The 72,089-nt window shown below is 34.9% G+C and overlaps 1 protein-coding gene across 1 annotated transcript; it reads left to right on the top strand.

The window, feature by feature from the left end:
- The first annotated feature begins 30,873 nt into the window (after positions 1-30,873).
- LOC107850841 lies at positions 30,874-38,578 on the top strand. The gene is made up of 3 exons (XM_016695626.2): positions 30,874-31,235; positions 35,763-36,109; positions 36,417-38,578. Exons 1-3 carry the CDS (start codon positions 30,995-30,997, stop codon positions 38,412-38,414), a joined length of 2,586 nt encoding a protein of 861 aa, XP_016551112.1. The 5' UTR covers positions 30,874-30,994; the 3' UTR covers positions 38,415-38,578.
- The last annotated feature ends 33,511 nt before the right edge of the window (positions 38,579-72,089 follow it).

The following is a 72,089-nucleotide window of genomic DNA, read 5'->3' as shown; positions in this document are numbered from 1 at the left end:
AGTGTCATGTGAAAGCTAACACAAAAATTTTGAGCGACGATAACAAAGAAAAACTTGTATGAGGACTACATTGTGAATTTGATTGTATAATGAATTTGGTTAGAGCTACACAATGGTCTCTTGTTCTGAATTTCAAAAAGAACAACGCCATCCAATAAGTCCAACCTCTTGATGCACCCTTAGAATACGATTGAACTCAAATTGTAAGCACATTGATGAACCTATACAACATGAAATCGTGCGAAAGCTAACAAAAAGACCTTGAGTGATAATAACAAAGAAAAAATTTATTTGAGGACTATATTGTGAATGTTATGTTGTATTAAGAAAGAATTCTCAATTTATAAAAATTTAAAACATTTTCGTACAACAAAAGGGTAATCTAAATATGGTAAATTTTTATTTTTCTTCTATAAATTAGTTATTAATATTAAAATAATATGATTGGTGTCCTTTTTAACTTCAAATTTGTATACGTTTTTTGATGCCCCTTTTCACTTTTTGATTTCCTTTTCTAATTCAACTTTATATGCTTAAATTATTTAAATAAAAAAATTTATATAATTGAGAATTATGATTTTGTTTATTGCGGAGTATTTTAATGAAGGATAATTTCCTACAAGAAAAGAATAATCTAAATGTGATAAATTTTTATTTTTTATTATTTATTAATATTAAAATAATATAATTGGTGTCCTTTTGAACTTCGGATTTGTATACGATTTTTTGGTGTCCTTTCTTACTTTAACTTTGTATTCTTTCTTTTGTTTATTTAATTCAATAAATAGCATGACCTTCCTTTTTATGGTTTAATTTTATTTTTTCCTTTTTAAGACGTTTTTGATTTCCTTTTTAATTCTAGCTTTGTATGCTTATATTATTTAAAGAGAAAAATTTATATAATTGAGTAAATGACGATTTTATCTATTGCAAAGTACTTTAGTGAAGGGTAAAAAGTTCAAATCACTTTTCTAAAGGGCTTCAGACTTTTAATATATTATAGAATAGATATAGATTATAGATATAGATACTTATTTAATTTTTAGTAAGATTTAATTTCCCCCCCTCCCCCCCCCTTTTTAAAGAAAATTTTAATTTCCTTTTCTAATTCAACTTTATATGCTTAAATTATTTAAATAAAAAAATGTATATAATTGAGAAATTATGATTTTGTTTATTGCAGAGTATTTTAATGAAGGATAATTTCCTACAAGAAAAGAATAATCTAAATATGATAAATTTTTATTTTTTATTATTTATTAATATTAAAATAATATAATTGGTGTCCTTTTGAACTTCGAATTTGTATAAGATTTTTTGGTGTCCTTTTTTACTTTAACTTTGTATTCTTTCCTTTGTTTATTTAATTCAATAAATAGCATGACCTTCCTTTTTATGGTTTAATTTTATTTTTTCCTTTTTAAGACGTTTTTTATTTCTTTTTTAATTCTAACTTTGTATGCTTATATTATTTAAAGAGAAAAATTTATATAATTGAGTAAATGACGATTTTATCTATTGCAAAGTACATTAATGAAGGGTAAAAAGTTCAAATCACTTTTCTAAGGGGCTTCACACTTTTAATATATTATAGATATAGATATAGATATAGATATAGATATAGATTATAGATATAGATTATAGATATAGATTATTTTTTGGTGTGTGAATTCTTCATCGACCATCATTCTACCCCTATATAACATACTTGATCTAACAACTATCTCATTAAACTCAACATAAGTCTTGAGGTAAAATTTTATCAAACAAGACACCAGATGTGAATCTTTATTTCATCATTCACTCACCCTACAATATGATGTGTAACATCATTTGTCAATCTCCCTAATTTCTTTGATTATTTATTTAAGATACTTGAAACTTTCTCTTTTGGAGATAACTTGTGTATCAATCTTTGCTTCCACACCCGTCACATGAGTGATGTCACTAAACTTACACTCAAAATACTTTGTCTTAATCTTACTCAACCTGAACCCTTAAGACTCTATGATATGTCCGTAAACCTCAAGTCTATCACTGACTTTGCTACGAGTCTCGTCAATCAATACTATATCATATACAAATAGCATATACTATGACTTCCTCTTTAGATATACCACATCACTTCATATCATCAAGACAAATAAAAATGAGCTAAGAATTGATTATTGGTGCAACATCATTATGATTGAGAAGTGCTCCGAATCTCCTTTCACTATCCTTACTTGGTTCTTGAATCTATTGTATATGTCCTTAGTCGCTCTAGTGTAAGCTTCAGGTATACCTCTAACCTTCATAAATCTTTTCATCAAACCCCCTACAGACTTAGTCGTGCGCGTTCTGTAAGTCAATGAACACAATATATAAGTCTCTCCCCTTTCTCTATACTGCTCCATCAATCTCCTTACAAGATAAATAACTTATGTAGTTGAATGCCCCAACATGAATCCGAATAAATTGTCGATAATAACACACGCCTTCTCACCTTAATCTCCACTATCCATTCCTAAACTTTCAAATAGTGGATCACCAACTTGATACCCATATAATTATTACAATTCAGAATATCACATTTATTCTTGTATAACATGCTCATCATACTCCATTTCCATTCTTCAGAATTTTTTGACATTATAAAGAATGATGTTAAACAACCCCAATTAACTATTTTATACTAATTTTACGTGCTCTTTTTTGAAACTCCATTGAAATTTAAGCGTACCGATCACCCTTCCACTTTTTATCTTACTAGTTTAATTGCACGTGCCTCACACGTATAATGTTTGATTATTTAAAATTAAATGATATTATCTATTGCGGAGATTGTTAATGGAATGAAAAAAGTTCAAATCACTTTTCAAAGATCATTAACTTTTTAATATAATAATGTAAACATAAACATATATTTTAGTGTAAGCACATATGTATTTTATCATCAAAGTTCTAAGTGGTTGATGGATCATCACTTTTGTTTTTATCATGCAGTACCTCTTTCCCTTGCTGCTAGAGGCTAAGAAGAGACACATCAATTTGAACCATATTTGTATTATAATTATTTTTCTCATTTTTTTTCTATATTTAAAATCTTTACTTAATCAAATATTGTACTTAAAACTTTTAAAAATTTGACACTTCTTAAATTTTTTTTATTCTAACATTTTTATATTTATTTCTAGATTTTTTAAATCTTCTTAAAATCAAATTTAGTTGATTTAGATTCTTAAACCAATGAAAAATGTATTTAGTTGTCATTAATTCAGATGACTTATAATAAGGAAAGATTTCACCATAAATATATTTAATTAATTTTCAACTCTTAAATATTAGAAAAATAGAGAAAAGATGATTTTGTCTAAAGCGAAGACTTTAAATGAAGGACAAAAAGTTCAAACAACATTTCTAAGGTCCTTAACACTTTTAATATAGTATAGATATAGATATCGATATAGATAGATATGCGTGCGTTGAACGTGTGTCATGTTAGTATATAATATTACAGTTAGTGTTATATTATGTGCAATATTATATTCACAGAAAAGAATTATATTGATCCTATACTCTTGGAAAAAAGATTATATTTGCAACTATCATACCTTTTCAATAAAATTATCCTTGTCATACAACTTATGGTTCGACCCTCTAGAAGAAATATGACTTTTTTTAATATCTTCATAGGAACTCTGATGACTTTTTTACTTCCTTGATGACATCCATACGTGATTTATGAAACTTTCCATATCGCAGACTTATTTAGAAGAAAATTTAAGGCAAACGATAGAGAGAATGTTTTTGGGGGGTTTGGACCACGGATGACAAAAGAGTTTTAGAATGAGGTATAGGTGACATAAGTCTTAATTATTAGGTGGAGGTGACAATTACTTTATTATGGATTAAGAAAGTTGAAAAAGTTTAAAAATAACCCATAAGTTTTTAAATTTACACTTTGATCCAAATGTTAGCATATATAACGGAAAATGGAGGGGAAAAAGGCACCTTTCTCTCTCTTCTCACCCATTACTGTTTTCTCTCTCTTAGCGATTTTTGTTGTTCATTGTTGCTGCTGCTTCATTTATTATCTTCTGCTTCATTATCATCTTCTTCTACTTCATTATCATCTTCATCTTGTTCTTGTTGACCATTTGTTGTTGTTGTTGTTGTTACCGCTACTGTTGCTATTTGACTAATTTTTTAGGTCAAATTTTATTTCTAACATCACTTTCTACTTTGGCATTATTTCATAGGAGACGTTGGTAAGTCAAATTATGATTTTTAGTTGAATTTTTCATCTGGGTAACTACTATTGTGTTGTTGTTTTCCAACAATGGATAGAACCCAATCATGAATCCAATATAAAATCCATCTATTTAAACAGATAAATCATCTGTTGCGACAGATGAGACATCTGTTTCAATGAAAGACTGATATGTTGGATTCATGTTTAAATAGATAGGTCATCTGTTGCAACATTTGACACATATGTTGCAACAGATTAGTTACCTGTTGCAACAGAATCTGAACACGATTCCAACATAGGTTACAACAGATTAATAACCTGTTGCAACAGGTAAGTCATCTATCGCAACAAGTTAATTATCTGTTGCAACTGTTACTCATCTGTTAGAATCAGCTTCAAAGGTGATTTAGTTATAATATCAATTCCAACAGGCGATTCATCTGTTGCAATAGATATTCAGACCCGTAACATGAATCTCAACAGGTAAGAATCTGTTGTGACTCATCACTTACCTATTGCAATAGATAACACATCTGATGGAATTCATTCACGATACTACAAAATTACTATCAACTTTTTTTAACAAATGACTTTATTTAGGTACCACTAATGGAGGGATTAATAATAATAGGGATGGATTGTCATGGTCAATGGGTCGAGAAGAGCAATCAATATGTATGGTATTGGAAAGAGGGTGAAATGCTGGAGACGATAGCTATGACAGTCCAAGGTGATGTTTTCTATGATGATTTTGTAAACTTAATCATCAGTTTTTGTGGACTGAATAGTCAATTGGAAGAATTCACCATCAGCTACATGCACAGCTCCTTTGAAAATCAGAGGGTACTGCCTTTCAAGATAACCGATCAGGTTCGGTTGCGTTCTTATCTAAGTGATTCAACCAGGTCGGTGTTAAGGGTGTACATGGTTGAAAAGACGAGAGAGAATATGAACTAGAACGTAGAAGAAGAAGAAAAAGAAGACTTCTTTGATGATAGGTTGGATGATCTAGACATGAATAGATAATCAAACACCTACGCCCGTTGATGCGACCAATAAGATGTGCAGTTCTTCTTAATCGACACAATATGGAAATCTTCAAGATGATGGGACCAGCTTTTTTATTAGAATGTCATTCAAGGACAAGAATGAACTATCTAACACTTTGTTTATTTCTTGCTTGAAAAAAAGATTTCAGAATAAAGAAGGTGATTAATTCGAGCAGTGTCTTTTGCTCCAAATGTGCTAATTCGAACTGCAAGTGGTGGTTGAGAGCAGTGAAGTACACAAGTTCTGACAGATTCATCATTCATAAACATAAAAAGCATCACATATGTGGTTCGGAGCACATCTCGGGCCAAAATCCTCACGCCACGGCAAATGTCCTCGGTGAATATTTCTGGAGTAGTTTCCCCGATGGCAAAGGCCCTTCAACAAGGCTTATGGCCAATCAACTCCTTATAGATTTGGGGGTATCCTGGTCAGTTATTGGAAGGCTTTGGGGATTGCCAAAGACCTGGTTCGGGGGACACTCGAGCATGGGTATGAAGTCTTGGATGTTTTTTTTGGTTTAATTTGTATTTTATTAATAATCAAAAGTTAAAAAACAAGAATGGGCTAACCCATTCAAAAAATAACCTAAGTAGCAAAGAAAATAAACAGGGACCGGATTTTAGAAACCCGGCCCAAAAAATACATATATATAAGTAAGTAAGGTTTCCTAACTAAGCTAAAAAGCTCATTAGTACCCTCTGCCTCTTCTGCTCTTAGTGTAGAGTTTCCATGGATTTATTTTTCAATCTTCAGCTCCAACTTCTGCTTCTTTGGGTGGTGAATACCGTTCCCTTGTATAGCTATGATGTATGCATCTTTTGCTTCAAAAGTAAGTTTCCTTTTTCGTTTAATCATCTGAGGTTGATCTTTGTTGCTTAACTCCCTTTTTTCTTTCAATAACCAGCCGATATCTCTAGTACTAAGGTGTATGACAAGCTTTTTTCGTGCACGAAAAGAGGGTCTAGTCTGCTTAGGCCTAGTAATCCTTGCAGGTAAGCTTACCAGATTGTCATTACTAACTTTAGTGTCCCTTCTGAAAACTAACCTTTCTGCTGAATTAGTTCTTGAAGGGAGGGAGTTTAACGGATGCTCGGACCCAATGGATCTTTGATGATGCCAAAAACCTAAGCTGCATGAATTGAAGAGCTGACCAATGACCCCTGATTTACTGAGTCTTTTTTGATGGCTGATGACCTAGGCTAAGTAGTTTCCTTTTTTTGTTGCTCATCTTGTACAGAAATAAATGTATTATCCTGTTCAGTCTGTTGTCTGATGCTTAGCTGCTAGCTTGAGATAAAATGACTGATACTTATCACTATTCAAAATCTTTCTAGCTGTGTTAGGCAATTGCTGAAATGTTGTATATTTAAACTGATTGCACTCCACTGCTATGTTGGCTAGATAATCTTCTAGCTGGTTCCCCTCTATGAATGTATGAAGTATTTTTACTTTCTTTCTTTCAATCAGTTTCCATGTGTTCATTATTATATCCTCGATCTTCCATGGTATTTTCCACTCTTTGCATAGAATCTGCTTTAGTATAAGTGAATCAGTCTGTATTATAACTTTGTTGTGTCCTGAATTACTGCAATGTTTTGACGCATTCCAAAGAGCAATTTCTTCTGATTCTAAACTAGTGACCTCTTCAATAACCTCTCCTGCTGCATACACTAAATCACCTTTTTCATCTCTTAAGCAAAATGCCCATGAACTTCTCCCTAGATTTCCTCTTGACACTTCATCTGTATTGTATTTAACCCAGCCTGACTTTGGAAATTCCCACATGACACCTATAACCTTGATTGTAGGTTTTAGTTGTTTGAATTGGTGCATAATAGCAGGCCAATCCTCTCTAAAATTCAAAGCTGGCTTTCTCACTTTAAGTAGCATCTTAAGATGTCTTGTATCATTGACGATCATCTTGTGAACTGAAACTCCTTTTCCTTATACTTCAGTGAATTCCTTCTTTTCCATAATTCCCAAATTATCATGACTGGAATTGCTCTGAAATAAGTTTTCTCTCTTGGGTTTACATCAATATTCCACCATGAATATATAACATTTCTCAGACTCAGTCCCTGAATGCTAATACCTGTAAAAGAAGAGAAGTAGGTCCAAGTCCTGTTAGCACAATCTGATCCCAATAGTACATGAGTCACACTCTTTTGTGTTGGATTTTGACAACACCAACACATAGAAGGACCTTCCACTCCCCATCTTTGAAAAGTAGCATCAACAGAAATCTTCCCCTTCCACATTCTCCACATGAAAAAGCTAAACTTGAAAGGTAAACCTTTTATCCACACTTTCTTGTATAACTCATTAGAGTTCTCCCTCTGTCGAATATAGTGCCATGTAGATTTTACACTAAAATTTTCTTTTGTATCTAAGGTTCAAACTGCCTTAACCTGCATTAAATCATTCTGTGGACTATTTACATTGTGAAATATATAGTCCACTATGTCCTCTGATAGAATCTCCTGAAGCTTGATGTCATCCCATTGACTTCCCTTAATCAAATCACTAACTTTCTGAATGCTATTATCCCATTCTCTGCTATCCTCTACAATGGAGTATAAATCTCCTAACCCTGTCTACTTGTCAAATCACACATGGGAACTCCCTCCCTTTATTTCCCACAAAATCAAGTGATCAACCAAGTCCCTTGCAATCAACATCTTTTTCCAAACTTGTGAACCACATCCTGATTTCCTCATAGCTTGTTTAGGATGTACTTTACTACAATATTTATTCATCATATAATCTCTCCATATAGATCTCTTTGTTCTAAAGTTCCACCAAAGTTTAAAGAATAATGCTGTTGATATATCATGAAGACTCCTAAAGCCAAAGCCTCCTTCCAGTTCTGGTAAACACATTTTGGACCATGCAACCCAATTTCTGCCTTTTTCTTTTGCACTACTACTCCAATAAAATTTAGCAAAACACTTCTGAATAGCATTAATCATATTCTTTGGAGGGTTTGTAACTGACAAGCAATGAATTGGAACACTTTGTAGCACATGTTTGATTATTACAGCCCTTCTACCAAAAGATAATAATTTTCCTTTCTATGTCTGTAGCTTAGTACTAATTCTATTCATAATCTGCTAATAATAAATCTTTTTCTTTCTCTTGTAAAAAACTGGATAACCAAGATAATTAAAAGGAAACTCCTTCCTTAGTATGCCTGTAATCACTTCTGCCAAGACAATTGCTCCATTGGATGCTTTTTTCATACAAATACAAAGCACTCTTATCCTTGTTAATTCTTTGACCTGATACCTTCTCATATTCCTCCAAATTATTTATCAATAGCTTCAATGTCCCTAATTCTGATTTGCACATAATGATCATATCATCTGCAAAAGCAAGGTGATTTAACTTAGGGCTTCCTCTAGGCATTCCAAACAACTTGAAATTCTTCTGTTTTAATAATTCCTTCAGGCTTCTTGACAATACCTCTGCTGCTATAATAAACAAAGTAGGAGATAAGGGATCCCCTTGCTTCAATCCCCTAGAAGATTTAAAGAAACCTTTGGGCTGTCCATTAATTAACAGTGAATACCAATTATTTGCCAATAGTCTGAACACCATATCAATCAACTGTTCACAAAAACCTATCCTCCTGAGTACTTTTGTCAAAAAAGCCATTTCACTCTATCATAAGCTTTCATCATGTCCAGTTTCATAATCATATTTGGTGGTGTCCCTCTTTTCCTGATCTCAGCAACTATTTCTTGCACAACCAAAATATTTTCAGCTATGCTTCTTTCATGAACAAATCCAGCTTGCTCATTTGATATTATTTCAGGAAAAATACACTTAAGTCTTTCATGAATAATTCTTGAAAAGATATTATTCACAAAATTACTAAGTGATATAGGTCTTAAATCAGAAAAGGTGGTAACCTTCAATTTCTTTTGCAGCAGCACTATATTAGTATGTGTAATGAACCTTGGAAATTCATACCCACTAAAAAAGGCTATCACCATTCTATGAAGATCATCTGCTATTATTTCCCATGCATCCTGATAAAAAACACCAGTCATACCATCAGGACCTTTAGCACTATCTCTATTTAACCCCATCACAACAAATTTAACTTCCTCTTTTGTTGGAACCTTTATAATATCATTATTCAGATCTTTTGTAACAACAGTAGGTAAAGAATCCAATATGTCAAAATTATGACAATCTTTCTATTTATGAAACTGATTCTGGTAAAACATTACTGCAGCTTTAGCAATTTCTTCCTCGTTATGTAGCCATTCCCCTTCCTCATTCTGTATTCTGCTGATGTGTAATCTTGATCTTTTACCCTTCACAATGGTATGAAAGAATTTAGTATTCTTCTTACCCTCTTTGAACCACTGAAAACCAGCTTTTGCTTCCAGTATTCTTCTTCTCTATTCAATTGGATTGTTAATTCTGCCTGAATCTTGAATAAAGAAGCTCTATTATCTCCAGATGGATTATCTTCAAACTGTTTCTCCTTAATCTTGATAACTTCCTCCAGAGTAGCTATCTCTTAGAAAATATTCCCAAAAGATTGCTTACTCCATATAGTCAATGCAACTTTGGTTCTCTTGAGTTTCTGATGAAAGACTATGAATGGATTGTCATAAGCTACCTCTTTCTAATTCTACTGAATAACTTTCTTGCAAGATTTCTCCTTAAGCCAGAAATTTAGAAACTTAAATGGTTTGATTATCTGCTCCTGAACAGTATTGCAGTAAGGTAGCATGGGAGCATGATCAGACCCACTTCTAGGTAAGTTTTCTACATTCAATATTGGAAAGAGATCTTGAATTTTATAATTCACCAATACTCTATCCAATCTTTTAAAAATGCATTCATCTTCAACTCTTCCATTCCACCATGTGAACTTACTTCCCTTAAATTGAACTTCTTGTAAATTACAGTTACTTATGTAGTGGTTAAAGTCATCTGTTTCCTCAAAAATAACTGGTAAGCCACCAAGTTTCTCATCAGCATGCCTAATCACATTAAAATCAACTCCTATAATCCATGGCTCATTGATATTATCACTCATATTTTCCAGAGAATTCCACAATATAGTTCTTTCCAATTGATTACATTTTGCATAGACTAAAGTGACAAATATTACCACTCCTGCCTGCTGATTTTGTAACCTTAGTGTAAGTTGCTGCTCCTCATCACTAATTATGTTCACCTCCATATTTGACTCAAAGAAAGCCCATATCTTTCTTGACACGTTCACTGCTGCATGTTCCATTCCTGGTCTTCTTTTAAACTCCTCAATACTCTTCCCCTTCTGAAAAGGTTCCTTTAGACCAATGAAATCAAAGTGAAACCTTTTATGAATTGTTATTAATCTAGTAAATGCATTTTGAGTGTTTACAGCCCTTATGTTCCAGATTAAGGCATTCATTTAGAAACTGAATTTGTTATTTGACTCCTTGTCTGCATTGTACTGATACTAGATTCCCTATTTTTCTTATTCTTTCTACTATTCTTCTTTCTCAGTGACAGCCTGATTTGGAGATAGGTCCCCTACCTGTATTACATCTTCCACATTATCAACTAAATCATCCTTATCCAAATTATCTCTGTTGGTATTGACTGATTTTATTATATTGCTGATTTCCATGGAGATAGGCATAATATTCTCTAGAATAAGCTCTTGAGAGTTATGTTACTTCATAATCACCATTTCTCTTGATTCAACTGGCCCCCCTCATTCATATTCCTTAGATGCAGACTCATCACCTGGTGTTTGCATCTCGATCTGATCCATCCTTTTGTTGTCTATTTGTTGTTACTGCTGATCCTGATCATCTGCTACTTTCTTATTTATTGCTGCATCATCCGCTTTCCCAAAAGTTTTATTAACCCAATCTTTGGTGCTTTCCTTCCCCTTTGCAGAACCCATTTCCTTTACATTGGTATCCTCTGCTAGTTCCTGCACTTTGTCTTGCTGCTTCAATGCATCAAAAGTATTTGATATTTGTATTGCCTCTTCTGACTCTTTCGGTTCTCCTAAAATGTGACCAAATTTATCCTTTTTGTATCTGTTCTTCCTTAGTTTCCATGGATTGGTTTCCCTCTCAGGATCTACACTCATTCCATCATTCTGCTTTTGTTGTACACCCTCTCCATTGCTCTGTTGATTACCATTTTCTGCTTCCTTCTTATCGAATAGTTTCGGATGAATATCCCAACAAGTTTCTTCATCATATCCTTGTAAACTATATTCTTTACAGTACTTTGGTTTATGATCATACTGTATTTTAATCCACTTTGACTTGGTGCTCCCTGTAATATCATCTTCTTCATTAATCTTGATTATGTAGTAGTTTAGCAACTAAGTCAACCTCAATCTTGACCCTTGCACAACTTGGCCTTGTATGATTCCTTGTAGCCATATCCACCACACGAGGTTTGCCCACAGCATAAATAATGGAAAATATAGCTTTCATGGCAAAGAAGTTTGGGGGTAGATCCGAAAAAGATATCTATGCTACATCAATGGTTATTTCTACATCCGGTTCAAACCATGGATCCCATTTAAGGGTTCTCATTTGCCAATATCGATCTTTTGCTTTGATATAATAGGCTGAAGTAGATAGTAATTGGACATAAACTTCTAATTGATTCAAACAAATCAATATATACCTTGTATCTAAAACACCAACTATACACTCACCCTTGATTGCAGATTATTTAGGTATCAATTTTCTAAGATCATTAATATTAGGTCTTCCATAAGAGAACTTACCAATGATTGCATGTTGTAAGTTTTCCTGAATTATTAAACTTTTCACTTCAGAAGCCTTCCATGTTATGGATGGCTCTCCATGCTGCATTATAATTGGCTTTGGTAACACTTTTGCATATTCTTGACCTGAAGACTTTGGTTTAAGAACTTCTGCATATTTCAAAGGTTGTGTTTTATCTACTACTAGTTAACGAAAGGCGTGTGCAGTTTAAGTACCCAGAAAAAAGAACTCGATTTGTTCTCGAAATCAAAAATAAAATATCAACGAACATCAGTTTGGGGAATAGGTTATTGTATCATAAAATAGCAGATTACAAATTCTGTATCACCAGTCATGGTGATTCTTCCACGGTCGATATTAAACAAGATCTTGTACGTGTAGAGTTTTTGACTTGGACAAAATACCTTGTCCATATGCTATGGCAGCCCTTCGAGCTCAATATGGCAAAAAATATGGACCTGAAGATTACGAGCACTCCTCTCAATATTATTCGGTGGAAAAATATGAAATGACATATAGTGGGCATACTGCTCCGGTGCCTCCCGAAGAATCTTGGGTTGTTCCAGTAGAGCTTATGGGGAGATTAATACCTCCTTCATATATTGACCTGAGCACTATCAAATCGGGAAGAAAGCAATATAAAAGGAGGCGTGGAGTTGGAGAATCATTTTCATTAAGAAGAAACAAGTGCTCCATATGTAAGTGCACTGGCCACAAAAGAACTACATGCTCAAATCATAATCCACCATGATCGTTGTAATTGCAGAAACTTGTGTTGTTGTTTGTTTGTTTGTTGTGGACTTTTATATATTTAACTCATTGTTGTGAACCTAATGTTATCATTTATTATATATAAAATGTCTTTTTTTAAATAACTTGTGCATCAATAAAATGAGGCAAAACATAAACTAAATAATACAACAGACCACAATTATTCTCAATAGTTGCACAAACAACTGGAATGCTTTCCTCCAACAGATGAAAATCTGTCAAAACATATGGATAATCTGTTGAAACCCAATAGATGACCAATCGGTTCCAACACATGGCCCATCTGTTGAAAGAACTCAAAAGCCAAAATTGCTAGTGCTACTGGATTCAACATTGCCTCCAACCGTCGACATGTTAACATGTATTAGATTAGAAGAAATAGACAGAATGAAAATTGAATAAGAATTAAATTGCCAAAGTCTGACTAAAAGTAAATTTTTCGTTAAATGAAAAATAAAATACATTAGGTATAGATCCGATATAGAAAAATTAAAATACATACGCTAAAAGAAAAGACACATTCTAATTATTATTATTATCATCATCATCATTAATGACAGCCCGCCAATCAACTCGCAGCAGCAGGGCTCTTATCAGCCTCTGCATCTCTCTGAACATTGTCGCTCTCACAGCGACCAACTCGCTCTGCAGGTCATTAATCTGTCTTTGAAGTTCCCGCACTGTGTCGCATAGAATAACAATGTTTAGAAAAGGATCAGTCATATTTAGAACACACATGAATTGACAAATGTAAAGAAAAATATTCACAATGTAATACAACGTATATGACTAACTGGTAAATTTACGCCAAAAAAAATTACCTCAACGACAAAGGAATTTGATCTTTGAAGAGAAGTGGTTGAAGATATCACACAAAAGAAAAAAAATGCAAGAAATAAATAGAGTTGAATGAAGATTAAGGAGGGACCTATAATATAATCTAGACGTGTCAGGCCAAAAGGCAGGACCGTTCAGCTCCATTGTATTAATTACATTCAAACTGGTGGCATTTTATTTTCTGTGAAAAGTCATGACTTTTTCTTTTACACTAATTACTTCTCATCTTTTCATAGCAGTTTGAGACTCGATAAAAGTCGTTATTATTGAGTTGTTGCAATAGATCGTCAAACATTTTTAACAGATTTAGCATCTGTTGCAACAAATGGATGGATTGACTGTGCAATAGATGGCTGTCAAAATAGATTTACCATTTGTTACAATAGATGGTTTGTATATGTAACAAATAAGACATCTGATGCAACTTATGTATTATCTGTTGCTACAGATGGACAGTATGTATAAGTTGGAGGAAATGTTTTGATATCTTCTGACAGCTGATTCATCAGTTTCAATTTTAACAGATAGAGTATTTGGTTCATTAGCTATTTTGACGGCAATGTAAATATTCAATAGTGATTGGACCAGTTTTAATGGCACAATGGACATCTTGAAAGGCCTCCGAAGCCTTGCAATGCAGCAAACAACGATAGAACCAATAGAAATTCTCCTGGTCCAAATTTATGTGGATGGATTAGTGGAGGAGACTTTTTTACAGCAGAAGGTGCTTAGGAGAATACCTATGCAAGAAAGAGGAGGTGAAGAAGGCCATATATCATTTTAGACCTTGTTTAAGAGGAAACACAGGGTAGAAAGGAAAGAGTAGGGAAATTGGCCAGTGAAATTCACATTAGAAACGAAAAACTAGATGGGTTTCAAATGTGGAAGTGTATCAAAATATAAAAATCCATCAGTCGATGAAAAAAAGAAGAATGGTCAACAGGACTGGAGCTGGACAAAGCACTTTGCTCGAGAATACAACTAGCAAGAGTGGCCTCAATGAATACTTTCACAAAGTGCAGGACAAAAACTCCAAGGAAAAAGCTTCGCGAGCACGGAAGGTGGTAAGATTGTCGATCAAAATTGAAACCTTCATGTCAATTCAGACCGACAATCTTACCACCTTCCATGCTCGCGAAGCTGCTTCCTTAGAGTTCTAGTCCTGCATTTTGTGGGTCTTCGTTGAGGCCATGCTCGCTAGTTGCTATCTCTAGCAAAGTTAGAGTTCAATTCCTCTTGACCATTCTTCTTTTTCTTCAACGACTGATGGATTTTTATTTTTTGATACACTTTCACATTCACATCTCATCTAGTTTTATCATTTTTCATGTCAATTTCATAAGCTAATTTCACTACACTTTTCTTCTGATCCTGTGTATCCTCTTAAACAAGTACTAGGATGATATATGGCCTTCTCAACCTCCCTCTTCCCACATAGGTTTTCTCCCAAACACCTTCTAATGTATAATAGTCTCTTTCAACAACCCATCCATATAAATTTGGACCAGGAAAATTTCTATTAGATCCATCTTTATTTGTTGCAGTGCGAAGCTTTGAAGGCATTTCAATAAGTCCATTATGCCATTAAAACCGGTCCAATCACTATTAGATATTTACACTGCCGCTGAAAACGTGAACCCTTCCCCAAACTTGACACAAAAACATGAGCATAAACCATCATTAAATTATGACGGGGTATCGACACCACTGTCTTGGTCCCTCAGCCTTACCAGTTCAAACCTAACAATCTTAACTGTAAAATGCCATATCTTGTTTGAAGAATCAATACCTAATAGGTAAAGAACAAATATTCACAAAATTATTATACTGGATGTGTGTTTTCATGATAGGTTGATCAGTAATACATACCTCCCACATATGAAGTGGTTCCATCTGGAAGCAGGTTATTCCTCCGAACCCATCTTTACTCTAGAATTTAATGCTGGCCGGGCAAAAGTGGATCCAATTTCACTTCCTTTTATCTATAAACAAGAGAAATACATTTGATGTCAAACAAGAGAAGAACAATAAGAACATTATAAAAGGGTAACATAAAATTGAGTGAATCAACAGATGACCAATATGATGCAACAGATTACCCATCTGTTCAACTGATGAGGCATCGTTTGCAAATGATGGATGACATATTGCAACAGATGGGCCATCTGTTGGGATAAATCAAACCAGCCTTGCTACTAGTTTGATTTCTTTAAAAAGTTACTCCGTCTGTTCCAACAGCTGATTCATCAATTACAATAGTTGAGAAAACCGTTGCAACACCACTATCAACAACATCAACAATAAAGAAACAAACAAAACAACACCATATGTTCCAACACCATCCACAATACAAACATCACATGTTCCAACACAACCACCACCCCTAACAACAGCACCACCAAAGTACCAAACAAAAGACATACAAAAAAAACTATACTGATAACAAGGTTTTTGAAGTTCTCCCAACAGATGACTTTTTTTGCATATTTTAATAAAAACAACGATTTGTTCATTCAAGACTTTTACCTTTTCTTTATTTTTTCAATAAATAGCAAACTAGTAATGGGTAAATAATTAATAACAACAGATGTAAATATCTAATTTAAATGACATACAAAGAAGAAGATGAGATGAAAAGAGCAACTTTGAACTATACCTGCAATGTCAAAAAAACAAACGGATCAGAATATCCAGTTCAGTTGAGAAAAAATATTAATTGGTTGAGATCCCAAATGATCCTCATCCGAAAGAAGAGAGAAAAAAGAGAAAAAAGGGAAACAACAAAGATAATTTAGAATAAAGAATAAAGAAGAGTTATGAGTTGAGTCTAGAATACTTTATGGCTGAAGGAGAGAGAGTTCTAGCTATGGGAGATTTTAAATATTCATTAATAACTTTTGAGGGGCACGAGGAGAAGGTGACATTGAAAAGACCAGATAAGACTACTCACTCAGGAGATTTTTGAGTTATCCAAGTAGTACCGAGTAATATTTTTTACCGCCTTAGTCTTTTAACTATTTTATCTCGGACAGGAAATACCTAATTACTTTACAAAAAAAGGATCTAAAAATATTTAAGTGCAACGGATGCGTAATATGTTGCAACATATTACCTAATCTATTTGATTTGATCCAATAAAAAGACATTTGTTGCAACAGGTTGAACATTTGTTTATATATAATTTCAATTGAGTTCATATGTTAGACTAAAACTTTAATTGAATGTGAGTTATCATAGGGTCAAATTCAACTTTAATTTAGTCTTTTGGCAATTTCATGATGAGACGGTACTGCGTTCCTCAGACCAGATTCGTTGATCGATCACTCTGAGCCGAGCCGATTCTTACTACCTTATATGTTAGACTAATACCTTAATTGATTAATCTAGGACTAGGGTACTAATACCTTGATTGAATAATGTGGGACTAGGGGTGAGTTCTCATAGGGTCAACTACAACTTTAATTGAGTCTTTTGGCAATTGCATGATGAGACGGCACTGCGTTCCTCCCGACTAAAGTCGTCAATCGATAACTCTGAGTCGAACTGATTCTTACTACCTCATATGTTAGACTAATACCTTAATTGATTAATCTAGGACTAGGGTACTGATACCCTAATTAAATATAGGGTCAACTACAACTTCAATTGAGTCTTTTGTCAATTGCAAGATGAGACGGTACTGCATTCCTCCCGACAAGAGTCGTCGATTGATCACTCTAAGCCAAACCAATTCTTACTACCTCATATGTTCAACTAATACCTTAATTTATTGATCTAGGACTAGGGGTAAGTTCTCATAATATCAACTACAATAGATAACAACGCTTATTTGATAATTTACAATAGATGGGTAATCTATTGCAACATTTGACTTAATCCATTTGATAATTTACAACAGATGGGTAATATGTTACAACAGATTACTTAATCTGTTTGATAGTTTACAATATATTCATGATCTATCGCAACAAATGGCTTAATCTGTTTGATAGTCTTTTAACTATTTTATCTCAGACAGGAAATACCAAATTACTTTACAAAAAAAGGATCTAAAAATATTTAAGTGCAACAAATGAATTAATATGTTTGATAGTTTACAATAGATTCGTGATTTGTCGCAACAAATGACGTAATCTGTTTGATAGTTTACAACAGATGCGTAATATGTTGCAACAGATTACATAATCTGTTTGAGTTGATCCAACAGAAAAGATATCTGTTGCAACAGGTTAAACATTTGTTTATATATAATTCAATTGAGTTCATATGTTAGACTAATACCTTAATCGAATGTGAGTTCTCATAGGGTCAACTACAACTTCAATTGAGTCTTTTGTCAATTGCATGATGAAACGGTACTGTATTCCTCCTGACCAGAGTCAGTGATCGATCACTTTGAGCCGAACCGATTCTTACTACCTCATATGTTAGACTAATACCTTAATTGATTAATCTAGGACTAGGTTACTAATACCTTAATTGAATAATCTAGGACTGCGGGTGAGTTATCATAAGGCAAACTATCGATTAATCTAGGACTAGGGGTGAGTTCTTATAAGGTCAGCCACAACAGATGGCAGCGCCTATTTGATAATTTATAATATATGGGTAATCTGTCGTAATAGATGACTTAATCTGTTTGATAATTTACATGAGATTCATAATCTGTTGTTTCCTAATTTGATTGATAATTTACAACAGATGAGAAATCTGACGCAATATGTTGAACATCTGTTTTTTGCAATTTCAATTGAGTTCATATGTTAGACTAATAGTACCTAAATTGATTAATCTAGGACCAGGGGTGAGGTTTCACAGGGTCACCTCCTAGAGTACTCGGTCAACTACAACTTCAATTGTTTTTATACAATTTCAATTGAATTACCCTTTCGACAATTGCATGATGAGAGGGTTAAAAATTACGCATATATTTTATGATTTTAAAAATAATTAAGATCATTTCGGACCACATTAATATTTTCAAAACTACTTGTCATTCTTTTCCAAAATACAAATCAACCCATACAAAACATTTCATCATTTCAAATCTACTCAACAAATTTTGTCAACCCTCTACAACAGATCATTTTTCTTCTCATTTCTGACCACATAGATGTTATTTTTGAATTTATTCTTGCTTATATTAATCATTTTATTTGTCTTAGTAGGCAACAGAGTTCAAGAAGAGCTCAATATTTGTTTTTTTTTTTTTAAAAATAAGGGCTTTTAAGTCAATGATGAAAAATAAAACTTTTAGTTGTATTATCTTCGAGAATGGGTTTATAATTTTGAGTTTTGATGGTAAAATCATAGGAAAAATTTGAGAAATCCCTAGTTTCCGTCTCAGTGTTCCATTGACTGTCGTGGTATAGTTGGATAGTGTTTGTGGTGTTGGTGGTGGTGTTTGTGGTCGTCGTGGTGGCACCGGTGGTGGCATTGTTGGTGGTGTTTGTGGTGGTGTCGGTATTCGTGGTGTTTGTTTGTTTGTTGGCATTGGTTGGTGGTGTTTGTGGTGGTGGCTGTTGGTGTGTCGGTATTCGTGGTGTTTGTAATGTTTTTTTTTAAATCTATGCATACATCAACTGTAATGTAATTTTTTTTCTTTGTCTGTAGGTAAAATATGTCTCCCGAAAAAATAAAGTGAAAGTGGATCAACGTCTGACCGCTAAAAAAAGGCTATAGTACAGAGGGAGGTGGACGAGGGTCCGTAGATGGTGATGAAGAAAATGAAAGTGAGAAAGAAGAGGAATTGGAGACTCAGAAAGAGAAAGAGGATGGTCATCAACATGATGATAATGGATCACCGATGGGGCGTGAGTTAGTATCAACATCCCAGTATGATCCTATCAGAACTTTAGTATTGACAGGTTTCAAGTTGCGATGCCGATAAATGACCTAGAAGGAAAACAACTAACTGATCAAATTGTACTTAAATGTCAGATGGGGAAATTTTTTTAACATTTTATGAAAATTATGAAGAACGAAAACATAGGCAAACTTTTTAAGAAAAGCTACTTTAGATGCTTTCTTGAGCTGCCTGAGGACCTCTCTGCCCGTATCTGTTTCCCTATGACAATTGTATATGGTCTTCTCAAGTGCAGGATCAAGTACGTGGGGGATGATAAATATCCGGAGGAGGGGGCAAAAAGAAGATGGATGAAATCTGGATCAACTACTGTGGCATGCCTGTTTGTTTTGGCTTGCAAGAGTTTGCCATAGTGACGGGCTTGAGATACCATCATCCCGAAGGACCACCACCCCGCAAAAGATCCAAGGCAAGAAAATATAAGGGAAAATAGATGGGTTGTTTGACATTGCTCGATGTGGCTACAAAGCATCGGATTTGTTGACAGATCTCGAGGATAAAACCATACCAGAGCAGTACAGGGTGCAATTGTGCTTAGTTTGGTTGCCCATTCAGTTATATTGGCAAGAGACGTCAACAAGGTCATAGAAGATGATTTGTTGGCACGTGTTAACGGTTTTGATAAATTCAACAATTATCCCTGGGGATATGACAACTTCTACTTGACTGTCCAATATTTACTGACAAAGTTATCCTCAGGGACGACCATATTATACGGCTTTCCTTGGGCTTTCATGGTAAAATTAATCCCTAATTTTACTCCTCCATTAATTTATATTGAATATAATTATTATGATTTTTTTTGCTTGCTTCCTGTTTATATTTTTTAGGCTTGGGCATTTGAAGTCATTCCTCCCCTCCGAAAGTAGTTAATGGATTACCCGGATGAGGTTTCTCATCCAAGGATGTTTAGGCGGTTGGCTGCAAAGAGCAACACCAATATTAAGAAGGCTGATCTCTTTAACCCTCCGGATGATGCAATACGTCTTCTTCAAATAAAATAATTCTACTTAAAGATAAGAAAGATATTGAACAGATGTTATATCTGGTGCAACAGATGTTATATCTGATACACCAGATGGGACATCTGTTGCGAAGGGGTATATCTTACATCAGATTACCCATCTGTTGCTTTGGTTCTCTGAACCCGACTCCTAAAAGATTAACCATTTGCTCAAATTATGCAACAAATTTTTAATCTGATAATATATCGTTCATCTTTTGCGACGTAAAGATCATTTGTTGCATAACATATTACCCGTCTTGTGCAGCTGTTGCAATAGATGATTGATATTTTGCATCAGATTAACCAAATGTTGCTCTGTTTCTCTTAACTAGACTCAAATGTATCTTAACTATATACTATAAACTATGCAACAGATGGGTCTTTTTTTTAAAAAAAAATGTAGCCCAACTGTGAAAATTATTATATTATATGATTTAAATGCATCTGTCTTTTTTGTATAGGTTGTGCATCCATGGATCATGCCTACTGAGGTGGAGTCGGTGATGACTTTTTATATTACTCTAGGTTATGTTGATACTATAGCAGACCCAACGGTGGAGTTAATAAAAAAGGAATTGGCTGGAGCAACAGCTATAAAAAGAGCAGTTAGGCAAGGTCCACCTAATGTTGAGGCTCTTCATGACCAACCTTTTACTGAGGCAGATCCGGGTGCTTTTTCTGGTGGAGTTGTTAGTATTGGTGGAAGGAATTCTGACGCTGCTACCACTCATTATGATAAGAATGTTAATTCTCAAGAAAGAATAAATATGTTTGTAAACACCCTTTTTCGCCCTTACACAGGCCCCTCTCACCCCTCTTCACCCTCGTGTTCTCATTGCGAATGCGATGAGTGCAAGGACAGACAGGATAAACTCTTTGAAAAAGTATAGCCTATCTCTAAATCTATCAAGGAATTCAAATCCAAGAGGTATGTCATACCATCCAATAAGGTGAGGGAGCCACACACTCCTACAACGTTGGTTAGAAGAAAGAAAAGAGAAATTAGAGACGTACTTTCCGCTCGAAAATAAAAAAAATTACAATTCCTCCTCCAAAAGCTGTTGAAGTTCAGGGGCCAGTCAAGAAGGTGGACATATACATGGAACTTGGCACCGAAGAGAAAAGAGATCTGCGACAGGCCAGAATGTCAAGTCAGGCGCACCAGATTACCCCAGGCCTCCCTTCCCCCCCCAAGACTTCCAGACTATGACTGATATGCGTATGTCGTATGAGGATAAGACAAATTTACTTTTCCGAACCTAGCCCTCTAATCTACCCCATGAAGAAAAAACTACGCAACAGATTTCACATCTGTTGCAACAGCTGGTTATACTGGTGCAACTGGTTGTGGTTCTGTTGCAACTTATTATCTATTTGTTGCATAAGTTGCATAGGATTATTGATTCAGAGAACCCTATGCAACAGATGGACCATCCGTTGCATTTTTACAATTACTAACCTATTTAAAAATTGACTTCTTATCTAACAACATGTTGACATAATTCTCTACATCATGAGAAAAAGGCAATTAACGTATCGGGAAGCTTATGACGCTACTGATAGGATAATAAACCTCGACTTTTGCAAGAAGCTCAAGGATAGGTACAATCAACTCAATGGAGAGGCGTCAACCCTTGGCGTGGGACTTGATTTCCTAGTTCCTACGTTGGTTTTGGATAAAGAAGAAACGTTAAGATATGTTAGAGCGGACAGGCCAAATCTACACGGCAAGAGCTGGACCGAGGCAAAAAGGATTCTTGCAGTCATTACATGAATGACATGCATTATTGAGCTATTGAGATACTACTCGAGGAGGGAAAGATCAATGTTTATGACTCCAACGTACTTCTCATCGACGACTTTGATCTTTTTATCCTTATGGAGCCACTGATGGTACTGTTGCCTATCTTGTTGATGGAGAGTAAACTGATGAATCATTTGCCAAAGGAAGTGTTGATGAAGAAATCATGGGATTTTGAAGGTCGAAACAGGGGAATGATCCTTCCAAAAGATGATGCCGCTAAAGCGAGCGGCTCGCACGCTCTTGCACACATCGAATGTTTGCTGACCGGCACAGAAATAGCTGAGCCAATGAATTTTCTGTGCGACAACACTGTGGCGAACCTGTAAAAGGTCTGGGCTTATGGGATACTAACTGGACGCTTGAAGCCTATGTATATAGAAGAGCATGTGAAATAGAAATTTTAAATTTCAAGTCACTCTTCACTTTATTACATGTACATGTAGTGGCATTAATTTTTTTCTGATGAAATTTGAGTTTTTTATAATGCAATAGATTAGATTGTCAATCTGTTGTAAAATATCTTTAATCTGTTCTGGCAGATAGTTTATCTGTTGCAATAGATTGGTTATCTGTTGCATTACGCCGATGTTATTTCTATGAATAATCTAATAATCTAAGTATAATCTGTTGCAACAGTGGGAAGACCTGTTTGATAATTTCCAACAGATGACCTAAATTTTTCAACATATGCCTAAATCTTTTTGATATTTTTCAACAGTTACGCTTGAATATCTATGTGCTCGTTGATAACAAACCAGTAGCAAATACACACAACGCCATGAAAATTTCAGCAATTAGGGTTCAATATCCATGTGCCCAACAACACCAAACCATTAGCAATAACGACAATAATGTAGTATCTTCTTGCTCGATTTTATTTCTTTTCAGAAGCCTTGACTTTGTTCAACAAACCTCAGATTACACGATTTGCTTGTGAAGAGTGTCGTTCTTTATACCAATCAAAGTAATCGCTTCCACCCAATTTCTATAAAAAAGAGAACACAATTATAAAATAATTACAAGTCAATAATTAATCAACTAATTAAATAAAAAAATATTACCTTTGAAATCTTACAAGTAAAAAACTTACGACCCGGATTTTGTTGAGTCCAAGAAGTCTTTAATAGAGCTTCATGACCGCACTTACAATATCTAAAATCTTTATCACAAAAAATAGTGGAAGATGCCTTGAAATTGTCAAGGTCAGTTGGAAAAAATAAAAGTAATAATTTGAAGAATTTGGATATATAAATGAAAATGACGATGAAGAAGAAGATTTGAGAATTTAGGGTTAAATTTTAGGAGGAAGATGAATATATAAGACAATGGAGGAAAAAAATAACCATTGGGGGCCAAGTGACGACAAGTCAGCGAAATGTGCCAGACTAACACTGACACATTTGATGCCTATTTTATTTTACGTATTTAAAATGAACATGTCTACTTGATGCCTATTTTATTTTAGGTGTTTGAACTGAACACAGTCGATGGATTGCGCCTTTTTTATTTCAATTCAATTCACTTTAACCTTTTTACACGTAGTGGTAATTTTTTATGACCAACGAAAGTTGAATTTTTATAATGCAACAGATTCTCCGTCCGTTGTAATAGTTATGCTACCTGTTCTGACATATAATTTATCTGTTGAATAGGTTGGTCATCTGTTGCATTATCTCGATGTTTTTATCTAAAGTTTATCTGTTGCAACAGTGGGAAGACCTGTTTGATAAATTTCAACAGATAACCTACCTATTGCAACATATGTATAAATCTGTTCGATTATTCTAATAGATGTGTCGTCTGTTGCAATAGATAAAGTCCATCTATTGCAACACATGTCTAAATCTGTTCTTTTTTTCCCAATAGATGTGTTATCTGTTGCATTATCTTGATGTTTTATCTAAAATCCATCTATTGCAACAGTGGGAAGACCTGTTTGATAAATTCTAACATATCACCTACCTGTTGCAATATATGTCTAAATCTGTTCGATTTTTCCAATAGATGTGTCGTCTGTTGCAACAAATACATTATTTGTTGCAATATTTAAATCTAGTATTCCTTTTCAATTAATAAGTTCAAATCTAAGGAATAAATAAAATTCGTAGATAAAATAAAATAAATCAAAGCCTTCATAAATTAGCTTAAATAAGTCAACGAATAAATGAAATATAAAAAAATTGTTATGGGCACAAATCTCAACAAATACATCAACAACAATTTAAGTATACTACCAAGGATTGCTTTGACAGGCTCAAGCTATAAAGATCTACTCAGTATGGACACGTTGTTCTTCATCTGGTGCTTTGAAATTCGGCTTTGCTCGTCGTGAATCTTTATTGTCGCTTGCATACGATTTCCGCACTTTTTGTTCTCCGTATTTCCATAAAAAGAGTAGCATATTGTTAATGCTGTTCAACAGTAGCTTCTTCTACATCTACCTAGAAAACCAGAATTGGTCAACGCTAATTACGGAGATACAATAAAATGGAAAAGGATAACTCCTCTCTTCTAGCAAATCAAATAGGTCTTCCTCCCATTTTAAATTATCCCAAACATATTATATTTTTATTGCAATAATGAATCAACTGTTGGGATAAATTTCTACATGAGAAAGACCCCGTGTGATAATTTCCAACAGATGAACCATCCGTTGCAACATATGAATCATCTGTTGCAGCAGATAGGTTGTCTATTTGTACAAATAAAAGTGGTACAAAGAGCTATTTGATTTGCTAAAATAGATGAGATATATGTTGCACCAGATAAAGTATCTGGTGCAACAGGTTAGTCAACTGTTGCAACAGATGTATATATCTGTTTGACAATTTTTAGCAGATGTGTCATCTGTTGAAACATATATGTGTCTGTTTGTTTTGTCAGTTGGAAGACATATAATATATTCACCTTCTTCAGCTCGTTCTACTCTCCTTTGGACATTATATGTTGCTCAGTGCAACACACAGACAGAGGAGTTGTAATTTTGCTTTTTTAGATGCCTAATAATGCCCTGGAAATCACTCTCTTTCTCCTCTTGGCCCTAGTCTCTAATGGAGCGGATGGAAATAAAATACTCTTTGATGGAATGAGACCCCTCTTATATATCAACTCCTTTACAAAAGCAGTTAATGCATTAATAACATTAATTACTACGTCATGTTTCGCCCTGCAGTCTTGACATTTGCATGCAGAACATTCGCTGGGAGAGACAAAATCTGTATAACTAGTATGATCATACTCATAATGGTTTACTTTAAATACTATAAGAGGAGCATCATTAGCACCAACAGCAGCACCACTACCACCACCAACAGCTCCATCAACAACAACAATCCCACCCTCCAAAATTATTTTTCTTGTAATGGTTGTTGCTCCAAACAATTCCATTTTTATTCTGTCGATGACCTTAGGGTCCAATAAAGTTTGCACAGACCGTAAAGTAAGCAAGAATGACATCTTAAACTCTAGATTGGTCGGAACTAGCGATGGATGCACATTCTAACATAAATTATTACATATATTAGAATAATGATTAGATCATTAAAAAAATCAATTAAAAGAAAAAATTAATTATAATTATACTTACTGCATCCTTTGGGGGGTTGAAGAGATCAAGAAATTTTACATTTTTATCAGTTTTGGACGACAACCATCTCAAGATTCTTGGACAGGAAACTCCTTCTTGGTAGTTCACTTGTTGTCTCAAATAAGTAATGGCTTCAAACGCCCAAGCCTATAAAATAACGCCAATAAATCAAAACCATTATTGAGCAAAAAAAAATGAATGATATCATAATAGAAGAAAGAAACATTTACCATGATAGCCCATGGGAAGCCATATAAGTTGACTGTCTTTGGCGCTAACGGAGTCAACAAATATTTGACAGTCATTTTGAAGATTTTATACCACCATGGATAGCTGTTAAACGCCTCAAGATCCTCGGAGAGCTTTATTAAACCGAGGCTTATGTTGTTGTTAACGTCTCTCACCCAAAGAATATTATGTACAAACCAAACCAAGCACAATGACTGCTTGTGCTTCTTTGAAAGTCCTTTACCTTTCAACGCTTCTATTAAATTTTTATTTTTGAAGCTTGGACTAACAATGGACACCAGGTCATCATGATCACACGACTTGCCTTTGCCTTTTTTGGGTATGCGATGTGCTTTTTTTTAGGTTAGAATAGGTATTAGTTGAGAAGGAGGACAACATTTTAGTCCAGTAACTATGGCAAACTCCTTCCAACCAAAACAAACAGGCATGCCACAGTAATTTATCCACACCTCATCCATATTATGTTTGTTTTCATACATAAACCTATGCTTGAGAAGTTTATATAGCATTTTTATTTGAAAACGAGCATTGTTGTCCTCCGGCAAATCAAGATATTTCCCAAAGCAGCTGTCCTTGAAATAAGCATCCAATTTTTGTTCTCAAAGTATTTTTCTGAAGGCGTCGAAAGATTTTCCCATGACTGACTTAACCACAAAATCACCCCTTAAATCTGCGGCATCATCGCATTGCATTCTCATAGGATAACGATCAATGCTGAAGGTTTTGACCAGCTCTTCGGTAGAAGGGCTATTAGCATCTGCATCATCTCTTTTGAAATATTCCTCCTCCTCGTGTTCATCATATTCTGCTCCTGATTGAGATAACGCTTGTAAAGCAAGCTCATAGAGTGGTGGATGTAGCCTAGCTGCTTCACTTGTTCCTTTACTTGGACTTGATTTGGTTTCTGTTCTTTTGGAAACCATATTATCTAAAATTAATAGGAATATAAAATAATATATTATTGTTGATAAATGCATCGTTAAAAAAGGATAACAGTAAATAAAATATCAAAATAGTAAAATAACAGTTGCAACAGATCAGCAATCTGTTATACCAGGTAGTATATCTGTTGCAGCATATAACCAAATTGTTACAGCGGACGAGTAATCTGTTACAATAATACAAAACATATCACTCATCTTTTAAGATAGATGAATGGTCTGTTCAACAGATCACACAACTGTTGTGACATTATCTGTTGCAATATATGAGTGATCTGTTAAAACAGTTAAATAATCTATAGCAACAGTTGAGTAATTTGTTATGATAATACAAAATATATCACTCATCTGTTGAGAAAGATGAATGGTCTGTGCAACAGGTCACACATCTATTGCAGCACATGAGTGATCTGTTGGAACAATTATCAATGGTCAATATTGTTTAGATTTCTTCCAATATAGGGTCGTCTATCGCGGCAGATGAATGATCAATTGGAAAAATCAAGTCTTGAACTTTTTCTGTAGGAAGAGTTGATAGGATTTTATCCAACATGAGGTTCATCTGTTGTATCAGATCATTAATCTGACGGTTCTTCCATTGCACCAGATGGTTAATTAGTTGCATCAGATTTTTTATCTGTTGCTTAATCTGTTGCAACATATGGTAAAACTGTTGCATCAGATATTTAATATGTTGCATCAGATTATTAATCTGTTGCATCAGAATTGTAATCTGATGGTTCCTCTGGTGCATCAGATGGTTGATCTGTTGCATAATATGATAAATCTGTTACATCAGATGGTTAATCTATTGCACCATATGGGTAATCTGTCGGAGGAAACAGTAGCACGATTTTGTTAAACAAAAAATAACAATTTCACTATTTTTACCAAGAACAAGAACAGTTTAAATCAAACAAATTGTCTTTTTATTTTTATAAACACAAACAATAAAAATCAAACTACAAAAAAAAATGCAACAAACAATAAAATATCATAATTCACTTTGAAAAGAGAAGAGAAGAAATACCAGAAATTAGGATTTTATTCAGACCGCATTTCAAATTAGTGCAACAAATATTGAAATTATTAACCAATACTATAAGAGAAGTTGGCTCAAGTTCCTTGTTTTCTTCAAAACTAAAAAGGCCATAAATTTTTACTTATGAAAGAAGAAATGAAACGATGAAGAATTCGAAGCTGTTATGGCCGGAGAGTAATGCTGTCACGTCGATTGAAGTCAAAAAGGAACTCGAAGCCCAACTATTTGTAGTCGAATATTGAAGTCGCCGAGGATTGAAATGAGAAATTTGCAGAATAGTTAGTTGGGAGAGAGTTGAGAGAAGCTGTCGAGAGAGGGATGAGAGACAGGTTGATTGAATTGAAGAGGGGAACTAGAAGCCCAACTACTTATCGTCGGAGGTAGAAGTCGTCGAGGGTTGAAGGAAAATTTTTTGCAGAACTGTTGGTTGGGGGAGAGTTGAGAGAAGCTATCGAGAGAAAGGAGAGAGTGGTTGATTTGGATTGAAGAGGGGTGTGGGTTGGGTTGATTTGTATTTTTGAAAAGATTTGAAAGTTTTGAAAATATTAATCAAGTCCACAATTAACTTAATCAAGTTTCTTAATGATATTTGACCCTATCTGTTGGTCAATGTCACCAATCTTTCATTCAAGACTTAAAAGACACCTTTCCTTCAATTTTCTCATGTTTTTGATAAACCCTCGGCACAAGAAGATATTCTCATATAAGAAAGCTAATCATAAGACTTTGCAAGAAAGTGGCTAAAAAATACATTTCAAGCCACATGAGCTATACATGTTTGAAAGTTAATGATTTATCAAACCTTCCATCTAATATTTATTAAATGTGATGATTCCAATGAAAATTTAATTTCTGTATTTGTAACTGAAACAGTAAAAATAACAAAAAAAAGTGAACAATCATTATTGTCTGAAATTATAAAAGATTCATAAACCAAAATGAATTTAGCAGGGTTTAACATAATCCAACTTGATGCCAAACTAAAAATAAAAACCTACAAGACAAATACATGTGGTGTATCACACATCTAATCATAATGTAAGATTAACTTGCAAAATATTTTTGAATAAAGCGGTTAACAAAAACTCAATGCTTACCACATTATGTACGGTAATTGAGACAAAATAAATTTGTGTGTTGGGAGTAGCAATTCATTAGATGAAGTAATAAAAAACTTACAAAATAAGGCAAGATATTTGTAACACACAAATTCCAATTGAAATTTAAAAGAACGACTGTAAAATTTCTCTGTCTTGTATCAAAAGAATCAACAATTTTAAATAAAAGCATATAAACTATAGGTCATGATCTGTAATTTTGAAAAAAAAAAACCAAATAATAATAATAAAAAATTCAAGATAATGATAAAAAAAATATTATGCACCTGTCCAACTCGCTAGAAAAGGCATTTGTTCACCGTCGTTCATCATTTGAAAAATTAATCAAATAACGATTAAAAGTTAAATTTGTTAAACAATGATAAGAACTTTCAAAAGTGAAATAAGTAAAATTTGTAACTAAATTACTACTCAAGAATAGTTAAGCTCCAGACATTTAATCGTATTTTTTTGTAACTTGGAGCCTCAACAAATTCTTATATATATAGAGAAAGATAAAACATTACCTTTTAAAATCCTATTAGAAGAATTCTTATGTTAGGTTAATTAACTCTTTAATGTTATTCTAACCCAAGTAAGTAATTAGTAGCTACCGCTCCCTATTGAGTGACAAACTTCCCACAAATATTTTTTTCGCCACTTTATTTTCTTTTTGAATTTAAATTTGTTTATAATAGTTTTCCATATTTGTGTATTATTTAAGAAGTAAAATTTAGGTCCCTCTCATATATTTTAAAATTAAATATTATAGTCAATATTATATATATAATTGAATAATAATTATAGTAAAAAAAATGAAAAAATAATTTTATTTAAAATAGAGCGTTTTAATGAAAGGTAAAAAGTTCAAACAACATTTTTAAGGACTTACACTTTTAATATATCAGAAATAGAGATTAGACATTAGAGATTAGAGATGAGTAGCCTTGTTAATTTACTTAAAATTGATTCCCTATAAAACTCAAAATTTCCACGCTCGCAAAATGCTTCAAGTCGCCAACACAATTTTGATAGGACTAGTTGAGAACTAGGTAAAATTTAAAAGTAAAATTAGTTTTACCAAGTTTTCTTAAACTACTTTTGCAGCATTGACATAATGATAGGAAAGTAATATGAAGCGTAATATGAACTTTAGTAATACTTCTTTCTCAGTAATATCTTACGGAGCCGATTTCATATAGAATTGACCATATTAATATAAATTTTCTTAGTGAATCCTCATTCATTTTCTATATAACAAAAAGATAATTTCTACGACTTATTCAATAAAATAAGAAAATGAAAGAGAAAGAGTTGACTCAAACAAAACACGGAAAAGAAATTTATATAGAGAAATATTGAAAATAAATAAAAAATTAAAGGAAATCGCTAGATCCATACCAACTTACAAGTCACTGGCCTATCAACAACTTCTAAATTGGTAGCCCAAAGACGTTTTTTCCCATTTGATTTTTTTAACATTCATACAATCCTTAGTGTTTTTACTTTTAAAATTAGCCTTTTCATTTTTGAATTCTAAATATTAGTATAAAATACATTTATTTTTAATAAGAATAAAAAATATTTATGGAAAAAGCGAGCGAGGGACTTGTTACCTGACCAAAAGAGCGGTGAAAAAAGCACCCAAAGAAAAAGAAAAAGGAACCGTAGTAAAAACGCAAAGTTCAACTACATATATATCCAATCCCCTGTAAGCAAGCCAAATTACACACACACAACAACAATGAGGACAAGTTCAACTGAGGAGATAGATTATGATGAAACCAAAGCTGATGACTACAGCAACAATATCGATAATTCATGGAGCTCATCAACCAACTGGACTATCTCTCATGGCACTCTAGAACATTCTATAACCTTCGAGTCCTCCGATTCACCGATCGATTCTGAATCTACGCAGATATCTCCGCCGCTTATCCTTCACCAACCTTCAACGGATTCCGCAAGTCCTTGCGAAATCAAGTGTAAGTGAATTAATCGAAATTTCGTATTGTTTACTGGTAATTTTGTTTATTTGTGAAATTAATCGAAATATGGTATTGTTTACTGGTAATTTTGTATATTTGTTATTTGTATGTGTTGCGATTGTTAATTATCATTGAAATCATGGATACAAATAGAGCGGAATGAAGTACAAGTATGGTCGGATTGTAAGTGAATTAATCAAAATTGGTATTGGTTACTGGTAATTTTGTATAGCGGAATGAAGTACAAGTACAGTCGGATGATCAGCTGTAAGTGAATTTATGGAAATGTCGTATTGTTTACTGCTAATTTTGTATAGCGGAATGAAGTATAAGTACAGTTGGATGATCAGCTGTAATGAATTAATCGAAATATCGTATTGTTTACTGGTAATTAATTTGTATATTTGTTATTTGTTGTATGTGTTGTGATTGTTAATTATCATTGGAATCATGGATACAAATAGAGTGGAATGATGTACAAGTACGGTCTGATAGATCAACGGTAAGTGAATTAATCGAAATATGTTATTGTTTACTGGTACTTTTGTATATTTGTTATTTGTATGTGTTGCGATTGTTAATTATCGTTGAAATCGTGGATCCAAATAGAGTGGAATGAAGTACAAGTAGAGTCGAATATCTTTATAATGATGTTGTTTGTCTAGATGTACTCTAGCAACATGCTTTTATAGAAAATGTAAAATGAAAGTCAAGGGTATCACCTCTTATCTTCGACCAACCTTCACAACGTCCTTTGTGAAATCAAGTGTAAGTGAATAAAAGATTAAAATATTGTATTGTTTATGATAATTTTGTATGTTTATTACTTGTATATGTTGATGCAATTTGATTGGGGTTAGTTTGGTTAGAACCTTATACTTTGTTGTTGGAGATAAATTCCCTAATTTTAACTTACTATTGAAATCATGGACACAGATAGAGCTGAAATAGTCGAACATCTTTTATAACTATGGTGTTTGGATCAGCTTTTGCCCACGTCAATTAGTTTCATATAACACCTGCCACCTCCCATGAGATAGAGATACCGCATAACTTTGCCCATCAAGGCTAGGACAGGACAGATGGAAAGAAATCAACAACTAACAACATTGCAGTGAAGTACCATAAGTGGGGTCTGGGGAGGGTAAATTGTAGGCAAACCTTACTAGACGAGGTAGAGAGTCTGTTTATCGAAGACCTTCGATTTGAGTACAACAAATCTAAGTAGGTAAGAAAGGGGGAAAATTATTAGTGAAGAAAATATTACTAGCCAAAGGAAACAATAACATCATAATGCAAAAACCAAAGCATCATAAACACATATGATGATAGAAATAAAAAGCAATAGGCTACAAGAATAAGACTGTTACTACGACAGACAACATTTCACTATCTACTAACTTTCTACCTTAATTTTTGCGACCTCCACACCCTCTTATTTAGTGTCATGTCATCAGTTAGCTGACCTGTGCCATGTCTTGTCTATCACCTCTCTCCAATACTTCTCCAGTCTACCCCTACCTCTCTTCATACCAACTACATCCAACCTCTCGCACTTCCTCACTGGTGCATCTGCGGTTCTCCTCATCTTGACTACAACGGAGGTTACTCCCACCTTGTCCCGGCTATTCTTATTCTTGATCCTATTGCTTCTAGTATGCCTACACATCCATCTCAACATCTTCTATCTCCAACTTGCATCTTCTGAACATGGAAGCTCTTGACTGGCCAACACTTCCCGCTGTACAACAAAGCTAGTCTAATCACCTCTCCGTAGACTTTACCTTTAAGTTGTGGTGGTACCCTTTATTACACAAGACTCCAGAGGCAAGCCCCCATTTCATCCACGCCGCATTAACAGATGGGAAGAAATCACATAGCATTTTTGTTTCTGTTGGGATTTGAACCTGAGACTTCATGGTGGTTCTCAACCCACCGTTATTAATGATGTTGTTTGTATGGATTTTTTTTGGGTGCTATAGCGAGATGCTTCTATAGAGAACATATAGTGTAGCATAACATGAAAATCAATTTTCTTTGGAACTTGACTGTTATAGTGAAATGTTGTTATAGGGAGGTCTAATTGTATGTAGGCTATCTGAACCAAATTGGGAATGAGTCGCAGTTGATTGAGTGGTTTTCTTTTTGAGAAAATGAGATTGCGAATTTTATGAAATTTGAGTAATTTGTAATGAACTGATTTTTTTTTTTTGTCAACAATAATTTCGAAATCACAACTGAAAATTGAAATACTAGAAGTTTCGAAGGAGACAACTCTATGACATGGCCAGTCTCGTGAGTCTTGTAATTTGAAATGAAACTTAGATGATATAGAGAAGAAGGAAAGAGAGAGAACTAAGAAGAAGAAGAAGAGAGGAAGGAAAATGAGAAGAGGGGGATTATCGCGAGGGAAATGAGATAGGATGAAGGAATAATACTGGAGTTTCTATAAAATCCACTTATATATGACGTTGACAACAAATCTGTGCCCTTAATCCACAATCAATCTGAGTTGTTCATTGCTAATCTTGATTAACTTCAAACCTTGGTTAATCCAACTTAACCGTTAATAATCCCTCTCCTAATGACGCCGTACAGAATAAAGCCACCATTTATTCCTTTAATAACAGGAACTATCATAACATACTTATTCACTCAGGGTGGTATCAGTATATACTCTTAGTTTAATAACGTTAAGTTTTGATGGAGCTAGCTTTCGAACTAGAAAGAGAAGCCCTTTTCAGCAGGCTTCCAGGTTCGCAACTATACTTGTCTCTTATGTTAGAAAGAATTACGGTAGGAAATCTATCCTTGAAACAATTAAACCATGAAGTTAGGCTGGTTATAGTGGTCAAGTACGTCGACCAACCAACGAGCAGGTTTATCTCTCTTTTTTTTTTTTTTGAGAAATTACGAGCAGGTTTATCTCTTTGTGTACTATATTGGGAACCACTGTGCTCCCATTGGTATTCTTAAATAAACATATTAGAGAGCAGAAGTTCTATTTACCTTTTCTGGGAAAAAGAACTTAGAGAGGAGAGCTAAGTTTTTTTTAGGGTGTTCTTCAATTAAACAATCAGTGGAATGAAGTTTCCTTAAAACCAAAACTAGTTGGGGCATTGGGCTCCACTATATTGTATGCTTGATTTGCAGAAGTATTTAGGATGGATGATAGAAAGAAGCCATGGTGCTGCTAAAGTGGAGGACTGTATAACAACTTGCCGATAAAAGGATCCCAAATTCGTACTGCTAAAGAAGGACCATCTGCAGCCAGAATTCCTAATTTAGTGATAGCATAGCTCTTAAATGTTATGGTTGGCTTGCTTAAAGAACAAAAGTATCTCTCAATCAAATTTGTAAAAGATTAAGTTGCTACTGCAACTGGAGTTTATGAAATAATTTGGTTCCCTTGATAACCTTCGTTTCTTGGTTTCAACTTCGGTTGGACATGAACTCACTTGGACAAAGAAGTCGAAGTTTTGTGCGTGCAAACCTTATTTCACTTAGACATACTCAAATCAGTTTTTCAAACTTCAAATTCTGTATTTCAAGTTGAAGTTGAAATATTGGACCAGATTGTAAAACACTTGGTTGAATGTTTGAATGTTTTCCCCAAATATTCCAAATCTTATCTGGAAAAGGTAATATTAAAGAGACCTTATTATTAATTTTCTGCTAGAGAAACATGAGAGCTTATTGCCTTAAAGGCGAGTTTGAAGATTCTCGAAGACATTGATTGCACCTAGCAAGCTACTTTGGGTGCACAATTTTGGAGTGTATAGTGGAAATGCTTGAGAAGGAGCTGACCATAAGTTTGGTTGATCTTGTTTCTGATTTGCAAGAACCAATTTTATTGTTTATCTTCATTGTAGATTTCATCTCTATTGCATTAGATTTTGAATAATATGTGACAAGATTTTCATGTCATCTTTTGATGTCTTTTCTAGAGAGTTTGAGGTCAACTTCGTTGGTTCCATCTTGAAATATATTTTCTCAATAATCCTTTCTATAGCATTTTCCCTCATTACTCAGTATTGATATTCACTATTCAATGCCCTTGTTTGATTAGGTTTTGTGCCCATTCCCAGAGATTGTCGACTCACTTTAATGTTTTTGTAGTCGGTCAGATAATGACCACTGTTACTTTTTCCCTTTTGTAAATAGAAAAGAAGAAGGAGCATGTTTGGATAAGTAGTAATAGCAATATGTGCTCACTGGTTTCTTATTTTCGAAATGAATGGCGTTTGTTGTGATTTCACGCAAGTGTTCTAGACTCTATATTGACCCTGTTTAACCAGGATGCTGATTTTAATGTGATGAACTATTTGATATGTTTGAGGTACATGGGGAAATTCAGATTTTTTCTGGTTGTCTCCTTTCACTTTGATCAGGATGCTTAAATTTTGAGAAGCTACGCTTTTACTAGTTTGCATATAGTCTTTAGGGAGAAGTGGTTGCCCAAAGAACAAGCTAAAATTTTTCTCCATTGATTATATTCTGACGCAATCAATTTCTGTACTGCAGTATGCTTTATGCAAAAGCATGAAATCAGGCAGGTCTATGTTCGGAGTACTGCTCGTGTTTATGAGATATACTATGCACATACTCCGCAGAGCGACAATGAGTATCTATGTACCGTCCGCTGTAGCATAGCTGAAAGAGATGGAGAATTTCTCCAAGCTAATGGGATTGAAGTAGTTACCCCGCAATATTTGAAGGATAATGTAGGAAAAACAACTGAAGGTAGAGTCACAGGTGAAGCCAAACTTTGTGCCAGTGAAGATGATTGGGTTGCGATTAAGGTTCCCGAAGGTAACAGGGTAAACTGCCTGCAAAAGCACACAACAGGGGATGAACACAGAAGTATTGAGGTAGCACTATACGATGACTTTTGCATACATGCGTTGTTTAGTGTAAAGAAAACAAAGAAAAAAGGTCTAAAGGGGTAAAAAGAACATTGGAAACTTAATGGATTCTAATGGGGTTTTCAAGTGTAATAATATAACTAAAAATTGGATTTAGAGGCAACTGATGTAGATGCTTCTGTTATATAGCTTTTGTTAGAATGTTAACGGCCAAAAGAGTCTGTTCCTTTTTTCATCCGCTTTATTGGAGAAAAAAGCCAATTTGAATTACAAGAACATAATATTGTCTCTGACTGCAGATCTTGTCTTGCAGGAATTATACGAGGCCACAGCACAAATTGATGATGCGGATCCCTGCATGTCACTTACAATTCGTTTTTTATCACTTCAGAATAAAAGTTCTGTATGCATTGATGAAATTTACATATTTGGTGACCCTATTAACTCTGATGAGGTGGAGGCCCCAGCAGTTCCTATGCAAAACCAAGCTAGTTCTTTCATGGCCATGCTTGTTCCCACGCTTCTGCAACTATCTAAATCTGGCATCAGCCAGAAGAAGCAGGACAAAGATGTTTTTGATAGTCAAAGAAAGGAAGATGAAGTGGGAATGGCACTGAGGACTTCTGATTTTGCTGATGCCAAGAAAAAAAATGTAAAAGAGAAGAGTGTGAATGCTGAACATATAGTGCAGTTGAATGTTACTGACAAACCTGTAGCAGAACCCACTCATTTGCACCCTCCAGCCCACCAGAACTTAAGTAGAGAGAACCACAATATCTCCACCACGAGTAATGATGCATCAGAAGGCCGAATTGTAGGAGCCATTGAACAACTTCTTGACCGGGTGAGCAGAATTGAAAATATTTGCTTGAGATTTGAAGAAAAGATGGTTAGTCCAATGAATAGCATGGAGATGAGACTTCAACAACTGGAGCAGCAAGTAGAAATTCTAGCTAAAAACTCCCAATATTCTGTAGTGTCCGGCACAAGAATAACAGCACCTTCATTTACCTACAGTGAGTCGAATTCTAGCTCTTTGTATAATGATGGAAGTGAATATCGATCTTGTGGGGCATCAGAACTGGAGAAGAAGGATCTCCCTTGCAATAAGTTGTCTGAGCCGTCTGATGACATGCCTGTTTCTTCAAATCCATCACATGCTCTTCCAAATCTTGTGATTTCTGCCCCCGAGTTTTCATGTGGAGAGGATGAAGAAGAAAATGATATTGTTGAATCTGCAAAGGTTTCTTCTCAAGAGATGCAGAAGCAAGTTTTATCTATTGACGATGCTTTAGCTGCAGCACTTTCTGGATTTCTGTCCACTTCCCATGTTCTTCCACCAGATGACGGGACTTCGGAAGTTATTGCTTCTGGATCTACTACTAGTGAGGGAGCAAATGAGAAGAATGAGTTTTCACAACCTGCCCAAAGTGCTTCAGTTATTGCTCGTGACTGTACTTTAGAGGGAAATGATAATGTCAGACCTTCAAAGTATACCCAAATTCTTGCAGTTGCAGCTCCGGACTTTACTGAGGAGGATGATGAATTTGAGAATGGAAATGTCATCATTGCTTCTTCTGCAACAGCTCCTGAACTTGCAAGTGAAGTAAATGCAAGTAATGAAATAGCTTCTCCAAGCACCGGAGGTCAGGACTCCGGAGGTTTCGTAGATCTTAACAAGAGCGAGATCATGGATAATGCAAGTTCAACTGTTGCTTCTGAGCCATATGCAGAGCAAGAAAAATTTCTCCATGACAATGTGCACCTTAAAGAAACTTCTGGAGTAATTGGTCCAAAAGATCATCTTTATGCACAAGAAAGTATCTGCAGATCGCAGGATGATCCAACTGCTTGTCCTTCAGGTCAAGATGATAAGGTTGCAGAGACTAATGTAAGAGATTCTACCAATAGGCCACAGATGAATTCTCATAATCTAGAAAATGCTGCTGAATCTGAAGAACACGATACTTCAAAAGGTTCCAACGTGGACGTTATGCAAAATGTTCCTACTCTAGATTTTGACATTCCTATCTTAGAAGTGAAGTTCACAGCCAATGAAGACGGTGATACAAAGTTCTCACTAGTAGATCTTTTAGGTGACACGACTGATGTTAATGTTGAAGCTCATTGTGTTGATGAAAGCACTGATGATGTTGTCACTAGTGAGGGAACCGCATTCACTGTTATGGGTGATGATGGTAAACCTCTGGTGGATTTTGGAATTTATGCTGCAGATACATTCACTAATTTGGAAGAACACGATAATCCGAGTATATCCAGTCAGCAGGAGGTATTCATCGGTCTCATCTGAGACTCCTACCTTTTGATTTGAAGTGTATATAGAACTGGTTTATCACTGATTTTTCTCTTTTTAGTATAGTATTCAAGTTGAATATTATTTTGTTTCCTCTAGTGTGTATTAAGCTCATAAATCTCCGTAATTCCTGACGATTGCCATATCTTGTTCCTGCTTAACCCTTTACCTTTCTCTTGAGATCTATTACCTCTCAGATTAAGAGGATAGCACAAGAAATTAAATGAGTGAAAGGATAAAGGATAATTGCAAACAATTAAATTAACATTTCATTATTTGAACTAATCCAAGGAGAAGATATTGGAGTCATGCAAGGAATGTATTGAAGGGAGGGGTCAACTAAGGAGATAGGATGGAATGTTGCTAACACACACACAAGTAGTACAATAGGGGTACGGATGCTTTATTTATCATCAGGTAGAGATGAATCCTATATGGTAGCGGCAGGAAATTCTTTAGCCTTAAATCAGGATATTCAGGAAGAACAGGTTGTTCCAGCTCGATACCGCCAAGAATTCTTGACTATTGCATGGGAACAGGTTCATCTTCGAAGTATTTTTCCTTTTCAATATTTTTCTATTGGAGCTTCCCTCATTCCTTTTATCGAACATAATGATGCGAATCGAGCTTTAATGAGTTCTAATATGCAACGTCAAGCAGTTCCTCTTTCTTGCTCCGAGAAATGCATTGCAGCGGATAAGGGAGAAAGAGAAAGGAGTAGCACAAGCCGGCTAAGCTATTGCCATTGATAAAAGAAGTGGATTCTCAACTCCTACGATAAGAGAGACAGGTGGGATTAGCGAATCCAAGTCTTAGTTTCCAGATTTGGCAGAAGAAGCAGCATTCATTATCTTCTTCTTCGTCAGCAACTACTACTCGAGACCTACCCTTGTGTGAGTGACTGACAGGGGGAAGCGATGGCTCAGGGAGGGAAGGTGCAGTGCAGACTTGGTTAATAAGGAAAATGAGCCCCAAAAGTTGCTATTTGTAGTAAGCTAAATCTAATTACAAATATGACCATAATAATGAAGACTAATTTATTTTTGATAACCATGGTATCTGGGTCTGCTTGCGCGCACCTCGATTGATTCCACAGGATATCTCCACCATCAGCAATGGGTATAGGTAACTCTGTCCACCAAGGCTAAGACAGATGAGAGGAAATCACCAAGTGCTTTGTGTTTGCACTGGAATTTGAACGGAAGACCTCATGATTCTCAACCACTTCATCGATCACTAGAGCACATCTTTAGATGCTAAGTAAGACTATTTACAAGTGTGGCAATTAGCCTTTGGTCTTCTTTGCCAAAGTGAAGCCTTGAACAGTCATTTGAGCAATATTTTGAGACATCAGATTTTCCTTCGACGTATCTTCTTCATTGCTTTCCAAATTCATTTGGTGCGCGGGATGGATAAGCAAGGATATCCGAAATATTTATATATCATGTTATCTATAAGTCAACTACTATCCGTAGTAAAGAAATATAAAGATGTTGAAGATAATATAAGGATGTTGTCTACAAAATTTGAAGTGGAGATTATTTGGGTTGATTTTGAACAAAACTGCAACTGAATGTCGTAGAAGAAGTTTTGTCATTTTAGCTAGTGATGTTTGCACATTATCGTGCATCGTTATATATGTTTATACAAGATGACTTAAAATCAAAATAAAAAATGAGTCCAACTAAAATAAAAATCAAACTCATTTAATTCTACACAAATAATGAGTCTGATTTTTATTTTTAATGAGTCTAATTTTTGTTTTAATAAATTTAATTTTTATTTTAATAGTGTGGATCAAATTTTATTTTAATGAGTCTGATTTTGAATTTTGATTTAAGTAATATTGGTTGATTTGAATTTGGTGACATGAAACTAATAAGAGGCTAATCGTTAAAAAATAATGACGCGAATGAACCTATTTGTGGCATAGATGAGCCAAATTTCCAAAGGTTGTGGTATAAATGAGTCAAACTTATGACGGATAACATAAATGAACGATTTCTAATAGTTTGATGACATATTTGAGACTTTTCCCTAGGTGCAATGTATTGTGTTGATGTTAAGTATCCTACATCGGTAGAGGGATGGGTAAATGGTTTCCTTATATGGACTTGAATTTGGTGACATGAAACTAATAAGAGGCTAATCGTTAAAAAATAATGACGCGAATGAACCTTTCTGTGGCATAGATGAGCCAAATTTCCAAAGGTTGTGGTATAAATGAGTCAAACTTATGACGGATAACATAAATGAACGATTTCTAATAGTTTGATGACATATTTGAGACTTTTCCCTAGGTGCAATGTATTGTGTTGATGTTAAGTATCCTACATCGGTAGAGGGATGGGTAAATGGTTTCCTTATATGGACTTGGACAATTCTCCCCTCATGAACTAGTTTTTAGGTTGAGTTAGACCCAATGTCCAAAGGGTCCTTGGTCTCTTTATATAGTTTTGGGCAATCCTTCCATCACGAGCTAACTTTTGAGGTGGAGTTAGGCCCAAGGTCTATTTCTTTATCAGTTGAGCTATATATTTGTGCGAATTTCCCAAAAAGCAAGGCATAACTTACTATCATAGAATTTAGGATTTGATCTTTATGAGTGTGAAACTGTGAATTCAAAGACAGCCATTTAAGTATTCTTCATTCCGTTTTAATTTGTTTGTTTAACAAAAAATTTAAGAAAGTAAAGAAGATTGTTGAATCATGTGATTTTAGAGTAAAAAATGCATAATGTATTAAAATATTATTTAATTTAGTAATATTAAATATGTCATGTACAAATTTCGAACTAAAATTTTTTCAAAAAAAGAGACATTCTTTTCGATAAAACTAAAAGATAATATTATATTAACAATTTTCCAAATATATATATACAGAATTTGAACATTAATGAAAAACTGAAACGGATGGAGTAATAAATAGGTTCTGAATTTAATTTATATATATATTTAATAATATACTCCCTTCGTCCCATTTTACCCTTTTCAAATTTCTTAATCTGGTGTCCCATTTTACTTGTTCTTTTTTACTTATCAAGACAAGACAATTTTTTTCCCATATTTTACCCTTTGCATTAATTATTTTTTTCCTTAAATTAAAATGTAAACATCATTTAATAGGGGTACTATGGTAAACTAGTCATATTATTTATTATTTTTCTTAATAGCTGTGTCATCCCAATTTGGGACGAGTAAAATGGGACGGAGGGAGTAGGGGAGTCAAAACTATTCCTTCCTCCGTCCCATTTTATCCGTCCCAAATTGGCTAAGTTGATGTCCCATTTTACTTGTCTCATTTTATTTATCAAGATAAGACAAACTTTTCTTTCCATGTTTTACCCTTTGTATTGATTACCTTTTCTTTAAATTAAAATGTAAACATCATTTAATAGGAGTATTTTGGTAAACTAGCCATGTTATTTATTATTTTTCTTAATTGTTGTGCCATCTCAATTTGGGATAAGTAAAATGAGACGGAGGGAGTAGATTCCAAGAATTTGTATTTACAAGCTTATCTCCACCACTGCTTACTATAATAGATTTGAAATACATTAATAATATAAAAATATTTACAAATTCTCTATATGACATATATTATACATGTTATTGTTACAACAATATTCACCTTATATGTAATTTTGACTTGACCAGGTTATATTGAATGGAAGACTCATATCATGGTTAAATATAAATTATTAAAATTTAATTAATTAATTAAAATAAGATCCTAATTCTAGTCATGCGATCCGTAGTTATGATAGTTGATTTTCATATATTTTCTTCTATTTTTTTCTATAGCAAATTCTATTATTTTAGCAAAATATTGATTTATATAAGTATTTAAATACTTTCTCTTTTTGTAACCTAGTTACGATCAACTTTTCTTCTTTTCTATTTGAATTAGTTTTTTTTTCTAAAAGAAAATGTGTAAGAGTAAGCAAATAAGGAACATCTATTTGACCAAAAAAAAAATAAGGAACATCTACTGTCTATTGGGATTAATTTCAAGTTTTTTTAATTAAATGAACATATGATATTTGTAAAAACAAATAAATAGTAAAATAATTTTTTTGATAAAACAAAGGGTAGGTAATGAGGAAACAGAAAGGAGATTATAATGTGTGGGATCGAACCCTCATCAACAATAAAAATTCAGATAACTAATCAATTGAGCTACAAAGATTTTTCTATTAGAATTTTGCTTTCATTAATAACCGTTCGAAAAAAAATAGACAGAAGCAAAATTAAAAGGAGCCCCATCCATATTGGATCATAATGCCACCAGGATCATATATTTATTTATTTATTGCCTTTTTTGGCTTTGATGGATCATATCCATATTATATTAGGGGAAAAATATTAAAAGATCTATAAATTATTCTTTCCAACATTAATTATTCTTTTATGACCCTATAAATTAAATCTTGACCACCATTCACCTATAACTTAAACATGAAGGGAAAACCAACCATTTTTCTTCTTAGTTTTCTAATACTCATTCCTCAATATTTGGTTATAAGTCAACCAAAAATCCCATATCCTCCATGTGAAACATGCAGTTGTACTGGTAATGAATGTCAATTGCCAGGAGATCCATATCCATATGAGTGGCCAGATTTGGTAGGAGTTGAAATCATGCAAGCCAAATACATAATAGAACGTACGAATCTTCGTGTCACATGCGTTGTGCTTGATTCTCAATGTGCTCGAATGTCTGATGTGTGTTGCAATCGTGTCTTGCTTTGCCCTGATGAAAATGATTGTGTCAAATATCCACCAAAAGTTGGTTGATACACCTTATGGGTAGGAAAATATATCAGATCAAATAAATCATGTATCGAGATTATCATTCCCAACTTTTAAAATAAATGATATAGAAGTTCTTTGTTTTTATTTTTTTATATAGCGTTATGTAGATATGAATTGTTTTAAATTCTTTTTTGAGAGAAGCCACAAGAATGGACAAATCTTGGTGTTACAAGCGTTGTGCTTAATTTTGAATGTGCTCGAGTATCTGATGTGTGTTGCAATCGTGTCTTGCTTTTCCCTGATGAAAATAATTATGTTAAATATCCACCAAAAGTTGATTGATACATCTTATGGATAGGAAAATCAGATCTAATCATGTATTGAAATTATCATTCTCAAATTTTATAATAAATGATATAGAAGTCCTTTATTTTTATTTTTATTTACATAGTGTTATGTAGATATGACTTGTTTTAAATTCTTTTTTAGAGAAGCCGTAAGAAATAAATTTGACATGAATATCGAATCATAAATTTGTACTTTCTTGGTTTCAATTTGTTTGGTCTACCTTTTTTTTCTTTTAGTTCGTTAAAAAAAGAAATCCTTTTCTTTTCTAGCAATTCTTTTAATTTCAACTTGGTAAATGATATGTTTAAGACCACTGGATTAAAATACATTTAATTTGATACGTCTGACATATCTTTAATTTAAGATCATAAGATTCAAATTTTTCTTAAATTTTTAAATTTCGTATAAATCAAAATTCAAAATCAAACAAATTAAAACAAAGGAAGTAGTAGTTAAGATAGAACAATTCTATCATTGAGCTACTAGAGACATTATCAATATATCATTTCAAAAAGAGTGATGAAATTAGAAATATGAAAGGCAAAACAATTGCAAGTAATTTTCAATTCCAACTCAGAACACCAACTTTATAATATTTTAGAGATTATAAAATAAACTATAAAGTATAATTAAAATACAAAAAGAATATTTGTGTAATCACAATTAAAATAAATCAGTTCGTCTCATATTATTCATAATAGAGTAATAATGTTATAATATGTGACATTTACTTTAATTGCGTTCACTATTCCATAGGGCTTACATGGTGTGTAGAAAGCCCAGCATTGCTGATTGAGAGGAGGGATTGAGGTTGTTGGGTGTCCACATTTGATTCACAAAGTTTTCCAATGCTATTTTCATGCCTTCCATCACTAACCGTTGAGAATATAATTAAATAATAATAATGTGTTTTTTCTAACAGCTTAAGCTTTTAAATGAGATAGTCACAAATTTTAACATAATGTCAGAGCAGACAGAGGCCTTGAGATCTAATCTCATTGCCACCCATTATTAAAAAGAAATTTCCACGTGCTTGATCGATGAAATAAAATTAGGCCGTGCATATTAGGAATATAATTAAATTATAAAAGTATGTTCTCTCTAACAACTTAAGCTTTTAGATGTCCATTTCGATCCATAGAAGTGGTTGAAATCGGGGTTGACCGGGGGTGCAGCAAAAAGCATGACAGGGTGATGTGGGTTGTGGTGGCAATGCCGCAGGTGATGCTAGAGGAGCTAGGTTGATGTCTTGGTGAGGAGGGAGTTGATAGTTTGTCATTGTGAGAAGGAGTGGAAGAGTCTTGGGTGTGGTGAAGCGTTTGTAATGATTGGAGATCTTTTAAGGAAGATATCTTTGATATGGCCACTAATCGACCGGTCATATTGATCAGAGACATTCATTCAGTTATCTGAGACAGTTTCCACCTAAAACATACTTCAAGTCTGGCTTGTGTTGGTTGAACGAGATTGAGTGCAATGTATGAGATTAATTTTTTAGCAAGAAACAACTGACACTTAGCCAATGTCTGTTTGCCAAGTGTGGTATCATGCAAAGAGGTAAAGGAGAGGTGGCATGATCTGTTGGATTAGAGGGGTCATTAGGGGAAAGGTTTTGCGGAGAAGGATTTAACAATTTCTCTGAAGGATTTGCTGTGAGGAAGTTTTGTAAGGAAAGACTTTTAATAATTTGTTTAGAGGGTGCTTTGGATAAAATATTTTCATTATTTTGTATTAATCAAGGAGGGACAATAGAAGCTTTAGAAGAGACTGACTTGATGTACACACCTGATGTATGTAAGTTTTAACAGGAAGAAGGGTTGACATGGAATTGGAAGTTGAAGAAAAATTTAAACTAGAGGTAATAGGCGAAGTGACATTAAATTAAATAATTTCTTAGGAATCCGATTAATACTGTTGGAAGTAGAAACATTTACATTAATACTCGTCAAGTGTACGTGCGTTGAACGTGTGCTTCATGTCAAACTGTTAATTGATATAAAGATCAAATATAGGCGGCTTTAATTTATGCATTCAGACATGCGTGATGTATTAGTATCTTGATCGTCTCCTATGATATGTATTATCACATAATAAATAAAAATAATAATAATAATAATAAAATAGATAGTAATAGATCATAAACTATAACAAAATAATTTGATTATGTTGTTTTGGGTACACAAAATCTGTATGTTAGTTCACTAAACTTCAACACAAGTTCCAAGATTTTTCAAGAACACTTTTGAAGTTTTTCAACACTTTCAACACAAGATCAAAATGACCTTTCAAAGAAGTGTGTTATTCTATATATTTTAAGAAAAATAGATGAAGCAGAATAAGCCAAGTCCTCCGAATTTACGTAGTGTCCTTAAGGAAATAATTCCCCTCAAGTACCCGAGGTTGCAGAATTTTCCTCCCAGGATAAAATGGCTTAAGAACCCGACAGTAGCGATACCTCAAATGATCGGATTCTCTTCGAATTCACTCAACGGGAGATGATAACACAGTGTATTTTGGAGGACAAGAAGTGTTTTTTAAATCAAAAATTTTTCGTTGGTAAACCTGTGGAAAAAACAGGTTTATATAGCCATGAAGTGCCCCTTCTGAAAGGGGCAATAGTTCATTGGAAATGTGTATCTTTTTTGAATAGTCATGTCTTCTTTCTAAGTTTCAAATAAATTTTGTCCAAATTCAAATCCAAATCCGAAGCTGAGCGAACGACGACGACGACGGCGCGAGGCACCTCTTAGTTCTTGCCTCACTTACCAAGTGGAGATGTGTTTCTCAATATAAACACATGAAAGTTTCTTTCTCCCAACAACATGGGAGAATTTAGTAGACTTTTCTCATTTTGAGCGCACTTTCTATTTTAGTGTGGACTTACTTTTCCTCCACTATTTTTCCTATATTTTTCATTCACACATTCAACTTGAACCCAACAATCCCCCACATGAATGGGGAATGACTATCATTGTAAAACTTTACGAACAAGTATATGATCATCAAACAAAGACTGATTGCATCTGGATAAGTGGGTTTTCTTTTGAACTTTTCGTAGTGAACATGCATGGAATGCACTCGGTCAATCGATAGATTTGATATCTTTGAACCGTCGAGCTTTAATGTACACCTAGACAACACATGTCACACAACCAGTTTTTTGCCATTTATGGTTCTCACGATTTTATTCATTTCAGCCATGAACACGTCCCGATCTCATGATAGCTTAGAGAATAGGCCTTTATTAACATTCTCCTTAAAGCGGCTTCCACTTTACCCTCACATAGGTGATTTCTAAATGTTCAATCCTATAGATTAAACTATTTGATCAAATCTGTCAAATTTAGCTAATCATTAAAGACTTCACACCATAAGTCTTATCCTTGTTTACTAAACATTGTCTATATCATGAGAATGGGTTGGGTAGATTGACAATGTTGTACCTGATACAAGTACGATCGTGATCGTGGACCAATATGTAACGCCCCGCACTTCGGGCTACAATATAGACCATGATTTCGATGTGTTGATAAATCCCAAAGCCATAAAATCCTATGCCAATATGGCATGTTAATTATTTGTGTAGCATGTGAATCCATTCAAGCTTGAATTTAGACCATAGGGGTCCTTCAGCTCAAGGACGAGTTGAAACTATTTCGATCGGCTAAGTTTTAGTGGATGTTGTAAAGTGTGTCAGCTTCCATCGATCGTAACTCCCTGTATATGTCGAATTAGGGAGCCTACTATGTGTCAAATGATAGGTCTTTGAGTTAACTTTTCAACGATACCAATTTTGCTAAAATCCGACACCCGAACAAGAAGCTATGACCTTTCAAAGTAATATGCGTCGCGTAACCAATCGCCCATGGTCACTGGAAAGCATAGGCAATAGCCTAGGCGGCGCCTATGTAAACATAGGCGATAGCCTTGGCGGCGCCTATGTAAACATACGCAATGGGTTGGGCGGCGCCTATGTAAAGAATTCAAGTGAATTGGGGTAAAATGGTCATTTTCCACCCTTACTTAGCCCTAAAACACGAAATTCAGTTCCAAGGATCCTAAAATACACCTTCATTCATTGAAAGTGCTCAAAGATTCTCCTTAGGGTTTCAAAATAAAAATCCAAGCAACTCGAGATTCAATCGAGGGTTTTAGGAACAAATTGCATATTTGGAATTCTCTCAACGTAGGCTTCGAGAAACATCTAATATTCATAGTAATCGAGGTACGTGGGGTTATCCTAAAATCTCATGGGTGTAGTTTTTATGAACATGAATGCTTTTAAAATGGGGGTTTTCAATCAAATGCTAATAACTTGCTTTCAATATGATTTCTAAGTCATTTACTTTATGTCATGAGAATTGTTTGCCTATATACTTCAATGGTTGAAACCATGCATATGTGATTTGAGATTTTCCAAGGAAATTTGATAAATATGAATGATAAATTGCTTTCAAATTCCCATGATAATGTCTTGATACCCCATATCATATGGTGATCAACAAAAGAGAGCATGAATTTGAAATAAATATTGTTCACCACTTGTAAATGATGAAGTACCTTGATTTTTACATATTTATACATATGTAGAAGTGATATTGAGGACTTGCAAGTCGGGTATGACGACATCTTACAGAATATGATATGTGATTGAATCAGATAAAATTTGAATGCATCGATTTTACATGAGATAGGTGGATGCCCGAAAAAGGCGTTTTGAGTGTAAGGGCTCATCGCTGGAAAAATGTGTTTGCTGACACGGGAATTTGGTACCAGGCTAAGTGATCTTGAGTACTTGACTCTATGTCATTCCCAAATTGGGATTATAGGTAGGAGCCCGATCTAAGTGATCTTAGGCACTACCATTGGGTCGAGACACCATGCTTCGTCTCTCCCTCACTTATACTCTAATCTCGGCGGCAACCGAGGTTGGACAGTTGGTGTAAATTATGTAGGGTATTCCACTTAGCTCAGTTGAATTTCATTATTGTTGAGAAACTATTGCATTACACCCATGTGTTTTCAAATGATTTGATATGAAATTGCTTTGTAATGGCTCTTAACGATATTTTGTAAAAATATTATGTTTTGTTTTAATATCTCTGTGTGCCAGTACTTTTGTGATGACCCCCTCCCCTCTCCAACCTTTCAGGTTCAGAGGCCCAGTCTAGGGGTCAAGAGAATTAGTAGATCATTCAGACAGAGTTGCAGAGACAAGTGGTGAGCCTTCTATGTTTTGGAAGGTCTTATGTCCTGCAGTCCTCTTATCTTATATTTAGTTTTGGGGTCTACTGGGGGCCTTGTCCCAATTTATATACAGTTACTTGACTCAGTCATTTGTTAGAGATTTTCGCAGACAGTTGTTTAGAGGTTGATTGATGTTGGGGGAACCTTATTTCCCCGTTATTGTTTCTTTTCATATTTTTCACCATGTTTTCGAATTATTTTATTTCCTTTGCATTACTTTGATCATATGAATTAGGTGCATAATTACCAGACAGATAGAGGTGTTTCGGGCCTCCATGGTTCAAAATGCTTATCACGTCCAGGCCCTGGTTTGGGTTATGTAAACTTGGTATCAGAGCTTGGTTCATGATCCCAGGGTGTCTGCAAAATCACGTCGGGTAGAGTCTTGTTTATAGGTGTGTAGTGCACCATACTTATAAGCAGGAGGCTGCTCGGCATTTAGGAAATGTTTCCCTTTCTTTGTGATTTAGTTTGTGCTTCAGAGTCTGAGCTGTCCCCTAATCAATGATCACTTGTGTTTCAGAAACACAGTTATGCCTCCACGTCGTATCATCTATCAGAATGCTCAGGCAGATGAGGTCGTCCCACCCATGGAATGCGGACACGTAATAGAGCTAACACTCCAGAATTTATCCCTGCTCTGGGAGTCCCTCCAGTCCTGACTAGTCCACCTCGGGCTCCGCAGACTAATGTCAACCGTCCCCCAACTGCTCAGGGAGATATTTCAAATAAAGAATTCAGACGTTCTATTCATACGTTGACACAGTTGGTAGCTAACCAGGCTCAACGATCAGAAGATGTTGGGTCTGTATCTGTTACGTATGAGGCTACTAGGGTCGGACATTTCATGAATATGAACCCACCTAAGTTCATTGCCACCAAGGTGGAGGAAGATCCACAGGTGTTCGTGGATGAGATGGAAAAGATCTTTAAGGTAATGCATGTGGACGAGGTTGAAAGGGTGGAACTAGCAACCTATCAGCTCAAGGACGTTGCGAATCAGTGGTATACCGACTGGAAAGATGCAACAGGTAAGAGTACTGAGCCCACAGTTTGGGTGAATTTGTGGAAGCTTTCCTTGATCAATTCTTTCCTCTAGAGTTGAGGGAGACCAAAGCGGAATAGTTTATGAATCTGAAGCAGGGCAGTATGAGTGTCCAGGAGTACACTTTGAAGTTTAATAAACTAGCTCGCTATGCACCAGAGTTGACTAGTAATATAAGAGCCCAGATGAAGAAATTTGTATCTGGCCTTTCTGATAACCTGGTACTTGAGTACCAGGGGACTATGTTGAATAAGGAGTTAGACTTTGCTCGACTGACCATTCATATGTAGCAGGTGGAAGAGAAGAAGAAAAAGATTACTGAATCTAGAGAGAAAGACAGACTAGATAAGAGAGCTAAATCTGCGGACCATCACCAGAGGCAGCTGCAGAGTGGTAACTGGGGTAATAAGTGGTTGAAGAAGAAGGAGTTTTGGAATAATGCACAGTCAGCAGCCAGCATCCCAGCACCCAGACCACCGACAGACAGACAAACTCAAAATTTTCAGACTCCTCATAGATCCAAAGCTCTAGGTACACAGTCTCAAGGCAGTGTGGCCCAGCAGCGTCATACTTATTCGCGGTGCGAGGTTTGCAGAAGGAATCATCTAAGGAAGTGCTGGTTTGAGGGGAAAACTACTATACTTGTGGCAAAGCGGGTCACCTTCAAAGAGATTGTCCTTCTACTAGAGGAAATGCGGGGGGAGGGGGGAGGGCTAAGTCCCAAGCCACCTCCACAGATCCTCTTCCTAAAGGTGCCCCTTCCGCTACCGGGAACGGTTGCAACCGGTTATATTCTTTGACTAACCACTAGGAGGCGAAATGTTCACAGATGTTGTCACCGGTATGTTACGAATCTTCTCTCGTGATGTTTATGTATTGCTTGATCCTGGGTCTACTTTATCTTATGTGACCCCTTATGTGGCTGTTGTTTTCGGGTTTGAGCCCGAAGTTATTGTACAAATCTTCTCTGTTTCTACTCCTGTAGGTGATTCTGTTGTTGCTAGAAGCGTGTATAGAAATTATGTCGTGTCTATTTATAGTAGGAAAACTGTGGCAGACCTTATAGAACTTGATATGATAGATTTTGATGCCATCCTTGGGATGGACTGGCTCCATTCGTGTTATGCCACCCTTGATTGTAGAACCCAAAAGGTCACTTTTTCTTTTTTGAATAAGACACCAATTGTATGGGCAGGGAGTTCCGTGGAACCTAGAGGTCACTTTATCTCTTATCTTAGAGCCCGAAAGCTTATCTACAAAGGTTATATGTACCATCTAATTCGAGTAAAAGATTCAAAAGTTGAAAATATTCCTCTGCAGTCAGTCCTTGTTGTGAATGAATTTCCAGAAGTCTTTCTGAAGATCTCCCAGGGATACCCCCTGATAGGGAGATAGATTTTTGCATTGATGTGTTGCCAAACACTCGTCCTATTTCTATTCCGCCATATAGGATGGCTCCTGCGGAACTAATGGAGTTAAAGGAACAGCTTGTAGACCTCCTAGACAAAGGTTTTATTCGTTCTAGTGTTTCCCCATGGGGTGCACCCGTGCTCTTCGTGTGAAAGAAGGATGGGTCCCTTTGTATGTGCATAGACTACCGCCAGTTGAATAAGGTCACGATTAAAAATAAATATCCTCTTCCTTGGATTGACGACCTTTTTGACTAGCTTCAGGGTGCTAAGTGTTTTTCAAAAATAGACCTTCGTTCGGGTTATCATCAGTTGAAAGTTAGAGAGTCAGACATACCCAAGACAGCCTTTCGAATCTGATATGGTCATTACGAATTTTTAGTCATGTCCTTCGGGTTGACTAACGCCCCTGCAGCCTTCATGGATCTTATGAATAGAGTGTTCCATCAGTTTCTTGACTTGTTTGTCATTGTATTTATTAATGATATTCTGATCTATTCTAAGAGTAAAGAGGATCACACCAATCACCTTCGAATTATTCTTCAGACCCTTAAGGATCATCAACTGTATGCCAAATTTTCTAAGTGTGAATTCTGGTTAGATGCTATTGCCTTCCTGAGGAATATTATGTCGAGTGACGGGATAAGAATGGATCCCTAAAAAGTTGAAGCAGTGAGAAAATGGCCTAGACCCACGACTCCAATCGATATTCGAAGCTTCTTGGGTTTGGCGGGGTATTACAGAAGGTTCGTAGAGAGTTTTTCTTTCATAGTTGCTCCTCTTACTAAACTGAATCATAAAAAGATAAATTTTGTGTGGTCTGACTCGTGTGAAAATAGTTTTGAGAAGTTGAAGGACAAGCTGACTACTGCTCCTGTTTTGACCCTTCCCGAGGGTGTAGATGATTTTGTGGTTTATTGTAATGCGTCCCGTGTGGGACTTGGTTGTGTATTGATGCAGCGTGGTAAGGTGATAGCTTATTCATCTAGGCAGTTAAAGGTGCATGAGCGCAATTACCCCACTCATAACTTGGAGTTAGCAGCCGTGGTGTTTGGACTTAGAATCTGGAGGCACTATCTCTATGGAGTGCATGTGGATATTTATACCGACCATAAGAGTTTGCAGTATGTTTTCTCACAGAAAAAATTGAACCTCAGACAGAGGCGCTGGATAGAGATTTTGAAAGACTATGATATGAGTCTGCATTACCATCCGAGCAAAGCAAATATTGTAGTCGACGCCCTCAGCAGGTTGTCTATAGGCAGCCTTTCTCATGTAAAAGAAGGAAAGAAAGAGATGGTGAAGGATATTCACCGCCTTGCAAATTTAGGAGTGCGATTCTTAGATTCCAAATATGGAGGGGTGATTGTTCATGAGTTAGCTAAGTCATCCCTTTGTGCTGAAGTTAAGGAGAAGCAGGTTGAAGATCCCATCTTGATGCAAATCAAGAAAGATATGCGTCAACAAAAGGTTATGTCGTTTGAAATTGGTGGTGATGGTATTCTGAGATTTCAGGGTAGGTTGTGCGTTTTGAATGTTGATGGGCTACGGGAAAGAATCCTTAATGAGGTGCAAGGTTTTTCTCAAGGTTTTTCCTATAAAAGAGTTATGCGGTTTGGCAAAATGGGGTAAATTGAGCCCTCGCTATATAGAACCGTATCAGATTCTAAAAAAGATTGGTACAGTTGCTTATGAGCTAGAATTGCCTGCAAGTTTGGGTTCCGTTCATCCGGTATTCCATGTATCTATGTTGAAGAAATGCATTGGAGATCATTCTATGGTATTGCCAGTAGAGGGTATCAAAGTGATAGACTCCTTGTCTTACGAAGAAGAGCTCGTTGAAATTTTAGATCGCCAAGTTCGAAAGCTGAGGAGCAAAGAGATAGCCTCAGTAAAGGTACTGTGGAGGAATTAGAAAGTCGAAGAAGCAACTTAGGAGTCAGAAGATGACATGAGAATTAGATATCCCAAATTGCTTGCTTCGATGGAGGATGAGACAGAAGGTACTATTCCTATCTTATCTTTCCTAGTCCTTTATTATGCTCAAAATCGTGTTTGTCTATGTCCCACATCATTATTCGGGGATGAATGATCCTAAGGGAGGGATAATGTAATGCCCCGCACTTTGGGTTACAATATAGACCATGATTCCGATGTGTTGATAAATCCCAAAGCCATAAAATCCTATGCCAATATGGCATGTTAATTATTTGTGTAGCATGTGAATCTATTCTAGCTTGAATTTAGACCATAGGGGTCCTTCAACTCAAGGACGAGTTGAAACTATTTTGATCGGCTAAGTTTTTGTGGACGTTGTAAAGTGTGTCAGCTTTTATCGACCTTAACTCCCTATATATGTCGAATTAGGGAGCCTACTATGTGTCAAATTATAGGTCTTCGAGTTAGCTTTCCAACGATACCAATTTTGCTAAAATTCGAAACCCGAACAAGAAGCTATGGCCTTTCAAAATTACATGCGTCACCCAACCAATCGCCCATGGCCACTGGAAAGCATAGGCAATAGCCTAGGCGGCGCCTATGTAAACATAGGCGACAGCCTAGGTGGCGCCTATGTAAACATAGGCAATGGACTGGGCGGCGCCTATGTAAAGAATTCGGTGACTTAAACACTCGTTTTTGGGGCAAAATGGTCTTTTTCCACCCTTACTTAGCCCTAAAACACGAAATTCAGTTCCAAGGATCCTAAAATACACCTTCATTCATCAAAAGTGCTCAAAGATTCTCGTTAGGGTTTCAAAATAATAACCCAAGCAACTCGAGATTAAACCGGGGGTTTTAGGAACAAATTGCATATTTGAAATCCTCTCAACGTAGGCTTCGAGAAGCATCTAATATTCGTAGTAATCGAGGTACGTGGGGTTATCCTAAAATCTCATGGGTGTAGTTTTTATGAACATGCATGCTTTTAATATGGGGATTTTCAATCAAATGCTAATAACTTGCTTTCAATATGATTTCTAAGTCATTTACTTTATGTCATGGGAATTGTTTGCCTATATACTTCAATGGTTGAAACCATGCATATGTGATTTGAGATTTTCCAAGGAAATTTGATAAATATGAATGATAAATTTCTTTTAAATTTCCATGATAATGTCTTGATACCCCATATCATATGGTGATCAACAAAAGAGAGCATGAATTTGAAATAAATATTGTTCACCACTTGTAAATAATGAAGCACCTTGGTTTTTACATGATTATGCATATGTGGAAGTGATATTGAGGACTTGCAAGTCGGGTATGACGATACCCTACAGAATATGATATGTGATTAAATTAGATGAAATTTGAATGCATCGATTTTACATGAGATAGGTGGATGCCCGTAGAAGGAGTTTGAGTGTAAGGGCTCATCGCTGGAAAAACGTGTTTGCCGACACGGGAATTCGGTGCCAGGCTAAGTGATCTTGAGTACTTGACTTTATGTCATTCCCAAATTAGGATTATAGGTAGGAGCCCAGGATAAGTGATCTTAGGCACTACCATTGGTTCGAGACACCATGCTTCGTGGTCTTGTGTGTCTCTCCCTCACTTATACTCTAATCTCGACGGCAACCGAGGTTGGATAGTTGGTGTAAATTATGTAGGGTATTCCACCTAGCTCAGTTGCATTTCATTGTTGTGGAGAAACTATTGCATTACACCCATGTGTTTTCAAATGATTTGATATGAAACTGTTTTATAGTGGCTCTCAACTATATTTTGTAAAAATATTATGTTTTGTTTTGATATCTCCGTGTGCTAGTACTTTTGTGCTGACCCCCTCTCCTCTCCAACCTCTCAAGTTCAGAGGCCCTATCTAGGGGTCAAGAAAATCAGTAGATCATTCAGACGGAGTTGCAGAGACAAGTGGTGAGCCTTCTATGTTTTGGAAGGTCTTATGTCCTACAGTCTTTTTATCTTATATTCAGTTTTGGAGTCTACTGGGGGCCTTGTACCAGTTTATATACAGTTACTTGACTTATTCATTTGTTAGAGATTTTCGCAGGCATTTGTTTAGAGGTTGATTGATGTTGGGGGAACCTTATTTCCCCGTTATTGTTTCTTTTTATATTTATGACCATGTTTCCAAATTATTGTGTTTCCTCTACATTACTTTGATCATATAAATTAGGTGCATGCTTACTAGATAGATAGGGGTGTTTTGGGCCTTCATGGTTCGAAATGCTCATCACGGCCAGGCCTGGTTCGGGTCGTGACACAATACGTAAAGAATCGAGCTCGGGTGGCTGTCCAACTAATGGAACAAGATTTGAAGTGTAGAGAACAAGTCCCAACACTCCAAAGCCATCCAATATGCACACTCGAAGGTCGCCCCTTTGTCTTGGTTCATTAAGGGCATTATAGTTATTTTGTAATAAGTTATAACCTAGACTATAAACAAAACATATTAGGTCTTTTGTTTATAACTTAGATGATATTTTGAGAGCTCTTTGAGAGTGTTCATACAATTGTGGATATCACTTGTGACAAATGTGGAATCACTTGTGTTGGTTGCTTGTTTTGAAACGTTGGTTGCATGGGGATTCCGTTCCCTTGAGGTCACCGTAAGAACTTGATGTTATTTGTATAAATTCTTGGGTCTTAGTGTTCAATACACACTTTGGTTCATAGTGTTTGTGCATTGTGTGTCAAGTTGTCTATCATTCTATCTTATTATTGTTGTTGTGTTCATTCTCAATTTTGGGTGTCCAAACCCGAGACCTTGTTGTATCATTTTTGTTCTTGTTATTGTGTTGTAATCTTAGTTTGTGGCTTGCTAATTATAGGTGTTGAACATCTTAGAATCTTGTTGTTATCGTGCTTGTATTGTTATTGTGTAGTGAATTCGAGAGGGGTCACCAAAAGGGGTCCTCGGTTCTTCAAATCATGGACTATTTTGGTGTGTGTTAGTGTCTTCCTTGTCAATCTTGTATCATTTGGTATCAAAGAATGGCTTGATTTTTTTTTCACAAGATCAATCTTGGGCTAGCTAGCTTAAAAATACAAAAAAAAAGGAAAGTGTAGAAGTTGTTCTTGTTTTTGGCCGAGACATGTTTCATTGTGGCTAGATCTTGTAGTCTTTTGTTCGTTTAGATCTTTTCTAGTGTTGGTTTCTTTCTCACCAACACTAAAGTGTCTAAATCTAAAGGTTTGAGCTTATGTTGTTGACCTTGTTGATGTAAATTGGAAGTTGGTCGTGTGTTGATATTGTTGATCTTGGCCGTGTGTTGCAATTGTTATGGACTTGGAGGTGAATGTTGGTGGTGTTCTTGAGAATTTGTTGTTGAGATCTTGTTGTTCGTCACATCTTGACATCTCTTAATCAATATAAAGTATAACATAGGTCCAAAAAAGGTGTAAGATAAAGTTAAAAAGTTGTTGGTGAAGAGACTTGAACACATCACTTCAAAGACTTGTCAACCACTTTTCCATATTTCAAGGACCTTGTTTTATGAGAATAGTAAAGTCAAGTCTCACTTTTTAAGTTGGAATCTGAAAAAGTTTCTAAGACTTGAATTTTTCCATCAAAAGACAAACTCATCCATTCCAAATTGTATCAAGACAAAAGCTTCAAATTGGTGATTAAAAAAAAATTGTGTGGGACCGCGACCAATTACGTGGCTGCCTCATCATCACGTTTTACTGTTCATGCAACATAAGTAAACTCGAATTTTTTGATTTCTTAGTTTCTAATTATTGTTTTTTAGTTGCATTTTGTTGATTCTATTGCTAATTAACAAAATAGTAATTGTCTACTAGGTCGTAAATTAGTTTTTGGGTCTGTTTATTCGTGTCTATGTTTCTTTGTGTGCTTTTATCTTTTTGAAATTCATTGTAGTTTCTTGGTTGAAATCCTTACGCATTTTCTTTGAGTTGTTTCAAAAGATAATCTATTCCGACCTCGAGCCCCAATTGGTACCAAGTAATCTCCTTGGAGTATAAATGAGTTACCAACACTTGTGAGGCCAATTGAGAGGCATTTCAAAGTGGGAGAGCTTGTGAGGATGTTTTCTTTTCTAACATTAACTAGTTTGTTGTTTTTTGTGTTTTTGTTTTAGAATTTTTTTTGTTAGGAGCTATGGCATTGGAAAAGGTGACCATGAATGACTTGATGGCTGCCATAATGGATATGAAACATGATCTTAGTAGCCGAATGGAGAGAATGGAAAAAATAATTGACCGAGTGAAAGGAAGAATGGAAGGGACGGAAAGCTCTCTTTGCAAGGAGTTGGATTACTTGATAAGAATCCAAGCCTTCCTAATCAAGTTCTTGTGAGTGGACATGCTACACATGAGCTACAAGGTAATCAAACTAACTCTTGCACTCTAGTGAATGAGGCTAGTAGCCAACTAAGTGTGAATGGTAGTTTGTCTTTAGGTGAGCCGAATGTGCCTCCATTTGGTATAGATAATGTACAACTGAAGATTGTGGATACACTAGTTGATCCATCTAATGTTGAGGCCATTGTGGCAAGTGATAGTACATTGTCTTATGGAATTCATGAAGACCAACTTATGTGTGAAAATGGTGATTTGGACATGTTGGCCGATTGACTATGGATGACCCTCTAGTTGTTTTTGTTGTAGACCATGATAGAATAGATGAGATATATGATTGTATTAGTGGTAGTATTGGGAAAAGGAAATGCATACTAAACCCATGTCCATGGACACTCCACCCATTTGATCCCAGTGATCATTTGAAGTATGGTGATGAGGATGTCTTTTGGAATGACTTGAATGTGCATAGGATTTATGGCCTTCCTATCTCGGCTTTCAAGCCTACTTGTTTTTCCAAGAAAAGTCTATGTTTTCCACTTGATGAGCAACTCTTGTTCTTTGTTTCTTGTCACACTTATGTGGATAGACTAGTTGACTCTTTCTTGGGAGGGTATTCCGGTAAGAGGGATGTTTGGGTGTATGTGAAGTTTGAGCCACCTTGGCAAGATTCTATGATTGATTACACTAATCCTAACCCTCATACCTTGAGGAACTTGTGTTTGCTTGTCCTTCCTATTGTTTGCAAGGTTCAGATTCGAGGTCGAATCCTTTTTCAAGTAGGGGAGGATGATACAAGTACGATCATGATTGTGGACCAATACGTAAAGATTCAAGCTCGGGTGGCTGCCCAACCAATGGAACAAGCTTTGAAGTGTAGAGAACAAGTCCCAACACTCCAAAGTTGTCCAATATGTACACTCGAAGGCCGCCCTTTTGTCTTGGTTCATTAAGGGAATTATAGTCATTTTGTAATAAGTTATAACCTAGACTATAAATAGAACATATTAGGTCTTTTGTTCATAACTTAGATGATATTTTGAGAGCTCTTTGAGAGTGTTCATATAAGTGTATATATCACTTGTGACAAGTGTGGAATCACTTGTGACAAGTGTAGAATCACTTGTGTTGGTTGCTTATTTTTAAACGTTGGTTTCTTGGGGATTCCGTTCCCTTGAGGTCACCGTAACAACTTGATGTTATTTGTATAAATTCTTGGGTCTTAGTGTTTAATATAAACTTTGGTTCATAGTGTTTGTGAATTGTGTGTCAAGTTATCTATCATTCTATCTTATTATTATTGTTGTGTTTATTCTCGGTTTTGGGTGTCCAAACCCCAGACCTTGTTGTGTCATTTTTATTCTTGTTATTGTGTTGTAATCTTAGTTTATGACTCGCTGATTATAGGTGTTGAACACCTTATAATCTTGTTGTTATCGTGCTTGTATTGTTATTGTGTAGTGAATCCGAGAGGGGTCACCAAAAGGGGTCCTTGGTTCTTCAAATTATGGACTGTTTTAGTGTGTGTTAGTGTCTTCCTTGTCGATCTTGTATCATTTTGTCAGACACAACTTTGTTTGATCTCCTTGAACCTAACTCTTGGATCTACGGTCTGCTAGGTGGGTTACTGCCATGTTGACTTATCCTAGGCCGTAAACCCATTCCCTTGGATGTTCTCTCAACTCCTTCTCTAGATAGGCCTTTTGTAAGTGGATCCGACACATTATCCTTTGACTTCACATAGTCAACGGTGATAATTTCACTAGGGAGAAGTTCTCTAAAGGTATTATGTCTCCGTCTTATGTGATGAGATTTACTGTTGTACATCATGCTCCCTGCCCTACCTATCGCCGCTTGGCTATACAGTGTATACATACTGGTGCCACAGGTTTGGGCCAATAAGGAATATCTTTCAAGAAATTTTGGAGCCATTCTGCTTCTTCACCGGCTTTATCTAATACGATAAATTTTGATTCCATTGTAGATCGAGCAATACATGTCTGTTTGGAAGATTTCCAAGAGACTGCTCCTCCACCTATAGTAAATATATATCCACTCATGAATTTTACTTCATTCGATTCGGTGATCCAATTTGCATCACTATATCCTTCAATATCGCAGGATATTGATTATAATGCAAAGCATAGTCTTGAGTGTATTTAAGATATCCCAAAACTCTTTTCATTGCCATCCAATGAGTTTTATTGGGATTACTCGTGTACCGACTCAACTTACTAATAGCACATGCTATGTCTAAGCGCGTACAATTCATTATATACATTAAATATCCCAACACTCTTACGTACTCCAACTGTGAGTCACTTTCACCTTCATTCTTTTGAAGTGCATAGATCATGTCCAATGGAGCCTTGGCAATACCAAATTTCAAATCCTTGAATTTTTTAAGTACCTTTTCGATGTAATGAGACTGTGACAATGCCAACCCTTGTGGAGTTCTATGGATTCTTATTCTTAAGATCACATCCGTAAGCCCAAGGTCTTTCATATCAAACTTTCTTTCAAACATTCGTTTCATAGCATTTATGTCAGAAATGTATCTACCGATGGTCAACATATTGTCTACATACAAACAAATAATGACCTGGTGATTTAGAGTATTTTCAATGTAAACACATTTATCACATTTATTTATTTTGAACCCGTTTGCCAACATGGTTTGGTCAAACTTTGCATGCCACTGTTTAGGTGCTTGTTTTAGTCCATAGAGTGACTTAATTAGTTTGCATACCTTCTTTTCTTTACCAGGAACCACAAAACCCTCGGGTTGTTCCATGTAAATTTCTTCCTCCAATTCTCCATTTAGGAATGCTGTTTTTATATTCATTTGATGGATTTCAAGATCATATACTGCCGCCAAGGCAATTAACATCCAAATTGATGTTATCCTTGTTACTGGCGAGTACGTACCAAAGTAATCAAGGCCTTCTTTCTATTTGAAGCCTTTTACTACAAGTCTTGCCTTGTATTTATCAATAGTACTATCCGCTTTTATTTTCCTTTTAAAGATCCATTTAAAACCTAAATGTTTATTTCTTGGAGGAAGATCAACCAACTCCCATGTATGGTTGCTTAAGATTGAATCAATCCCACTATTGACTGTCTTTTTCCAAAAGGATGAGTCTGACGACAACATCACTTCTTTAAATGTTTGAGGCTCATTTTCTAAGAGAAATGTTACAAAATCTGATCCAAATGAAGTTGATGTTCTTTGACATGTATTACGTCTTGGATTCTCATCGTTATGTATATCCTCACTTAGTTCATCTCGAGGTCAGTTGGACCCCCCACTAGACTGTTCATGTCTAGTTTTATATGGATAAATGTGTTTAACGAATTCAACATTATCTGATTCAATTACCGTATTTTTATTCATATCCTGATGTTCGAATTTATGAACCAAAAACCGATATGCTTTACTACTTTTAGCATATCCTATGAACACACAGTCTACTGTTTTAGGTCCTATCTTTACCCTTTTAGGCGTAGGAACTTGGACCTTTCCTAGACACCCCCACACTTTGAAATATTTTAAATTGGATTTCATTCCTTTCCATTTTTCATATGGAATTGATTGTGTCTTACTATGGGAAACTCTACTGAGTATTCGATTAGCTGTAAGGATAGCTTCCCCCACAAGCTTTGCGGTAAATTTGAACTTATAAATAAGACATTCATCATTTCCTTTAAGGTTTGATTTTTTATTTTCACAATTCCATTAGATTGAGGTGAATACAGGACCGTAGTTTGATGGACAAGTCCATTTTCTACACATATTTTCGCAAAGGGAGATTTATATTCTCTATCCCTATCACTTCTTATCATTTTGATCTTTTTCTCTAACTGATTTTCAACTTCTGTTTTATAGTTCCTAAACTCACCTATTGCTTCATCCTTACTGTTTAGAAAATAGACATAACAATATCTAGTGTAATCGTTAATAAAAGTTATAAAATACTTTTTTTCACTACGAGATGGTGTTGACTTCATATCACAAATATCAGTGTGGATTAAGTCTAAGGGATTGAATTTTCTTTCAACGGACTTATATGGATGCTTAGCATACTTTGATTCCACACATGTTTGATATTTTGATTTATTGCACTCAAAGTTTGGTAAAAATTCTAAGTTAATTAGTTTTCGCAATATTTTGTAATTAACATGTCGTAATCGTTCATGCCACAAATCATTAGACTCAAGAAAATAAGAAGAAATTGAACTTTTATTGATTTCAACATTCATTACATTCATTTTGAACAGGCCTTCAGTGAGGTAGCCTTTTCCTATGTACATTTCTCCTTTACTAAGTATAATTTTTTCGAAAAAAAATGCACATTTGAATTCATTTTTATCAAGAAGTGATATAGAAATCAAGTTCTTCCATAAATCTGGTACATACAGGACATTGTTCAACACTTTTCCTGATGTCATTTTCAGGCAGACCTTTTATATTCCTTTAACTTTTGCAGTTGCTGAGTTTTCCATATAGATCTTCTCTTCGCTTTGAGTAGGAGAAAATGCAACAAACAACTCCTTATTTGCACAAACGTGGTGGGTGACACCAAACTCCATCCACCATTCTAGAGGATTTCTCACTAAGTTGCATTCAGACAACATGACACACAAATCGTCTATTTTTTTCTTGGATTCAGCCATATTCGCTTGGTCCTTCTTTTTGCCTTTTTTTGGGGGCACGACAATTTGTTGACTTGTGGCCAATATTGCCACAATTGAAGCATTTCTCCTTTAATTTCTTCTTAGGTTGATTGCTTTCTTGTCCATCTTTCTTCCATTTTTTTGAGTTGTTGTGGTTGTCTTCTACAATATTTGCTTTATTCATTGCAAAATTTACTTTTGACCTCCTTTCCACGACTTTATTTTCTTCTTCAATGCGCAGTCTCACTATGAAATTTTCCACTATCATCTCCTTTCATTTATGTTTTAAGTAGTTCTTGAAGTCTTTCCACATAAATGACAACTTCTCTATTATTACCGCGATTTGAAATGCCTCATTCACAACCAAACTTACAATAAAGTTTATGTGAACATTAAGAATATTTTTAATATATTCAACTAAGGTATTTACCAAACTCATACCTTCTGCAAGGAGATCGTGGATGATAACTTGCAGTTCCTGTACTTGAGATACAACCGACTTGCTGTCAATTATTTTATACTCTAAGAATCTTGCGACAAAGAACTTCATGGTTCCAGCATCCTCAGTCTTGTATTTTATTTTTAGCATACCCCACAACTCTTTTGACGTCTTTATTCCACTATACACGTTGTAAAGGTCATCTTAGAGGCCACTTAGAATGTAATTCATGCATAGAAAATCAAAATGTTTCCACACCTCCATAACGACAAATCGCTCCTATTCCGAAGTTCCTTTGGACACCTCTGAAGTTTCTTCAGATGTAAATCTTTGAAGACATAACGTTGTAAGGTAGAAGAACATCTTCTGTTGCCACCTTTTAAAATCAACACCCATAAATTTTTTGGGTTTCTCCGCTGGTGCCATTGCCTGTGGAGCACTCGTATGACTCGTTGTGATAATATTAGCTGCTGCCACACTCATCCCAACATCATTCACATGACTATTAGTAGTCATTTTTCTGTCACAAAAAGACAGTCAACTTTAGTATATCAAAATACTACTTATAAAGTTGTAATGGTTTTAAACACCCATTGTTTCTAGTTTAACGATGGCGTTTTTATGACTTTCAATCGTTAATCGAATGACTTTTAACTTGTGATAAAGATTTTATTTCTTCAAATCATTTGTTAAGTTCAAACGGAGTAGAAATCTTAACGCTTTAATCTTAAAAAACCAAACAGATTATGAAATTATTTTCTTAAGATTGTTGTTTCGAGTACACAAAATCTGTATGTTAGTTCACTAAACTTCAACACAAGTTCATGTTTTTTCAAGAACACTTTTGAAGTTTTTCAACACCTTCAACACAAGATCAAAATGACCTTTCAAAAAAGTGTGTTATTCTGTATTTTTTCAAGAAAAATAGATGAAGCAGAATAAGCCAAGTCATCCGAATTCACGGAGTGTTCTTAAGGAAATAATTTCTCTCAAGTACCCGAAGTTGCGGAATTTTCCTCCCAAAATAAATGGCTTAACAACCCGACAATAGTGGTACCTCAAACGATCGATTATCTTTGAACTCACTCAACGAGAGATGATCATACAGAGTATTTTAGAGGACAAGAAGTGTATTTTAAATTAAATTTTTTTGTTGGTAAACCTGTGGAAAAAACAGGTTTATATAGCCATAAGAAGTGCCCCTTTCGAAAGGTGGCAATAGTCATCAGAAAGGTGTATCTTTTCTGAATAGTCATGTCTTCTTCCCGAGTTTCAAATAAATTTTGTCCAAAAAGATTAATCTCATCGATCATTTTCCAAATTCAAAGTTGAAGCCGAGCCGAGTGAGCAACGATGATGGCGCGAGACACCTCTTAGTCCTTTCCTCACTTACCAAGTGGAGATGTGTTTCTCAATATAAACACATGAAAGTTTCTTTCTTCCACCAATGTGGGAGAATTTAGTACATTTTTCTCATTTTGAGAACACTTTCCATTTTAGTGTGGACTCACTTTTCCTTCACTATTTTCCCTTCATTTTTCATTCACACATTCAACTTGAACCCAACAGATTGAACCTAACATTTACATAAAAAATCTTCAAAGACCAATCGCATATTCATCTACCACCTGTAAACAACAATGAAATAATACGATAATCGAGATATCATAACAATACGATTAAACTCTAACCTTTACAAAAATAAATTCCTCAAAGCTCGATCGAGGCGAATGTTATTATTAAATCTAACCTTAAGACAAATTTTTTTTCAAAGTTTGATCAAACATTTATTACCAATAATATAGACTTGAATAGAACAGAAAGTACAACAAAGCAATATGATAATCGAGATATTAGAATAATATAATTCTAAACTTTTTGCGATTATGAACACACCTCCCGAGCTCATGAAAAAATAGTTATAAGAATATCTCTGCCATCAAAATTTATGTCGTAGATGTTATTATAAGAACGTGGGTGTTCCTATCCCTAATAGAATAGACTTTATTGAAAATTATTTTCTAATATAATAGAATTTTCCTCTTATTATATCTCTTAAAATTTTATAATAAGTTAAAAAGTAGAGGGTTCCTAGCAGTGGAGGGTTCCTAGAATTGATAGGAATTAAAAGTGTCCTTTAATAATATACCGTTTGATTTTTTAAATTTATTAAGTATCTAAATATGAAAAAATAATTAAATATTTATACTTATGTATTTGAAAACTATAGTTCAGTTAGGAGTTGTTACCTTTTATAAATAGGTAAAAAAATATTAGGATTATAATTAAATAATAATTTAATAAAGGGCGAAAAGTTCAAATCACTTTTCTAAGGGTCTTCACAATTTTAATATATTACTCTATGAAAATGCGTGTTGCACGTTTATCCCAAATTCATTTAACAGTCTTTCCAACATATACATCGACAGAGGAATGCGCTTGCATCACCGCATAATGAGAAGATGCAAAGCGATGCAAGCCCCTCTCGCTGCGAGTGGCTGATGAAAGCTAACCTTATAGAAGCGGACGCATAACAGAATTATGCGAGATGCGGGAGTCGATGTAAGAAGCTAACCGATGCGAGCGCATCATGTTGATTTTATTTTTAGGTTTAATTTTAAATTTAAAAAGCTATCCCTTCGTGTTGATTTTATATTTAGAGCCAATTTTAATGTTTTAAAAAAATAGTCTACTGTTGTGACTACCATTGTGGCAATTTTCTAGAGTTAACTTTACTATTTTACTGAATTGTTTTGCTATTGTAGATTGTTGTTTTGTTGGTCTGTTTTGACAAGTGTTTCGAAGATCAAACTTGTGATTTTGATGTTTAGTTTAAACTTCTTCTTATATATATGTGTGTGTGTGTGTGTGTGTTCTCTTTTTATTAATGAGTATATCGTTGTGTTCTTTTCAGTTCTCTCTTACTGTTTGGAAGCTCTATTTTTTAAAAAAAAATTGCGCTTCACTTCAATGATGTGCTTGCATTGCTTTACGCTTCGTGTAATGCATGATATGGAGCCTTGTCGTTTTTTTTTCACATCACGCTTTTCTGAACATGGCCTATTGAAGAGGAAATACAAAATTCTAATTATGAGTAGTTGAAATAGTAAATAACCCATTCATTGATGGCGAGCCCTTTCCCCGTATTCTTTGGACTGAACAACATTTTTCATTTACTTTTTGTGTGTCTCAACCTTCACAAGACGAAATGAACAAAGACCTGTGAGATAGTTTTTCTATTTTTCTTTTACTATATTATTTTAGACTTTTTTATATTATATATGAACATAATAGTACAACAAAATATATTAACAATGACAATATTCTTCCTTCCACTACAAAAAGTGAAATTACCAAGTTTAAATTCATCAATTACAATCTTAGTTATAACAACTTGTAACCAGAAAACACAAGTCATACCATGCCCATATTTGGAGATATTTTTTCGTCAAGTTCTCTATATACTTATCCTGATTTAAGAGCAAATGATCTTACTCCACCATCAACCATTAGGTTGAAGGTTCGAGCCACACTGGAGGGTAAGTGAGAATACCATCGATCATCCTAAGAGGTTGGGTGTAAGAAAAAGAATATTTTTGAACAACACATATAATACACTTACTCTCACAATCATCATCATCACTACTACTTCATCTTTTGTTTTATACTTTCAACATCACGAAAGTTTCTCGTTTTTTCATTTTCTGTTAATATTTAAAACATAATTTTACAACAAGTGAAGCCATCAAATAAAATATCTAAAGTCTTACCTGTATAATGCATAGAACGAAAAAAATGTTGATGAATTGAAAACATCAAACATTTCAAAGAAATTTTTATTCACGCTCAAAGCTAGAGCAACAATTGACATACTCTTTTGCCAAGATTCCTAAGTAGAAAAACAAAATAAGATAATTATATAACACTAAGGCAGCAACAACAATGACAACAACTTATCTAATGTAATCTCAAAAGCGGAGTGTGTGAAGCTAAGATGATGTGTTTATGCACTAGTTTATGAAGGTAGAAAAATTATTTACGAAATAAAAATAAGAAAGTATGTAAGTAGAATATTGTGCTTTATTTATTTCTTTTCATATATGCATACTTAAATTTTGCAATGAGTTACAATCCAAGTAACTTAGGGAGAGATATAAGAGAGTTGATATATACTTACTGAATAACTCTCTTATAATATTCTTCCATTGTAAACTTCCAACATGACAACATTTCTACAAGTCTCAAATAAAATCATGACATATTTATTTAAGTGAAACAATATGCTTCTATTAATGAAAATCAAGCAATAGCCTAAAAAATAATAAAAAACATAATTAGACCAAAATTACCAAACTATTTTAATAAAAGGCAAATATTATAAAATTTGCATACTTGAATCTTAATGGTCATGTAGAACATTCTGGTACATTTTCTTCTTTGTAGTAGATTTCATTAATGTCTCCTATTGTACCTTATATATTGTATAGCTAGAGAATCGGCGATCGAGTTTTGCTTAGTTTGAAATATGTATAACCTTGCAAAAAGTAAAATTTACAGTAATACCAATTTCTATTTCCTTGTAATAAAAAAATTAACCTACAATATCAGTTCTTATAGTATTTTGAAAATATTACTACTTGTATTAGCCTAGACGTATATCTTCGAATAAAACGGTTAACAGGATCGTGATACTTACCACAATATGTATAGTAATTGAGACAACATAAATCTGCATGTAATTGGTTGTAGCAATCTATTAGATAAAGATGAAGTAATAATATAGATATCAAATAGAAATAATGCATCAAAACCCTCCCAACTTGGCTTCCCAACTTACTTTAGCACTTAAACTAACCTTCCATTTATTTACCCCCTTAACATCTTTGGAGTAAAATAATTTCACCCCTTAATATATAATATCAGTCTCATGAGGAAGAGTGCATCACTCTCGCTGACACATCAGCGCCACATCGAAGCCATGTAAATAAAGTATTTTTAAATATTTTATATATATATATATATATAAGTAAAATATATATAAATAAATATTATATATATATATATATATTTAAATATATATAAAATATTTTAAATTTTAAAAATAACCCCACTCCCCATTTTCCATCTTCTTCATAACCCCCCATCCCCTCCCCTCCCCTCCCCCCTCTCTCCCGTCAACCACCACACTTGCACACACCCCGTCCACCCTAGTCCACCCCCACATTGTCAAACCTACACACACCCTCATCCACCTTCGTCCACCCCCCACAGCCACACCTGCACACATACGCCATATTTTTCGACGAATTTTTGCCGAAAAACTCCATTATCACCATAAAAAAATATCATAAAATAGTGATAAAAAACTCAACCACCTGGTAAATTCGATCAAATCAACACCAAATTCTCTAAAATCAACAACCAAACATTTAAATTATGTCAAGTTTTAAATTTTCAAATTCAATTTCATTTCTTTTTTTTTATTGGAGATGAAGGAGGAGAAATTGGAGGTAGGAGTGTGATTTGGTAGTTGGAGAAGTAATTGAGATTAGATTTTGGAGGGAGGGGGTGGGATGGGGTTGGGGGGGGGGGTTGGAAGAAGGGGAGAAATTTTTTTTTTTTCTTTTTTTATATATATATATATATATAATTATATATTAGTAGGCATTTTAAAAATAAAAAAAAAAAAAAATCATGCATTTTTTTCTTTAAAATGCCACGTCAGCATTAGGGTTGGAATTAATTCACTTTAAAGATGTTAAGGGGGCTAAATAATTATTCGTAAAGTTTAAGTGCTAAACTAAGTTGTCGGGACAAGTTCAGGGGGGTTTTGATGTATTATCTCTATCAAATATAACAAGATATTGATAACATACAAATTTTAGGACAAAACATAACAAATATGTGTACTTCAAATACCAATATTTTGCTTAATTGAAAAGGATGACTTGACTTAACTTTATTATTTTTCTGCTTCAATAAAAAGCGTCACACCCTAACTTGAAACAGCACATTGAGAACCAAACTTAGCTATAAAATTCTCGCCTATCTATATTAAGCCGGAGAGCCAGTAAAGAACCTAAAAACTTATGCAGACACACAACATTAATTAATAGTTCACATGGCTAACTAATATCATTACTCACTTACCATTACAAAAAAGTCCATCACAATTTACCCAATACCACATAAAAAATATCACTATACTCTCCTCCCACTTGACAGAAGCAATAACATAAGCTTTTGACCAACCATCACTTCACATGAAACGATAGACAAACGATGAAGTTGTGGTTCTTTATGTATATTTTAGGGTTCTTAGTTGATTCTTTCCATATATTTATTTTATTAAGCTTTTCCCATATATTTTAGGATTCCTAAATTTAATAAATAAATAATTAAAGAGAAATAGTAAAAAGACAATTTTGTCTAAAGCATAGACTTTTAATGAAGGGCAAAAAATTCAAACAACGTTTCTAAGACCCTTCACACTTTTAATATATTATATATTATAGATTATATTGTAGAGAAAATTGAAGGAAAGATGTCTTTTAAGTCTTAAATGAAGGATTGGTGACATTGACCAACAGATAGGGTCAAGCATCATTAGAAAACTTGATTAAGTTAATTGTGGACTTTATTAATATTTTCAAAACTTTCTAATCTTTTCAAAAATACAAATCAACCCAACCCACACCCCTCTTCAATCCAAATCAACCACTCTCTCATCTCTCTCCAGCTTCTCTCAACTCTCTCCCAACCAATAGTTCTGCAAAATTTCTTTCTTCAACCCCCGACGACTTCTACCTCCAGCAACAAATAGTTGGGCTTCGAGTTCCCCTCTTTTCTCCCTTCAACCACCGGTGATAAATAGTTGGGCTTTGAGTTCCCCTCTTCAATTCAATCAACCTGTCTCTCATCTCTCTCTCGACAGCTTTTCTCAACTCTCTCCCAACCAACTGTTCTACAAATTTCTCATTTCAATCCTTGGCGACTTCAACATCCGACTACAAATAGTTGGGCTTTGAGTTCCTTTTCGACTTCAACCTTCAATCGACGTGACAACCTTGCTCTTCAGCCACAAAAACTTTGAATTCTTCATCGTTAATTTTCTTCTTTCACGGGTAAAAATTTATGGCCTTTTAGTTTTGAAGAAAATGAGAAACTTGAGCCAACTTCTCTTATAGTATTGGTTAACAATTTCAATATTTATTGCACTAATTTGAAATGCGGTCTGAAATGACCTTTTTATTATTTGTGTTTATAAAAATAAAATGACAATTTGGTTTGATTTTTTTTGTTCTTGTTCTTGGTAAAAATGATGAAATTGTTGTTTTTTTTCAAACAAAATCGTGCTACTATTTTTGGTTTTCTCTGACAGATTACCCATCTGGTGCAACATATTAACCATCTAATGTAACAAATTTATTATATGTTGCACCAGATCAACCATCTGATGCACCAGAGGAACCATCAGGTTACAATTCTGATGCAACAGATTAATAATCTGATGTAATAAATTAACTATCTGATGCAACAACTTTACCATATGTTGCAATAGATTAAACATCGGATAAAAAATCTGATGCAACTAATTAACCATCTGGTGCAATGGAAGAACCATCAGATTAATGATTTGATGCAATAGATGAACCTCCTGTTGGATAAAATCCCATCAACTCTTTCTACAGAAAATGTCCAAGACTTGATTTTTCCAACTGATCATTCATCTGCCACGAAAGACGGCCCTATGTTAGAAGAAATCTAAATAATATTGACCGTTGATAACTGTTCCAATAGATCACTCATGTGTTATAATAGATTTGTGACCTGTTGCATAGACCATACTTCTTTCTCAATAGATGAGTGATATATTTTGTATTGTTGCAACAGATTACTCAGCCATTATGCAGGTTAGTTAACTTCTCTGACAGATCACTCATATGTTGCAACAGATATGTGATCTGTTGCACAAACCATTCATCTTTCTCAACAGATGAGTGATATGTTTTGTATTATTGCAACAGATTATTTAACTGTTCCAACAGATCACTCATATGTTAAAACAGATAATGTCACAACAGTTGTGTGATCTGTTGAACAGACCATTCATCTGTCTTAAAAGATTAGTGATATGTTTTGTATTATTGCAACAGATTACTCATCCACTACAATAGTTTGGTTATATGCTACAACAGATATACTTTCTGGTGCAATATATTGGTGATCTGTTACAACTGTTATTTTACTATTTTGCTTGTTTGATTTACTGTTATCCTTTTTTAACGATGCATTAATCTAACAATAATATATTATTTTATATTTCTGCTAATTTAGATAATATGGTTCCCAAAAGAATAGATTCTGAATCAAGTCTAAGTAAAGGAACAAGTGAAGCAGCTAGGCTACTTCCACTACTCTATGAGCTTGCTTTACAAGCGTTATCTCAATCGGGAGCAGAATATGATGAACACGGGGAGGAGGAATATTTCAAAAGAGATAATGCAGATGCTAATAGCCCTTCCACTGAAGATCTGGTCAAAGCCTTCAGCATTGATCATTATCCTGTGAGAATAAAGTGCGATGGTGCCGCAGATTTAACGGGTGATTTAGTGGTTAAGTCAGCCATGGGAAAATCTTTCGACACCTTCAGAAAAATACTTCGAGAACAAAAATTGGATGTTTATTTCAGGGACAGCTGCTTTGGGAAATATCTTAATTTGCCGGAGGATAACAATGCTCGTTTCCAAATGAAAATGGTATATGAACTACTCAAGCGTAGGTTTATGTATGAAAACAAAGATAAGATGGATAAGGTATGGATAAATTACTGTGGCATACCTGTTTGTTTTGGTTGGAAGGAGTTTGTCATAGTTACTGGACTAAAATGTTATCCTCCTTCTCAAGTTATACCTATTCTAACCCAGAAAAAAGCACCCCGCACACCCAAAAAAGGCAAAGGCAAGTCGTGTGATCGTGATGACCTGGTGTCCATTGTTGGTCCAAACTTCAAAAACAAAAATTTGATAGAAGCGTTGAAAGGTAAAGGACTTTCAAAGAATCACAAGCAGTCATTGTGCTTGGTTTGGTTTGTACATAATATTCTTTGGGCGAGAGACGTTAACAATAACATAAGCCTCGGTTTAATAATGCTCTTCGAGGATCTTGATGCGTTTAACAGCTATCCTTGGGGGTATGAAAGCTTCAAAATGACTGTCAAATATTTTTTGACTCCGTTAGCGCCAAAGACAGTCAACTTATATGACTTCCAATGGGCTTTCATGGTAAATATTTCTTTCTTCTATTATGATATCATTCATTTTTTTGCTCAATAATGGTTTTGATTTATTGGCGTTATTTTATAGGCTTGAGCGTTTGAAGCCATTCCTTATTTGAGACAACAAGTGAACTACCAGGAAGAAGTTTCCTATCCAAGAATCTTGTGATGGTTGTCAGCCAAAACTGATAAAA

Source organism: Capsicum annuum, chromosome 12 (genome assembly GCF_002878395.1).
Source record: "Capsicum annuum cultivar UCD-10X-F1 chromosome 12, UCD10Xv1.1, whole genome shotgun sequence".
Classification (NCBI taxonomy): domain Eukaryota; kingdom Viridiplantae; phylum Streptophyta; class Magnoliopsida; order Solanales; family Solanaceae; genus Capsicum; species Capsicum annuum.
The sequence above is the reverse complement of the archived record's forward strand: the minus strand, read 5'-3'. Positions and strand labels throughout refer to the sequence as shown.

Bases quoted from the DNA above. Each gene is read 5' to 3' on its own strand.
- LOC107850841 (XM_016695626.2), top strand. From the start codon at position 30,995: ATGAGGACAAGTTCAACTGAGGAGATAGATTATGATGAAACCAAAGCT. The intron at 31,236-35,762 runs GTAAGTGAATTA...TCTGTACTGCAG, and splicing joins AAGTCCTTGCGAAATCAAGT to TATGCTTTATGCAAAAGCAT. The intron at 36,110-36,416 runs GTAGCACTATAC...CTTGTCTTGCAG, and splicing joins ATGAACACAGAAGTATTGAG to GAATTATACGAGGCCACAGC.